At 34.8% G+C, this 70,700-nt stretch overlaps 1 protein-coding gene across 1 annotated transcript; it reads right to left on the bottom strand.

The window, feature by feature from the left end:
• Positions 1-28,367: 28,367 nt before the first annotated feature.
• Positions 28,368-60,078, bottom strand: LOC132713498 (ubiquitin-associated domain-containing protein 1-like). Its single transcript, XM_060696124.1, has 4 exons — positions 59,717-60,078; positions 45,053-45,139; positions 38,469-38,607; positions 28,368-33,113 (listed from the first exon to the last, which is right to left on the bottom strand). Exons 1-4 carry the CDS (start codon positions 59,903-59,905, stop codon positions 32,947-32,949), a joined length of 582 nt encoding a protein of 193 aa, XP_060552107.1. The 5' UTR covers positions 59,906-60,078; the 3' UTR covers positions 28,368-32,946.
• Between the last annotated feature and the right edge of the window lie 10,622 nt (positions 60,079-70,700).

The raw sequence follows: 70,700 nt of genomic DNA on the forward strand, positions 1-70,700 counted from the left end.
TAGATATTTGGCATGAAACATCTTCTAGTGAGTGTCTACCAAGTTTGTTCATATAAAAGCCCTTGGGTCAAAATTGGCCCCGCCCCAGGGGGTCATTGATTTTCCCTATATGCATATAGTAAAAACTTAAATATCTTCTTTTAAAGAACCCAAAGAGCTGAGCTAGAGCTAAGATATTTAGCATGAAACATGTTCTAATAGGTGTCTACCAAGTTTGTTCAAATAAAAGCCCTGGGGTCAAATTGGCCCCGCCCCAGGGGGTCATTGATTTTCCCTATATGCATATAGTAAAAACTTAAAAAATCTTCTTTGAAAAAACCCAAATAGCTAGAGTTTACATATTAAGCATGAAACATCTTCTTGTGAGTGTCTACCAAGTTTGTTCAAATAAAAGCCCTTGGGTCAAAATTGGCCCCGCCCCAGGGGGTCTTTGATTTTCCCTATATGCATATAGTAAAAACTTAAAATATCTTCTTTAAAAAAACCCAAATAGCTAGAGTTTAGATATTAAGCATGAAACATCTTCTAGTGAGTGTCTACCAAGTTTGTTCAAATAAAAGCCGTGGGGTCAAAATTGGCCCCGCCCCAGGGGGTCTTTGATTTTCCCTATATGCATATAGTAAAAACTTAAAAATCTTCTTTGAAAAAACCCAAATAGCTAGAGTTTAGATATTAAGCATGAAATATCTTCTAATGAGTGTCTACAAAGTTTGTTCAAATAAAATCCCTGGGGTCAAAATTGGCCCCGGCCCAGGGGGTCATTGATTTTCCCTATATGCATATAGTAAAAACTTAAAAAATCTACTTTTTAAGAACTCAAAGAGCTAGAGCTAAGATATTTAGCATGAAACATGTTCTAATAGGTGTCTACCAAGTTTGTTCAAATAAAAGCCCTGGGGTCAAAATTGGCCCAGCCCCAGGGGGTCATTTATTTTTAGCTCACCTGTCACAAAGTGACAGGGTGAGCTTTTGTGATCGCTTTTGGTCCGGCGTCCGTCCGTCAGTAAACTTTTACTTTAAATGACATCTCCTCATAAACCACTAAGCCAATTTCATCCAAACTTCACAGGAATGTTCCTTTGGTGGTCACCTTTAAAAATTGTTCAAAGAATTCAATTCCATGCAGAACTCTGGTTGCCATGGCAACCGAAAGAAAAAACTTTAAATATCTTCTCTTAAAAAACCCCAAGAGCTACAGCTTAGATATTTGGCATGAAACATTTTCTAATGAGTGTCTACCAAGTTTGTTCAAATAAAAGCCCTGGGATCAAAATTGGCCCCGCCCCAGGGGGTCTTTGATTTTCCCTATATGCATATAGTAAAAACTTTAAATATCTTCTTTTAAAGAACCCAAAGAGCTAGAGCTAAGATATTTAGCATGAAACATCTTCTAGTGAGTGTCTACCAAGTTTGTTCAAATAAAAGCCCAGGGGTCAAAATTGGCCCCGCCCCAGGGGGTCATTGATTTTCCCTATGTGCATATAGTAAAAACTTAAATATCTTCTTTTAAAGAACCCAAAGAGCTAGAGCTAAGATATTTAGCATGAAACATCTTCTAGTGAGTGTCTACCAAGTTTGTTCAAATAAAAGCCCTTGGGTCAAAATTGGCCCCGCCCGAGGGAGTCATTGATTTTCCCTATATGCATATAGTAAAAACTTAAAATATCTTCTTTGAAAAAACCCAAATAGTAAGAGTTTAGATATTAAGCATGAAACATCTTCTAGTGAGTGTCTACCAAGTTTGTTCAAATAAAAGCCCAGGGGTCAAAATTGGCTCCGCCCCAGGGAATCATTGATTTTCCCTATATGCATATAGTAAAAACTTAAAAAATCTTCTTTTAAAGAACCCAAAGAGCTAGAGTTTAGATATTTGGCATGAAACATCTTCTAGTGAGTGTCTACCAAGTTTGTTCAAATAAAAGCCCTTGGGTCAAAATTGGCCCCGCTCCAGGGCTCTTTGATTTTCCCTATATGCATATAGTAAAAACTTAAAAATCTTCTTTGAAAAAACCCAAATAGCTAGAGTTTAGATATTAATCATGAAACATCTTCTAGTGAGTGTCTACCAAGTTTGTTCAAATAAAAGCCCTGGGGTCAAAGTTGGCCCCGCCCCAGGGAATCATTGATTTTCCCTATATGCTTATAGTAAAAACTTAAAAAATCTTCTTTGAAAAAACCCAAATAGCTAGTTTAGATATTTGGCATGAAACATCTTCTAGTGAGTGTCTACCAAGTTTGTTCATATAAAAGCCCTTGGGTCAAAATTGGCCCCGCCCCAAGGGGTCTTTGATTTTTCCTATATGCATATAGTAAAAACTTAAAAATCTTCTTTGAAAAAACCCAAATAGCTAGAGTTTAGATATTAAGTATGAAACATCTTCTAGTGAGTGTCTACCAAGTTTGTTCAAATAAAAGCCCTTGGGTCAAAATTGGCCCCGCCTCAGGGGGTCTTTGATTTACCCTATATGCATATTGTAAAAACTTAAAAATCTTCTTTGAAAAAACCCAAATAACTAGAGTTTAAGTATTAAGCATGAAACATCTTCTAATGAGTGTCTACAAAGTTTGTTCAAATAAAAGCCCTGGAGTCAAAATTGGCCCCGCCCCGGGTATTATTAATTTTCCTTATATTTGTATAGCAAAAACTTAAAAATCTTCTTTCAAAAAACCCAAATAGCTAGAGTTTAGATGTTAGACATCTTCTAGTAATTTTCTACAAAGTTTGTTCAAATAAAAGCCCTGGGGTCAAAATTGGCCCCCCTCAGCGTTGTCAACTATATGTGTGCAGTAAAAACTTCTTTTAAAAAACCCAATGAGCTAGAGCTTAGATGTTTAGCATGAAACATCTTCTTATGGGTGTCTACCAAGTTTGTTCAAATAAAAGCCCTTGGGTTAAAATTCGCCCTGCCAAGGGGGGGGGGGGCGGAAGGAGGGGGTAGATTGTTGTTTTTCAATATATGTGTGTAGTAAAAACTTAACATCGTGAAACATCTTCTAATGGGTGTCTTCCAAGTTTGTTCAAATAAAAGCCCTGGGGTTTAAACTGGCCCCGCTCCGGGTGCCTTTATACAGGTGAGCGACCTCAGGGCCATCATGGCCCTCTTGTCCTTATATATGTATAGCAAAAACTTAAAAAACCTTTGAAAAAAACCCAAATAGCTAGAGTTTAGATATTAAGCATGAAACATCTTCTAGTGAGTGTCTACAAAGTTTGTTCAAATAAAAGCCCTGGGCTCAAAACTGGCCCCGCCCCAGGGGTGTCATTGTTTTTAACTATATGTGTATAGTAAAAACTTTAAAAAATCTTCTTTTAAAAAAACCAATGAGCTGGAACTTAGATGTTTAGCATGAAACATCTAATGGGTGTCTAACAAGTTTGTTCAAATAAAAGCCCTTGGGTTAAAATTGGCCCTGCCGGTGGCCGGGGTGGGGGGGAGAGGTCATTGTTTTTCATTATATGTGTGTAGTAAATTTGACATCATGAAACATCTTCTAATTGGTGTCTTCCAAGTTTGTTCAAATAAAAGCCCTGGGGTTTAAACTGGCCCTGCTCCGGGGGCCTATAGCGAACTCGGCCATCATGTCCCTCTTGTTTATTATACTGATTATTTTCAAAGTGGTTATTGTCAACATCCCAAGTCCGTGAAAACAAGCTAACATGTCCTCCATTAAATGTAAGAAAATAAAGTTTATTTCCGAAATGTAATTAAGAAACTAAATTGTTTGCATTTGAATATTGACTATGATAAAGTAACATTAGATAGTTCCAACCACGTGTAGTTTCAAAATAGCTTAGATAGTCCGTTTCCTTGTATAAAATTTGCTTCAGACTTTGTAAATATTGCATGAAATTCGCAATTTGATTGAATGATAATTGTTTGATATCGATAAATTTGTCACCGAAGTTACGCAAGTATAAAATTGGACTTAAGAATTTACCATAATCACTTAAATCTGATGTGAACTTTTTCAGCATTGTTTCAATTATTTTTCATTCTGGTTATGCTTTAAAGTACATAATTAAATGTGTATGTATAAAGTGTATATACACTTAACGAAACTTATAAGTACCCCAGTTATAGTTTTCAGCATAAATTATGATATGATTAACGCAAATATTTAAAACCTATGCTTTAAAACCTATGCTCATATTTCATAAAAAATTCATTTATAAACATCTCAAACTTAACAAAATAGATCATAAACCGAGATACAAAAAAACCATAAACCAGTACACAAATTCGCACCAGTCTTATGAAGTCAATATCGCGTATGTCTACCGTTTGCGTTAATTACTGCTAAGCACCGTGATCGCATTGACATAATGAAATTTCTAAAATAAGCCGCTAGTTGGTTGTGTAGTTCTCTTTGGTTGGTAGGTGCATTCGGGCCTCTGTAGACACGCCGGCAAAGTTCATCCCATATGTTCTCAATCGGGTTGAGATCGGGCGACTTTGACGGCCAGGGCAGTACGTTGACATTCTGCTGTTGCAAGAGTGCCCGTGTTGTGCGTGCAGTGTGGCTCGTTGCATTAGTGTTGAATAATGGGAGTGGCAACGGGGCGAAGAATTTCGTTCTGGTAACGAACTGCATTTAAGTTCCCTTGAATTGCATGCAACAAGTGGTGTTTTCACGTGGAGTGAAATTCCAGCCCATATCATTACGGAGCCGCCGCCGAACTGATCACGCATCAGCATAACGCTCACCACCGGCGGTACACACGGGTTCTCCCATCATTTCCCTGAACATTGAAACGGGACTCATCGGTAAACAAGAGTTGTGCCCAGTCCGCACGTGTGAATCTCAGATGAGTCCTCGCCCAGCGGACACGTGCACGACGGTGGTGTCCACGCAGTACAATTCCCCGATACGGCCGTCTGGCACGAATACCAACGGATCTGAGGCTCGATCGGACTGTGTTGCTGCTGATTGGCCGTCCGTGAGTCCCAAATGTCGCCCTTGCTGTTTCTACTGCTGTGCGCTTCCGCTGGCGGAGGTGCGATAAAACCATAAACCGGTCTTGTCTGCGTGTTGTCACTTAACCACTGTACTTTGAGACTTCTTCGGGCAACCTAGAAAAAAAACAAAGGATTATAAGGTTCATAATACTGATATGCAACGGGCTTGTCGTAGAAAGCATGCACTGAAATGCAATAAAACGAACAATGGGTATTGAACCACATACCTGCTCATGAGACGCTCTGTGTTTTTATGTTAGGCACATCTACACTCTATACATGTTTATATTGGTCATTATGGTCAGTTGCACGAAGTGCACATGCTCGTTTTCGATTTTGTGTTTTTATGTTAGGCACATCTACACTCTATACATGTTTATATTGGTCATTATGGTCAGTTGCACGAAGTGCACGTGCTCGTTTTCGATTTTCAACGACCACTCTCAAAGTATGGTTTTGCATGGTTAATTCATTTTGAGCAGACGACAAATTGGGGCATTACATATAATCATTATCTAATGTGCATATTTTTAAAATAACACGTGTTATTTACATGTTCGTTTCTTTACTATATCACCGTCACAAAATAGTTTTACCACAAAATAGATTTTAGTTATTACAAAAACTCCTATGCAATTGCAGCAACATTACATCCGAATGTATGTAATATTTTTCTTGTAATCTGTAAAATATTCAACACCGCAGTGTCTCATTTTAGCAACATGAGCAACAAATAAAACTCTTTATTTAGGAAGGAGGAAGTTCTTTCGAGAAGCCTTTCCTAGTTTGTTTGAAACCAGACACGTATTTACAACTTTCGAGTCTATTTTATCCCTTTTTATTGAACCATTCCATTTCTGTCACTGGCAGTCTGGCCTTTCGGTAAAGTAGAGAAATCAAATTATTGTACAGCTTTCCGGTACCTTAGCACGGGGGAGGAAGTGTTACACGAAGGATCGAGTTCTTATGTAGTATATACAGATGTTTTCCGACAAACTCCGTGACAGTTATCACAAGAACTCCTGAACAAGTTATCATAAGAACTCCATCCTTCGTGTAACACTTCCTCCCCCGTGCTTAGGCCTGTATTCCATCTATACGGAAACGTGTGGCGTGAACATGAAGCCCAAACGTGAAAAATCAAACAAACGATTTTCTATTGTGGCGTGAGAGCGACGTGAGCGTTAAAAACGCGAATTTATGACATGTGACATGGGAGCGTGAAACCGATCGCTACATGTAGTGATTTTTCACGTTCACGCACGGTCCTCTGTCTATGCCAGATGCAACAGAAAAACTTATTGAAGCAAAGTAAAGTAAAGCAAAGTAAATGCCCTATTTTGTACGACCCTAAAGGAGTACAGGGGGACACGGACATCAAAGACCGGGTGTTGCAGACAATTGATGTCTCTCTCAACATTCCTATCTTTTGTACACCAAAACAATGTTAATTTAGTTTATGCAAGCAAGCTCATAACAATTCTATTGAAGTTACAAAATTCAACTATTATACCACTCATCTAATGACATATTTTCTTTCTAATAAAAAATGGATGAAATAATTGTTTTCACGCCAACCGAATAAATGGAATAGTGTGAGCGTGAAAACCACGCCTCACGTTCAAGTTTTACGCTCACGCTTAACGTTCACGTCGCGCTCCCGTATGAATGAAATACCTGCCTAAATCAAGAATTGGCACTGCGCTGATTTTATAATTAAAATTGTCCCCCCCCCCCCGCCAAAAAACTCCCAGACTCTCAAAGACGCTTTCGCTGAATGAATATACTTTCCGTTTTAACAGTTCTCACATAAAGACTCCCAGAAACTCAGACTCTTTCGCTTTCTGTTTTAATAGTTCTAAGGTTATCTGCCTTGAATACTGTAACACAAGGCGGAAAGAAGAACATTTTAGCTTATAAAGTTCCATTTTACTGTTTTAAGAAAAAAAATAAGTAGTCCGGAATTCCCTCTAATATACCAACGTTTAGGCTGAACAACCTTCTCTGGGGTACATAAATAAGTAATAAACTAAACACAGGAATTCATATGACGTCAAAACTTAACAACACGTTTGGCGTAATTATCACTAACAGGATCATTTTCGTCGTATCGTTTTATTCAGGGAATAGGCATAAACACATACAATGCTAAAAGCTTATTATTTCCAATGGGGTCCATTTACTGTAAAATTATCACACTAACTGAATAAAGAAGTTAAATAAATGACAATTTTTGAAAAATTGTTCAACAATCAAGACATATTTTCAATATATTAAGACACAAACAAAACGAATTAAATTAAACTAAAACATTATCAAGTACAACATAATTACAAAACCTTATCATAAGTTACACATCAATTTTATAATAAGTTAACATATTATTCACTTGTTTATCATTTTCATTACTTCAAAAAGTTTAACTTTCGTTTTAAATGTTTGGATATTGTAGTAAAGAATTCCAGTCTGTTATGGCATTGTAGAAAAATGTGTTTGTAACATGAGAATCATTTTGAGGCAAAACAAAATTATTAGATCTTAACAAAAAGATACCTTTAACAATTCCTTTAAATTATGGCTTTTGTTGTAATAAACTTTATGAATGTGGTTGAGTCTTAACTGTCTAACTCTATCATTGACATTTAATATTTTAAGATCAGACAGAACTTTATTTGTCACCCAAGTCCTTGGGTATAGTCTTTTATAAAGCGCACAACCTTATTTTGAGCTACTTGAAGTTTATGCTTCAGTGCCTTACCAAGTTTTTGAAGATCAAAATGACAGCAAAATGACACATCAAAAACATAACTGTTTCTTCCGATAAACAATTTTGTTCCTATACAGCATCCAATCTTTTGCATTAATATCATGAGCCAAACTTTTACAAGCGAGTTCTTGGGTCGAAGCATAGAATTGTCAGAATCGACTTAAATTAAATTCATCGTAGGCAATACATATACATAGTTATTCCGAATCGTCGTTAGTATCTTTCTTTCAAAACAACAATTTTGAATCAATTTAGGATAAAGAAATCATGGAATATGCTAATTTGTACATAAAAATTTGACCAAAGTTAACACTTTAAAAACAGTTAAATTCTAAATAATTCAGCTGATTATTGCAGATATCAATAACGATCTCAAATTAAATAATAGACCGTTCTTGATGGGGTATGTTTAATTTCTCTATTTGCATCTCACTAGTAATTTGTCAGTTTTTTCATGTTAAATAATGATTCTCTTACACCCTACACAATGCAAGTTTGTCCTTGTAAGGTAGCAGTACATTTGTAACCTCAACAGCAATATTCGCTTCCATGAGGATTTTGTTGGAAAATTACAATTTGCAAAATATGAATTCAAAAAACTGTTCAGCTCGTATTTTTGAACACAAAAGCCAGGCGATCAATTTGCGGAGATGGTAATGAGGGCTTCACTTTTTAGCATACTGCATTTTAGCATACATGCTTTGATAGCAACCTTCACATCTTGTGAATAAGTTAAAATATTTTTTCCAGGACCATTTGTAGTCTCCTCATTCATGGATGGATAACTGTAACAAACATTATGTGGAAACACATATAAATCAAATGATGATGATTATGATGACATTTATACTTTCAAAGAATGCAGCAGTCATTTGTAAATCGCTTAGCAGTTGTTTTTTTTTTCTAGAATTATCTCAAAACTTGTTATAATCACAAATCCATCTACATGAAGCGAAATTGGATGAGCATGTAGGAACAGAAAAGAACAGACAGAAATTTTATTTCGTAACGTATACAATACAGTATCTTGTTACATTACACATATCAAATATTATAAATAGATAAATACATGATAAAATTCAAAGATTTACAGTATATTGAAGAGTGAACATATTTTGCTGTAGAAAAAAAATGATATAAAATAAATCAGAATAATTTCATTTTTAATATCAGAATATCAGAATATTAAAATATAAACATTACTAGCGAAGGCTTAACGTTTACAATATCTCTGAAAATAATAACAACATTTAGTATAACCTAAGCTTATCATATCTTTCCTTTGACTATTTACAAAATGAATAAATTTACATAAATGTAATAATATAGACTTTTCACATGACTGAAGTAATTCTGTCAATAAAACTTCATCAATGGTCAACCAAATTGAAATACATGAACCACAGCTATCTTTAATTGCCCACATCCATAACTCTTTCAATTCTTTTTACAAAGTATTCTGTTTCCAGAAACTTCCTCATTTCCGAAGCAGTCTTGCGGGGATATTAATCATATGGATATATATCATGAGAAAATACAGGTTAAGTTCGAATTGGGTTTTCAATGATTTTTTGACAGAGTTATGCCCCTTGATGAAATTTTCAGTTTCCACCATTATCTCCCGAACGGTATTGCACATTCAACTCAAATTTGGTAAATGGATATGGCAAAGAAAGGTGCAGATCAAGTTCGTATTTGGTCATGGTTTGATGATTTTTGGCAGAGTTAGGCCTCTTCCGAATTGAAATTTTCTTTAAAATCATGAAGTTTTCCCAAAAATATTACCTTAAAGCCTTATTAAAACTGTCCCGCGGTTAAACCGGCGAACCGGGGAGGTGGTGTTTTTCTGAAAGAATTAAATTGCGATGACACATTCCAGACAAAGCCAGTGTATTTCCGGTTAAGATATTGTCTGATTGTAAAATTGGTCAAAAGAATAAATATTATTACATGACAAAACATTTAGTAACAACATGTATCAAGCCTAGGGGTGTCAAGGTAAGTAAAAATGCTTAACTTTTTTTCTTCACAACTTTATAACTCATCCAGAATTTTACTGTAATTGAGTCTTAAATTTTGCAGAGAAAAAAGAGTCTGTCGAGGAAAAGCTCCTATTATTAAAACTCTTTGAGATCTGAAGCAGATGTGACTTTGTTTCTACAAAGTAGTGCAGCATTGGCATTACTGCCATGGTTGAAAATTTAACCATTAAATATGGACGATGAAAAGTATAAAACTCTAGTCATAAGTGCTTACCTTAATCTGAAACATGTTAAAATTCTGTGTTTATAATAATTTGTTACAATATGTACAGTGGGTGAATCAATTCTGCATTTACAGTAATAATGTTCTATATGGTATGGTATGGTCAGTGCTGGAAATTACATATTATTATAAACACAGAATTTTAACCTTATTTTCATATGTTTTCATATATGCAGTATCATTTTCTCCTGTGTAAAATGTACAAAATATAATTTTAGAAGATACCTTTTCAAGATAGCTTGGTCATATTTTCTAACTTTATATCATCAACTGATAAGAATGTTTTTTGGCCCGCCATGATAATGGATTGCATGTTGCATATAGTGTTACCGTTACAGCTATCGTCCGGCCCCGTAACTCTGCCATGCATCAGGAGAATTTAATCATTTTTCACAAATGTTGAGCATGATGGGAGGATGAATCACACGCAAGACAATATATTCAAGGTCACAAATGTCAGCTGTTAGAAAATTTTGTCCAGTCCTACATCAAGAGATTTGGATGGTATGTTAGGCGTATCACCTAGACTCTTAGCTCTAAGGTCAAGATAATTTGTGAATTCCCGGGATCTCTATATATCTAATACGCATATACGATCCCGGCTCTTCTGGTGGTCAATTCCAAGGAAAATACGATCCCGGCTTTTCTATATGTCATATATATCTTAAGATTTTAATGTGATATTCTAAAATCAATTAACGATTATCAGAATTGTTCCAGAGGGTAGTGACTAAGCAGAAAATCCTTATTGGTCCAGACAAAACAGAGAGTGTATTGGTGCTCAACCTGGCTTATACTACATGTAGGATGTTGGTAAAATGTAGACTGTGTTTGATTTTCTGCATGTACACCATTATGTGCACTCCACACAGTAACAGCATTTTTTCAATTTACCTCGAAGGGTTTGGCTTTAAGAAACATATCCTATTCTTGATGTTTTCTTACAGGTTAAGCTCTAGCAAATTGTTTGAGTCATTTTGCCCGTTTGGTCATCATCTTTTTTCCGTTTTTCATTCAGAATAACAGAATAACAGTATTGATGCAAAGCATCCAAGGCGACGCCAAAATATATTTGATCAAGACTTGCACCTAAATATTTAACAGAAGATGTGTCCATAATTACCTGGAGGCTAGGACCCTGTTTTAATTGAAGCTTAAACTCAAAAGAATGTCTTGCCAAGAATGCAAAGACACCTTCGAGAGAGAATTTCTTCAGATTTGTTTTACCAGATTTTTACCCAAGTCATCAGCGTATAATAAATATTGCTTTGGGTTGCAGACATGTAATTGAAATCTTACATTATCTCTGTTTTTAAACTATTGAAACCATGTAGTAGAACTACTTTCAATCCGTATTGTCTCCGAGGTTATTATAGGAATAGCCGAGGCAGTTCCGAATGCATAAAATACGACAAATGAACCACTTTATGGTATATTCATCTGGCGCACGTTTACATTTTGTTCCAGAGGGTTGTGACTAAGCAGAACATCCTTATTGTCGGTTTTCATGAGACCCAAAGTTGTGGTAAGTTTGAATCCCAAATTATTCAGAAAATTACTATTACGGTTCACTAATCAGGGAAGCGGTCGGATGGCTCAGCCAGGAGAGCCGAAGTTCAGCATTTAGGTCAGGCTGCACATCTTTCCCTGTGACAGTTAAAAAAAATGGAAGTGTTTCAATGAATGAGAAAAAAACATTCCTTTTTTAGTGAGTTAAGTATGTAAGGGAATTTGGAGGGAAAGCTGATGCAAAATATTTGTCAAAATTGTACATCAAATCTCTAATAAGTGTTGTACAACTTAATCCTACCGGCTGTTGAGACCTTAGGTAGAAATTTACTGAAAATTCTCAAATCATTGCACACTGAATCAACAAGTCAGAAAATAGTAAAAATAACACTGTTACAGTGTCTTGACAGCCAAAAAAGACTAAAAAACGTCTTCTAATTTGCTCGCAAGGAATAATCTTTTATAACAAAATTTCTCATTAAAAATGATTTAAGTAGGGTGTCTTTTATTAGTTTAAACAATATTTGTTTCCAAAATTTTCAAACACAAAATGAGATATATTCAACAAAAATCATAGAAGATATAGAAAGTAGAGGTTTAATTCAGAGTGGGTTGGAAAGGATGGCGTCTGAGTTGTCAAAATAACGTGTAATATTTTGAGATATTAATTTACAAATAAAGTGATAAAATGAGCGAGGCTCAGTGTTGAATAATTTTGATGAAGTTGTTCTGTAACGTGAAAACGTTAAGTGGAGACATTATGTTTTTTTTTTTTTGGACGCACCTAAAAATTGTGTTTTGTTCAAAGCCATATAGTAGATTTTGTACAGTTAGTCCATGACAAAAGATTTGCGAAAAAGAGTCTGATTATCATTTACATAAATGAAAAAGAGGCCCTTAGATACCAGCTAAACTCCAGTGAAGTAAGAGGCCACGGTACCAGACCCGATTAAATATAAACAAAAGACCATTCTAATTTCTTTGTCATCATCAAGGGCTTTCTATATTAATAGAAATGGATATCAGTTGGTTAATGATGTTAATAAACCTAGAGTAAATTTCAGAAAGAATATTGTTCGACGTCGATATATATTTATTTCCTTAAGTATAGTAATTTCACAGAACAAAACGGCCACTCTCGTGAACATGATATACTTTGAGCACATTTTAATTGGATTTGAACATGCTGGTCTAACATTTCCAGGCCAATTCCCGACAACGATTTCCATGCCGCTAAGCCAAACCATGATTTCTGACAGAAATGCAAAACAATATATGACGTTTAAAAAAGCAATTTATGGATTAAATGTATGGCCACAATTACCAAAAACAACTGCGAGAAAATATCAATCAATTTCTACAGATACATCTTCTCAATAGATGGCATTTCTCCGGATTCAGCCGAAAGAGAAGAGTAAAGATCATTTCGGCACATTTATTGCAGTGAGAGATGAGTGATATATTTGTTTGCACGTAATTGATGTATGTCTCCTAACAATTTTTAACAAAAAACCCGGGGAACATAATCGGATACATGTGTAGCAACAAAATAGCAAAACGGGGTAATCGCGCCGTATTAATTTAATTTCGTTTGTATCCAGGTCTTCACTGGCCACAACGCTCTTCTCTGTTCCAGGAGAGGACATTATTGTAGGAGATGTTCAGCTGTTTGGTTGTCAAGTCCACAGGAGCACTTGGGAGAGGCAGCAAGATTTAGTTTGAACAGTATTATGTGCGTTTCGCCTGTTATTACCTGTGCGGAGCATTAAGGTAGTTACTTGGTCCTTCTTGTCCAGGTAGTGGTAGTCATACTGGCACCTCATTACTGCTTTAATTGTTGTGGTCTTCTCCTTGTGGTTCATGGACTGACCACATTCCGCCTAATCATTTATCAGCCTAATCATTTCGAGGGATGCTGCAATGTGCGAAGATCCACTGGCTTCCATGAACGTTCTGGTTTGGGTGGCCCCAATTCTCTTACCAGTCTAAGGATTCCATGCCTTTCCAACGGAAACACCAATAGCCTCTAACCTTGAAGGATTTTGGTTCCTGAAGGTTCCAGCTCTGCTATCTTGTTTTAGAGCCCTTCATTCATCCAATGCACAATTTTGCTGCTTGGGTTTCTTTGTGCGGCCAGTAGTTGTTCTTCCTCGTCTCCTGGTCAAGGTGTGTGACCTCGAGTAGCTTTTGGCGGACTATGTCGAGGCACAGAACGCGGAGGCACCTCAAAGAGGCAGCGCCACATCGATGTACTTGGTTAGACATGATAGATATAGGTGTAAAGTGCATAATACTGTGGTTCGTTAGAAAGCGCCATATATCTGACTTCAGCTCTCTGGGGTACCCCAACCCCTTGCCATGACTGGGTAAAGCCGCAAGGCAGCGGAGGTATGGAGTTTGCCACAGGACCGCCTTCGCCCCTTCAGTGGTAGCAGTTCCGCCGGACCAGAGTGACTTTGTTGTCAGAGGTTATTTGGAGTTTTTGTAGGAAATGGGAGTTTGCCATTGCCAGTGATGTCAACCTTGGAAGGAGATTGACATTTACCTTTTGATCCGAACATCGATAAAAAGTTGGGGAAAACGGTTTTCAATTGCGCATAGTCACAGGAGAACAAAAAAGAAGAAATTATTTCTTAAAAAAGAATAACTATTTTATTGAATAATAAGTGAAACAATAAAAAAGTCCGCGTGTTTTGGACTGAATTTCAATCGTCTGGCATCACAATTTAGAACAAAACATGTTAAACGTGAGGTTTACGAAGTAATATGAAATTTAACTTTACAATATATTATTGAAAACGGAGAAAAACATCGTTATCAATCAGTATTCATATTAACAGACCCTGAAAAAATATTTGAAAGTATTTTAATATTTTAAGTATTTTAGTATTATAAGTACTTTGCTTATGAAATAAATTACTAACAATGATTTCGGACAATTGGATCAAAAACCAACAAAAATTAAGTATCAAAACATGTTTCGCTTCATTCAGTTTCCTCAGTTGATACATAAAGGACGTCTACGTTTAAAGACGTCACATTGGACGCGTAAAAGAAACGTTATTAAATTACAATAATATAAAACGTCTATACTGTTTAATACAATATGTGCATATGTTTAAATGTAATTTTTGTACATTCTTTTCGAAAATAATTACATAAAATAACTGGATCAATTTGCCGTGGCCATAGAGAAACTAGGCTAGTAAATAATTACAAGTATGAAAATAACAGTTATTTATGTGAAAGTTTAGAATTTCGAAAATGTGCTTGTTGAAAAAAGGAGATAATAATTTTGAAACATCGTTATCAATCAGTATTTCTTATAAAGCTTATCAAATAAAATGAAAATGATCTATCTTATTATCTATTCAAGTATTTTGCTCAAAATTAAATACCACAAGGATGTCCTTTAATTTAAACTGCATTAAGAAACAGCATTTAGGAAAAAAGGAAATAGATCTTAACAAGCAATTACTATAGGAATTATATCAAACACTTTCCTATATCTTTGACATTAAGATATAGTATTTGCGTAAGTTCATTGCTGAATTTATTGCACTCGTTGAATAAAATAAAATTATGCTCGCATAATATAATTTTATTTAACTCGTGCAATAAATTCAGTATTGAACTTACATTCATTATATACATTCAGAAAAGTGACCATAACATGTAGACACAGTTAAATGATACAAAATTGTGTGTGCAGTATCATACATTCTATTTTCTGTAAAAAGAGTAAATATTATAATAAATTCTGTAAATATTTTCTGTAAAAACGTCATATTATAATTTTCCTATATTAATTCGTTTTTATAGTTGCATGTTTTGACAATTTCTCAATTTCTGTAACATTTTTGCATCGGGTGTGGAAATGAAGAGTAATGAATGTTAAAGCATATTATTTGAGAAATTAAATTCAATTATATTCTTTTTTTTTTATACAAGACTCGATGCGTTCGCGGTATCAGAATTTTGAGAATGCGTGCGCATAGTATAATCACCTTGGGGTTAGTTAACCAAAAAAGTCTAATCATACACTTATACATTTTTCACAATATTGCGTAAGTGTATATATAAGTGAATATATTTTGGGATTATTTCATTAACGCCGTTGATTGACTGCTTTAAATTCAGCGCCTTTAAATGATACACTGATTTTGTGCTAATGAAGAGGGAACATGCAGCGTGTTTTTTTTTTATGTAAACTCTCATTTTTTCTAAAATGCATATCGAAGTGACAGATGTAAGAAATGTAATAAACCGGTAATGTCGCCGTATAACAAAAGACCATTGGGGTGCATGCTTTCCATGCTACCAAAGGAGTCATGAAACAATGACTTTTCAAATAATGATAAGAAACGGTGCTTAGCTGAAGTAAATATTATATATTATATAACATTGTTTTCAATATAGTAGCAAGAAAATGGTGATAGTATAATATTTAAAAAATACTTACGCCATTTATTAATTAAAAGTATCAAATAAAATGAAATTTAACAACATTGCATTAGTGAAAAAATGCTATGCCAATTGTTTTCCAACACGCTATATTATTTTCCGATTTGTTTGGTATATGTTGCAAAACAAAAGTTATAGCGAATAGCAGAGGAATAGCGAACACCTTTATGCATTATGATAACAAGGCTTTAAATATGAGAACGTTGCCTTAGCATGCTTGTTCTCGTAAGAAATTAATGGGAGGAATTTTTCATTGCAATGGACATCAAACATCATAAACTTAATAATAATGTATGTTTTATAAATTAGATATGGCCAATATTGTTCAAATGTTCATTAAGCATATTATATTTGTTTCACCTTCTATCTCTTCATTATGATTTTTTAGCAACTTAGCTCTCGTCTATGGTGTGTTATATATTTTTCCTGTCTAAAACAACACATTTGGATCAGATATTGATTCAATAATGTAAAAAGGAGCATAGTAATTTAATAAAATGTTTTGAACGATCTATAAGTTTACGATCTAAAGCTTTGATCTAAAGCTTTGATTTTTAATTTTTTATATGTTAAAAACATACTGGGAAAAAAGTGATCACTAATACAATATACGGGAATGAATTTATCAATGATAAACAAGCTATTCATTGTAATACGTGTTATTGAGTCATAGCAAATTTTAAGAGAATCATGCCATCTTTTATTTGTAAATTGGCTTGACTTCTTTCTGGGAATGTAGTTAACGCCAAGAATATGAGTTCAATCAACTTTATTTAGTAACTGTTCAAATGTATCAATCCATAATTGACAACTATCCGGCGGCCTATAAACAAACATTACTGAGAACAGTTTAGTATTATTATATTTTATGTGAATTTAGATTGATTTATCTATCCTTTTTACCTTTTCTGTTTTTCCTTTCACTACTAAAATTATTTATTTATCATTTACTTCTTCGGTCAGAAAAGCCCTCGTGTATTGAACAAGAAAAAAAAACATCATCATATCGCACTATCGTAGTCCATCATCATAGCAACAGGATCGTCATAATTAATTCTAACATCATCATGATGATTAATATCGGCATAGGTTCGGTATAGTTATTTATTATCATGAGTAACGTTTTTATTTTTGTCTTGCATAACTAAACTTTCATATATGAACTTTCAGTTGTACAAAAAGAAAAATCATCATTATCATATTTCACCAAATGCAGGGAATATTTGAATTTATCATTTGTCTGAAATCTGCTATTGGATCTTCGCAAATTCACTTACAGTTCTAGTGTGGCAAACAGGAGATTTAGTGAAATCTCACTCCATGAATTTTGGCTATCCCGTATCTAGAAAAACTCTAAAAACACACACAAGAACCTTTTTTTATTTAAGACCGGGTAAAAAATTATACAACTGGAAAACCCAGGCAATATGCAAAATAAATTGAGCTACATCCTGTATGGTTGTAATTTTGGATTCATTTTAGTCAGCCGTTGGTGAGAAAAAAAGATAAAACAAAAAAAAGTGATATTTATTTCTAAGTTTCTAATGTGACTAAAGTGGACATTTTGGTCTGATGACAAGAAAACGCAAAAAGTCGAAAGCATCGCCAGGCGAAAAGAAATTAAACATTTCGAACAAACGGCGCGAAAAATAAACAAAGGACAACATGGATAACGATGAAGGTCAGAAATATATGCTGAGATAGCTCAAAAAATAAATAAATGTGGACGGACGCCGGACACAAATGAGCAATATATTATCCGAATACCTCACAATATGTTGGGTATATGAATTCACAAAAGATAAACCAAAACCCCACTCAGTCCAGTCCTTTGGTGGCAATTATCTTGTTTCAGTTCTTTTGCACATAAAAAACAAAATTAGCCAATTCTCAAAATTCTCGATTTTTAGAAATAAGTTTTGGACACTTACATGGAAAAAATGAAAAAGTTTGAAAAAGATCATAAAGAAATGGAAAACGCGTTTATTCCGCAGTATAAGTTTCTCAGGCTACCAGAGGAAACACGCAAATTGCGAGGAATTCATTTCATCCAAGATATTTGATCTATAACGCCACGGAGACAATACGGTTGTAGCTCTCATAATTTAATTTTGAGTTCATTTTAAAAGAGAAAGATAGGGATGCATGGTTAGAATAACTATAGTGAACTAATCATCAAAACGACATTTTTAATCAATTATCAGGATATTTGGATCAAAACTGCATCAAAAGTGTTTACAAGATTTTTCTACTTTTAGCTCCTATGACCTAACTTTTCACCGGAGATGACCCATCTTCGAACTTGACCTGTATTTCATTGAGACAAACATTCTGACAAAGTTTGATGATGATCCAATGAAAACTGAGACTGCTCCAATTGTTGACGACGAACGAAGCACAACGCCTGACATAGCCCCATCACTATACCTCACCTTGACCACTTCGTGATCATGACCTAAAAATCAGTTATGCAATTTAAAGTTTTTACTATATACATATAGGGAAAAACAATGACACCCCCTCTTCTGATGCCAAGTTTGGTTAAGGAATAAATATAGTACTATATAGATCCTGTTTTCATTTAAATGCATTAAACCAAAAGCAACTTCTGGACAAAAATACACTGTACTGTTGTTTTGTAGATTATGAATTTCTATGACTTAAAATCGTTTAACTTTGTTTAGTAAACGTGTTACTGAGTAAACGTGTTCGTGTTGCTCTGCAACTGGAAACTTGAATTCTATTTTATTTATTCGAGTTTTACATTTTATTTGTCTTGTTTCAAACTGACTGAAGCCAGTTTTCTACTTTTAGTTTGAGTCACCTTGACATAGACTAAGCAATTCTAAATGAAGTCTTTTTACACCAAGTTTCATAGAAATATCTCATTCCAAACTCAAGTTATTGACAGGAAACTGATTTCCTATTTTAGTAACAATGATCTTGGCCCAAAAGCAATCCAAAGTAAGGTCTTTTTATATGCTTCGCCTTGCTATAAACCAAGTTTAATTGAAATATCTTATTCCCTTGAGAAACAGAAGGAATCACTATACAGGAAAAAACAAAGGGCCATAATTATGGAAACAATAGCCACCGTTCGACTTTTTCCTTTTTCTTAAAGCAAACAAATAAACGGTTTAATATTAAACAAATCTTAAGTTCCTTTCTATAATTTTAATAGGTCTGTCTACTCACACTAGTTTTGTCGAGGTATGAATCTTTTCCATAGTACGAATCCTTTCAAGAATAACAATGTTGAGAAAATTTAATCAAAATTCATCATTTGACGTGAAGAATCTTATATATATGTTTATAAGAAAAATAAAAATAAATCAACTAGAAGGGCTTTTGTCACAAAAACATATATCTCCAATACTAAGTATGGTGGTCACTCATGTGAAGATTCATTGAAATCCCACCATTTGTTTTTTGAGCTGTGAAGGCAGCGAAGCAGAACGTGCCAGTGATGTGCACAACCTTGGAAGGTACTCATAATTACTGTAAAGTTTGGTTGAAATCCTTCCAGTAGTTGGGGATGGATGTACGTTCCAAATTAAATGGACTTAGGGGCTATTTCTTTTATCATGGCCCCTTATTCTGTCTTTTGTTATTCTCTTTTGTTCTGTATTTAATGGCACGGACAACCGGACGGACATCCGACCGATTAGGAATTTCTTTTGTTTTCATGGATACCAAAATAAATGAAGATAGTGATAAAAAACGAAAATGTAGTAGTGACAATACATGTAGCGGTTTATTGAAAAATCCTAGTAATGGCCGCTCGCCGCAGGGTGATATAACCATTGACAACAGTTCAAACGTTATTGATCTAATACACCAAGCTAACACTGTGCTTTTCAATGATATTCTGTGTTCGAATCGTGTGAAGCTGAAATGGCTACGAAATGTACCAAAGAGGTAAAAACGCCTCCTATTTCCACATCTCAATCTACTAGTACCTTGAATATTCCTATCTCTACAGATTCTTCACCTACAGACGCTGTAATAGACTACCTAAAGCGTATAGAAACCAAATTAAATCACGTAGATCAAAGATTAAATACTTTAGATACGCTAGAAAAAAAGGTCAGTAATTTTGAATTAGACTTGAAAAAACTTTGGATTTTTGTGCATGATCAAAACAAACGCATCGATCAGAAGGTTTCGGATATTGACCAGCGTGTTGATAACCTTGAATTTGCCCTTGGCCAAGCACAAAGTGGAATTACTGAAATGCATAAAGATGTTTTATCGTGGAACATTAATGGATTGAATAAAAATAAACTTGAAGACAGTGATTTTATTAATAAACTTTCAAACTATGATATAGTTTTCCTGTTTGAGTCGTGGGGTAATAAAAACTCGGACTTTGAAATTAATGGTTATAAATGCTATAACTTTTATCGTAAGTTTCAGAATCGTCGAGCAAAGCGATGCAGTGGAGGCGTAGTTGTATATATTAAAAACAGTATAAGTAAGGGTATTAAAATAATTAAAAATCATTTCGACACAATTATATGGCTACAGCTAAATAAATCTTTTTTTCATACATATGATGATATATTTATTGCAGGTGTCTATATCTGGGTCGATGGGTCACCGGCGTATAACTGTATAAATGATAATCTTTTTGATATTATACTAAATGACGTCTATTGTTATGAAACAGAGGGGATTATATATTTGATAGGTGATTGGAATGCTAGGGTGGGAAATGGGGACAGGAAAGACTGACAGACCTGTACATTTTGTAGATAATGATTACTGTGATGAAAATGATAGTCAATACGAGCGAATCAGTATTAAATGGAACAGTGACCTCCGTGATGATTTTAGGCATAGTCTTATTTCTATGTTACCGAAAATGAATAGCAATACTGATTATACCGACTTCAGAAATAAATCAGAAATGAACAATTGTATTGAACAATTTACGAATATTATAAATGATGTTGCTGAACCACTGTTTCACAAACATTATGTTGTTACGCCTCGCTTTAAAAATGAATATTTTATTGAATCATCAGATATACTGATGTCACTTTTATAGAAATTTTTAACGGTATATTGGATAACGGTGTATTTCCAGATGAGTGGATGAATGGTATTATCGTTCCTTTATTTAAGAAAAATGACCCATGTCACGTAAAAAATTATAGAGGTATTACTTTAGTGAGTTGTTTTTCAAAGATATTTACAGGGGATTTAAAAAAAGGATTTCTGATTGGGTTGAAAATAATAATGTTGTTAGTGATGCCCAGTTCGGTTTTCGTAAGAATCGTTCAACTATTGATGCAATATTTGTATTAAATGCTATTGTTAGTAAAATTTTAAATGAAAATGAAAGACTGCCATGTGCTTTTATCGATTTTAAAAAAGCATTGATAGAGGTATTACTTTAGTGAGTTGTTTTTCAAAGATATTTACAGGGGATTTAAATAAAAGGATTTCTGATTGGGTTGAAAATAATAATGTTGTTAGTGATGCCCAGTTCGGTTTTCGTAAGAATCGTTCAACTATTGATGCAATATTTGTATGCTATTGTTAGTAAAATTTTAAATGAAAATGAAAGACTACCATGTGCTTTTATCGATTTTAAAAAAGCATTCGATAGTGTATATCGTAATGGTCTGTGGTTTAAACTTTATAATGTTGGACTCAGAGGCAAAACGTTAAATATTTTACGAAGTATGTACTCTAAGGTCATGTCAGAGGTTGTAAAACATATTCAGATTATTTCGAATGTTAAAACAAGGGGAGGTAATGTCCCCTTTACTTTTTTCATTATTTTTAGAAGATTTAGAGTTATTTCTCCAAGATGATGTAAACTCTGGTATTAGTTTTGATGAAGTTGCTTTTATACTTATGTTATTTGCAGATGATATATCTTTGGGACTTCTGACTTACAAAAGAATCTTGATTTATTATTCACGTATTGCAGTACTTGGGGATTAATCCGGATAAAAGTAAAATTGTTTTTTAGAAAACGTGGGCCTTTAAAGCATGATGAAAAATGGACTTATAACAATATGCATATAGAAGTGGTTTCTAACTTTAATTACCTTGGCACAGTTTTTAATTATACCGGAAATTTTAACCTAAATCAGGAAATTGACTGGTAAAGGCTTAAAGGCATTAAATATACTGCTTGCTAATACCAAAGGCATGTCATTAAAGCCAAGCACCCTTTGTCCAACTATTTGATGCATTTGTTGGCTCCGTGTTAAATTATGCGAGCGAGATATGGGGTTTTAGCAAAAGCAAAGACATTGAGAGAATTCATTTAAAATTCTGTAAGTCAATACTCTATAAACAAAGTACTAGCACTATGGCTATTTATGGAGAGCTATGCAGATACCCGCTGTTCATTAACAGGATTGTCAGGATTGTAAAATACTGGCTAAAAATTGTAAACAGTGAAAATATTATAGTTAAAAAGATGTATGAAATAATGTTAAATGATTGTCAAAGAGGCAAGGTAAATTGGGTATCTAAAGTAAAATCTTTGTTAGAAAATAATGGATTTTTATATGTATGGAACAATCCTGATATTATTAATATTAAAACGTTTCCTTCGTTATTCAAACAAAGACTAACGGACCAATGTGTTCAGGCATGGACTGCCACATTGTCTGTTAGTTCAAGTTTATGTACTTATAAATTATTTAAAAATTCTTTTAAATTTGAATATTATTTAGAAAACATTAAACATAAACTTCGTATTCCATTGACTAATTTAAGGCTATCTTCTCACCAACTACAAATCGAAACAGGTCGCTATGGTAATAATAGAACTGAACGTAACCAAAGACATTGTATGATTTGTAACAGTGGTGACCTAGAAGATGAATATCATTTTATTTGTATCTGTTCAGCATACAATCAGATTCGAAAACGTTAAATTAACAAATTTTATTTTTACAGACCAAGTGTTGTTAAATTTATAGAACTGATGCATTATGTAAACTATTCTGTTGTAATTAAACTATGTAAATTTAAACGAGAAGCATTTATAATAAGACAAAACATTGTAAACAACTATACTTAGAAGTAATTAAGGCTACTTCCTGTAATCACTTACATGTGTATTAATTTAATATAATAATTTCTACGTTATTTGGTATTGTACAATAATTATAATAATTATTGTACTGTGGTGTAAATGTATTGTAAAAATGTCTGTGTTAAATGATTATCATATGTTCATGCGCTCACATATTGTTGTAATTGTACATAGTTCATCCTCTTGTATATGCTCATTATGCTTATTTGTTTTCAGTGAGTTTAATCATTCATGTCTTTTTTTTGTATTTGTCATGTGTAATATGTATTTATGTTAATTGTATCATGTAACAAGAAACATAACTTGTTTACGTTAATTAATAAAGAATCTTGAATCTTATTCGGTAGTGCGGACGGACAACTGGACGTTCTAACGGGACAGTAATTATGTGGCTACTCTATTGTTCTTTTTAGCCACACAAGAGGAAATAGCCACATAAAAGCATTACGGAATGAATGACATCAAAGAGAAAGAACAATTACCTTTTGTCCCTCTAGCCACATAATTACTAATTCGTGAGAGCGGAAGAACAGACGGAAAAAAATTTTGGGAGACATAAATATGAAAGTGGGCAGAGTCAAAACTCATACTTAATTTGAGGGAGTTCTTTCGCCAATTTGTTTAAAAAATCTGATAAATAAATAACTTTCATAGTAACGTCATACTATAGTTTTGGATTAAAAAATATCAATACCACAGTATATTAACAATTTGAACCCCAACCGGATCTTGTGAGAGTCAAAACTCATACTTAATTTGAGGGACTTCTTTCGCCAATTTGTTTAAAAAATCTGATAAATAAATAACTTTCATAGTAACGTCATACTATAGTTTTGGATTAAAAAATATCAATATCACAGTATATTAACAATTTGAACCCCAACCGGGTCTTGTGAGAAGATGTCAGTGTCAGTCATTTTCTGACGCTTAACTTGTTTAATATATTGGTATTTATATTGATACTAATGGACGTTAAGGTTAGTATGTAGAAGAGAAACTTTATTAAGCGTTTAAGTTATGCAAAATATAAATGTTAGCATTAAATCTATAAAATAATCGAACTGCTTTCGAAAGGTGAACAGTAGCAAAAATCCGTCTTACATTGAATTGTGATATCGAACTAATAACAAACGATAATTTAGTCATCTGCAAAAAATATTGCTGTATTTTGAACATTAAATTAAGATCAAGAGGTCAATGCCGTAAACTGAACGTTACTTGCTGGTGATTGTGAACCCTACTTATGAGTTTACAAATTTTATCTGTACCCCGACTTGTGAGTATTTTTAAAGATTTAATGGAGAGAACGTTAATTATTTAACGTATTTATTTGTTTATTGACAGGCAAAATGGAAAGATTCAGTTGTCTTCATTGTCCCCTTTCTCTTCCAAAAAAAAAAAAAAAAAACACTATTTGGACATCAGAACTAACAATTTCTCAGTTTGACAACTATAACAGAAACATAAAAATCATACTCAAAAGACTTTAGAATTATTCCGAAAGAACTGAAAAAATTACAAAGGACTTTAAAAGCAAATGATAAACAATAAAAATTTCAAGACAAGGACTTGAAAAATAATTTCGAATCAAGAAATGTCAAAAAATCAAAACGCCTGTTAAAGATGTTCACAATTCGACAAAAGATACGTTTTTTAGTACAGATGAGATGACGAAGAGTTTAAGTTTAAACTTGGTGTCAACTTAATCCACAGATCCCACATGTTGTGTTTTCGGGGGAGTGTTTGTTACACGAAAGCTATCTTAGCTTTTCAAAGAAAAATGAATGGTAAATGAAGATAAGATTTGTTGGTTGATAATTCCTGTCAAGAAATAATTTTCTTCCTTATACTTCATTCTGGTATTTCCATGATGAAGGTCCATTCATGTGCAGGCAGTATTTGTTACTAAGTTGTGACACAAAAACTTCATATTCTGCAAGATATAATTTGGAACATAGGACAAAAACAATAAAAATCATCAAAAGTGACTCGCAAGTTATGGTTCAGTGAAAACACAAATAGGGTACAGATCATTAAAATTGTTTTAGCAAGACGGGTACAGTTATAAGAATGTTCGCCTCTTAATAGAGGTCAAGATTCAGATATGAGTCATAGTGAAATAAAACAATTTTAGGCATAAATTTGCCTGTGTAATCGGCGTGTGTTGACATAAACAAAACACGAAGCGAAGAGCACAGCGTTTAATGCGCATACATTTAAAGAAGCTGGTTATAAGCAAAGAAAAACTATTTCTTAATATGATTCAAATGTTTACATACTGTAACAGATTAAATGCAAGCCGTCTTAAAAAGTTTTATGGGTCACCCCGCCTGTTTGTACGAAATGATGTTGAGATCTTCTCACAAGATCCGGTAGGGGTACAAATCGTTTATATACTGTGAATATAAACGAGTTCTTTAGATAACCTAGCTCCAGCTAGGTTTCAACGTTTTTAATGTGAAATTAATAAAATGGGAAAATACAAAATTTCGGGTCTTTTTTTGAGCATTTATCTAAATGTTCACTTAAAGGTAATTGTCTCTGATCTACTGAGCATGAACAGTTTTTCTGTTACTGAGTTTGTCGCCTGTTTGGCCTATGTAAAAATCTATGCATCCGTTGCAAACTAAAACATTTTCAACAGTACCGTCCATATGTTCTTTTATATGAAACACCTCTGTTCTTTGCATTTTTTAACACAGGGCACTATATTGTTTTCTTTAAATTCTGAACCGTACAATGGGCAGACAGCAGTTCAAACGTCGACAGCTGTACCAGTATATACATGTCGGCGCACGAAACACGATTGACGGACGGTAAGTATTCATCTATTTTTAACATATCGCAACTGTGTTCGAGTAAATCAATGATATCGATTCATAGTCAACATCCAAAGGAGCATACTAACAAATTCCTGGCCCTGTGCAAGCTTTACTTCACGTGAATTTTGACTAAAAATAACCACACTATCCGATGAGATGCGGCATTTTTATTTTTTAGTCACAAAAACATATTTTCTCATGATAATAAATCCTTTTATCACCTAAACCGCGGCGCAGGAGTGTAATAAAATTTGCGCTATATAGAAACATAGCGTTAAAGCGCGCTAATTTTAGCGTTACGCTATAGGCCTAGCGCGTCATTTAAAAATAACTCATTTTAACAGTTTACTGTTCTTATTTTATATATGTGATGAATAGAATATTATATTCGTGTAGATTCAATACTAAACAACTCGTTCAATAAATTAAGTATTAAACTGCACTCATTCAATATCCTCTATTTATCAAACGATTCGTAAACGTCCACATTTCGTTATTAAATATTCAAAAATGCTTTTCTGTTTAAGTTATAGGGTATTTAAGTTGGAGTGTCATCAAAATTTTAGTAACGTCATCAGTCGTTCGCCTCTTTTTAATGATTACATTGACAGCCATTCATCATGCTGAAAGCGTCATATTGACCGACGATAATGATTCTAAAATTACTTGGAAAAGGTCAGTAAATTATGATTAATCATTCAATATATTATATTAATTATTCTAAACTTAAAAAAAAATCAATTAAATAATTATAAAATCCAATTTATAACTTTGAATCTCTTAACTAAATGCTAATAGCATATTAAATAAAATGTTTTAATTTTGATTGTTTGATTGTGTCTTATTAATACCATAAAAAGAGCCACCGCCGGGCGGGGGCAACGCTCGACTTTTTACTTTTTCTAAAAGCAAACAAAGAAAGGTTTGAACAAATCTTAACGTTTCCTTTTTATAAATTTAATCGGTCTGTCTTGTCACATTAGTTTTGTTTATCTATTTTGTATATATATATACCGTTATATGAATAGAATCAAGCAATTCTATAAATAGAAACACTAAATTCTATAAATAGAAACACGCAATTCAATAAATAGAAACACTAAATTCTATAAATAGAAACACGCAATTCAATAAATAGAAACACGCAATTCAATAAATAAAAACACGCAATTCTATAAATAGTAACACACAATTCTATAAATAGAAACATGCAATTCTATAAATAGTAACACACACTTCTATAAATTAGAAACACGCAATTCTATAAATAGAAACACGCAATTCTATAAATAGTAACACACAATTCTATAAATATTAACACGCAATTCTATAAATAGAAACACGCAATTCTAAAAATAGAAACATGCAATTCTAACAAGAGGGCCATCATGGCCCTGAGGTCGCTCACCTGTATATAGGCCCCCGGAGCGGGGCCAGTTTTAACCCCAGGGCTTTTATTTGAACAAACTTGGAAGACACCCATTAGAACATGTTTCATGCTAAATATCTTAGCTCTAGCTCTTTGAGTTCTTTAAAAAAAGATTTTTTAAGTTTTTACTATATGCATATAGGGAAAATCAATGACCCCCTGGGGCGGGGCCAATTTTAACCCCAGGGCTTTTATTTGAACAAACTTGGTAGACACTCATTAGAAGATGTTTCATGCTAAATATCTTAGCTCTAGCTCTTTGGTTTCTTTAAGAAGATTTTTTAAGTTTTTACCATACACATATAGTTAAAAACAATGACACCCCTGGGGCGGGGCCAGTTTTGACCCAAGGGCTTTTATTTGAACAAACTTTGTAGACAGTTACTAGGAGATGTTTCATGCTTAATATTTAAACTCTAGTTATTTGGGTTTTTTCAAAGAAGATTTTTAAGTTTTTGCTATATAAACATATAAGGCAAAAAACCTAAAAGCCCTGGGGCGGGGCCAATTTTGACCCCAAGGCTTTAATTTGAACAAACTTGGTAGACATCCATTAGAACATGTTTCATGCTAAATATCTTAGCTCTAGCTCTTTGAGTTCTTTAAAAAAAGATTTTTTAAGTTTTTACTATATGCATATAGGGAAAATCAATAACCCCCTGGGGCGGGGCCAATTTTAACCCCAGGGCTTTTATTTGAACAAACTTGGTAAACACCCATTAGAACATGTTTCATGCAAAATATCTTAGCTCTAGCTCTTTGAGTTCTTTAAAAATATTTTTTAAGTTTTTACTATATGCATATTGGGAAAATCAATGACCCCTTGGGCGGGGCCATTTTAACCCCAGGGCTTCAATTTGAACAAACTTGGTAGACACTCATAAGAAGATGTTTCATGCTAAATATCTTAGCTCTAGCTCTTTGGTTTCTGTAAAAGAAGTTTTTTTAAGTTTTTACTATATGCATATTGGGAAAATCAATGACCCCCTCGGGCGGGGCCAATTTTGACCCCAGGGCTTTTATTTGAACAAACTTGGTAGACACTCACTAGAAGATGTTTTATGCCGAATATCTAAGCTCTAGCTCTTCGGGTTTTTTAAAAGAAGATATTTTAAGTTTTTTCTTTCGGTTGCCATGGCAACCAGAGTTCTGCATGGAATTAAATTCTTTGAACAATTTTTAAAGGTGACCACCAAAGGAACATTCCTGTGAGGTTTGGATGAATTTGGCTTAGTGGTTTATGAGGAGATGTCATTTAAAGTAAAAGTTTACGGACGGACGGACGCCGGACGAAAAGCGATCACAAAAGCTCATCCTGTCACTTTGTGACAGGTGAGCTAAAAATAGAAACACGCAATTCTAAAAATAGAAACATGCAATTCTAAAAATAGTAACACGCAATTCTATAATTAGTAACACGCAATTCTAAAATGAAAAACATGCAATTCTAAAAATAGAAACACGCAATTCTAAAAATATAAACATGCAATTCAATAAATAGCGACACGCAATTCTATAAATAGAAACAAGCAATTCTATAAATAGAAACACGCAATTCTAAAAATAGAAACACGCAATTCTATAAATAGATACACATTGTTGTTGATGATGATGATGATAGATATCTATATATACACACACACACACCAATAATGTAGACATATATGGTCATTTAATGCACAAATCTGAGAAAATTCAGTAATTTAACCTTCAAGGTCAAGGTAATTAAACAACAAGGTCTGGTCTTTAAGAATGTTCTGTTATAATATGAAGTTGATCCCTTCAATAATAGCAAAGTTACAGTAAGTTACAGCCAAAACAATGAAAATTTCAATAATTTGACCTTCAAAGACAATGTCATTAATGAGTGAAGGTTAAGGTCTTTCGGTATATTTTTAACAGTTATCTTTGAAGATTATTATGTTCAAGTTTCAAGACAATCCATTCAAAAATAACAAAGTTACAGCCAATAATAGCCAAAAAAATGAAAATTTCAATCATTTGACCTTCAAAGTCAAGGTCATTTATGAGTGAAGGTCAAGGTCTGACTGGTTATTTTTAAGGGCTATCCTTGAAGATTATTATGTTCAAGTTTGAAGACAATCCATTCAAAAATAACAAAGTTACAGCCAATAACAGCATGAACAAGCAAAAATTGGACTTTTAACCTTGAAGGTCAAGGTCATTTATGGATGAAGGTCAAGGTTAGTGTGGTCTACTGAAAGGTCTTGTCCCAAGGGTTGTTGTGGCCAAGTATGAAGACAATACACCAAGAAATAAAAAAGTTATGATCCAGGTACAAGTTTTCGGACGGCAACGGCAACGCCGACCTGACTATAACAATACCTCTACCTTTTTTTTCAAAAAAAAAAAAAAAAGTCAAGCTAAAAACTAATTGCCGAAAAATTCAAAAAGTTTAAAACTCATTGCATGAAAAATTATCTGGAGCTCTGGCTGATGATTCGAAAGTATGTTCAGCAGGAGATGTGTATGAAAATATTAACAATATAAGACAATATGCTTTGTTTCATGGTCAAAGTGACCTGTTGATAGTATTATGAGCGTAGATCACATTTGTACACAAATTTCTACTAAAAAACAAACACATGTTGGTGACTTTTTTTTAAAACAAGAGGGCCATGATGGCCCTGAGGTCGCTCACCTGTATATAGGCTCCCGGAGTGGGGCCAGTTTAAACCCCAGGGCTTTTATTTGAGCAAACTTGGAAGACACCCATTAGAAGATGTTTCATGATGTTAAGTTTTTACTACACACATATAATGAAAAACAATGACCTCCGCCCCCCCCCCCCCCCCCTTTGGCACGGCCAATTTAAACCCAAGGGCTTTTATTTGGACAAACTTGGTAGACACCAACAAAAAGATGTTTCCTGCTTAAAATCTAACCTGTAGCTCATTGGGTTTTTTAAAAGAAGATTTTTTAAAGTTTTTACTATACACATATAGTTAAAAACAATGACACCTCTGGGGCGGGACCAGTTTTAACCCCAGGGCTTTTATTTGAACAAACTTGGTAGACACTTACTAGAAGATGTTTCATGCTTAATATCTAAACTCTAGCTATTTGGGGTTTTTCAAAGAAGATTTTTTAAGTTTTTGCTATACACATATAAGGAAAATCAATGACCCCCCGGGGCGGGGCCAATTTTGACCCCAGAGCTTTTATTTGAAGAAACTTTGTAGACACCCATTAGAACATGTTTCATGCTAAATATCTTAGCTCTAGCTCTTTGGGTTCTTTAAAAGAAGATTTTTTAAGTTTTTACTATATGCATATAGGGAAAATCAATGAACCCCTGGGGCGGGGCCAATTTTGACCCCAGGGCTTTTATTTGAACACACTTTGTAGACACTCACTAGAAGATGTTTCATGCTTAATATCTAAACTCTAGCTATATGGGTTTTTTCAAAGAAGATTTTTAAGTTTTTGCTATACACATATAAGGAAAATCAATGACCCCCGGGGCGGGGCCAATTTTGACCCCAGGGCTTTTATTTGAACAAACTTTGTAGACACCCATTAGAACATGTTTCATGCTAAATATCTTAGCTCTAGCTCTTTGGGTTCTTTAAAAGAAGATTTTTTAAGTTTTTACTATATGCATAAAGGGAAAATCAATGACCCCCTGGGGCGGGGCCAATTTTGACCCCAGGGCTTTTATTTGAACAAACTTGGTAGACACTCACTAGAAGATGTTTCATGCTTAATATCTAAACTCTAGCTATTTGGGGTTTTTCAAAGAAGATTTTTTAAGTTTTTGCTATACACATATAAGGAAAATCAATGACCCCCCGGGGCGGGGCCAATTTTGACCCCAGAGCTTTTATTTGAACAAACTTTGTAGACACCCATTAGAACATGTTTCATGCTAAATATCTTAGCTCTAGCTCTTTGGGTTCTTTAAAAGAAGATTTTTTAAGTTTTTACTATATGCATATAGGGAAAATCAATGACCCCCTGGGGCGGGGCCAATTTTGACCCCAGGGCTTTTATTTGAACACACTTTGTAGACACTCACTAGAAGATGTTTCATGCTTAATATCTAAACTCTAGCTATATGGGTTTTTTCAAAGAAGATTTTTTAAGTTTTTGCTATACACATATAAGGAAAATCAATGACCCCCGGGGCGGGGCCAATTTTGACCCCAGGGCTTTTATTTGAACAAACTTTGTAGACACCCATTAGAACATGTTTCATGCTAAATATCTTAGCTCTAGCTCTTTGGGTTCTTTAAAAGAAGATTTTTTAAGTTTTTACTATATGCATATAGGGAAAATCAATGACCCCCTGGGGCGGGGCCAATTTTAACCCCAGGGCTTTTATTTGAACAAACTTGGTAGACACTCATTAGAAGATGTTTCATGCTAAATATCTTAGCTCTAGCTCTATGGGTTCTTTAAAAGAAGATTTTTTAAGTTTTTACTATATGCATATAGGGAAAATCAATGACACCCCTGGGGCGGGGCCAGTTTTGACCCAAGGGCTTTTATTTGAACAAACTTTGTAGACACTTACATGCTTAACTCTAGTTATTTGGGTTTTTTCAAAGAAGATTTTTAAGTTTTTGCTATATAAACATATAAGGAAAATCAATGAGCCCCGGGGCGGGGCCAATTTTGACCCCAAGGCTTTAATTTGAACAAACTTGGTAGACATCCATTAGAACATGTTTCATGCTAAATATCTTAGCTCTAGCTCTTTGAGTTCTTTAAAAAAAGATTTTTTAAGTTTTTACTATATGCATATAGGGAAAATCAATAACCCCCTGGGGCGGGGCCAATTTTAACCCCAGGGCTTTTATTTGAACAAACTTGGTAAACACCCATTAGAACATGTTTCATGCCAAATATCTTAGCTCTAGCTCTTTGAGTTCTTTAAAAAGATTTTTTAAGTTTTTACTATATGCATATAGGTTTTTTCTTTTGGTTGCCATGGCAACCAGAGTTCTGCATGGAATTAAATTCTTTGAACAATTTTTAAAGGTGACCACCAAATGAACATTCCTGTTAAGTTTGGATGAAATTGGCTTAGTGGTTTATGAGGAGATGTCATTTAAAATAAAAGTTTACGGACGGACGACGGACGGACAGACGGACGCCGGACGAAAAGCGATCACAAAAGCTCACCCTGTCACTTTGTGACAGGTGAGCTAAAAAGGTATAAATGTAATCATGAAACTGTAATACATACATAATATTGTACAGTTTTTGTTTTTATAAAAAACAATGTTATTATATCTATGACTTGTAATATAAAAAGTCTCAAATTTTCCAGAATTCTATTGAGAGACCACTTTTTGGCAGTTCCTTGAGTGGTCTCTTAATACAATGTTGACTGTATATTATTTCTTAAATAACCTTTAGAAAAGCTTGGAGACCACTGTAATAGTGTCAGTCAGTGTAATGTTGGTCTTGTTTATATGAACTTTCAACCCATAAACACTTTATGATACAATGAAGACCCACTGTTAGACCATAAGTGTATAACTTAAATATTAAATTAGTTTACTATTCTTTATGTATTTATATGTTAATATCCACATTTTTGTTAACCTAATTCAATACTGAGATTCCTATAGCCTTTGATTGGTTACATTATATTTCATTTTTATTCACAATTACAAATCAAATATCCCATAGAACACCAATCATCTTAACTTTTTCTGTTGTCTGTCTTGTTCTTCATGTTGTTGTTGTTGTTGAGAATGTTTTTCAGCATGGTAAATACGAGAAACTTGAACTAAAAGAGGGGCAGTTTCTGCATCACTTAGCCACTGATTAGCTGTTTGCGGATGTTCTAACATCTGTATAAAAGCTGCAAATAGACCAACAAACAAATTAGGATTTATGTTTTTAGCGTTATTAAAATATATTAACCATTGAATTTAAAGTTCTATCCCTTAGAATTCTAAATTAGCCATCAGAGTGCCTTTTTAACCCTGAAAGTGATGTATTTACCTTTAGAATATTAGAATGGATTAGAAGGATTGTTGTGTCCAAGGATGACAGCAAAATAAACTAGAACTGCCACTGTCATGGCGTAAATACCCCCGCATACCAACAGTGGCCATTTAGAGCTCAAGGATAACCTCCCTGCCAAATCTGAGGTTACTAAGCCAGTGCATTGCTAAGTTATGTATTCTACATGCTTCAAATGTGAAAATGTCAAAATCAATACACTGCGGACAGGCATTCTTAAGCATTTGAGCAGACAAGCTTATTATAGTAAAAATCTTTGTGACCTTGACCTTTGACATAGCCACTAAAAATCATCTACTAGTCATAAACAACGTCAATACCAAATATGAAGACTGTTGACCAAAGCATTCTAAAGCAATTGAGCGGACAAGCTTTTTTCAGTCAAGGCCCCTGTGACTTTGACCCAGTGACTTCAAAATCAATTTGGGTCACCTAAAGGTCATGATCAACCTCCATGCCAAATATGAAGACTGTGGGTCAAAAAGAATCTTAAGTTAAGACAAGCTTTGTTTAGGCAAGGCACCTGTGACCTTGACATTTGACCCAGTGACCTCAAAATTGATAGGGGTCATCTAATAATCATGACTAACCTCCTTGCCAAATATGAAGACTGTGGGTCACAGGAATCTTAAGTTATTGGGCGGACAAGCTTTTTTTAAGTCAAGGCCCCTGTGACCTTTGACCTGGTGACCTTAGAAGAAGAAAATGTATAAAGGTTTTTCTATTTTTAGCTCTATGACCCCTTAAAGGGGCCAATTGAAAAGACATGAGCAAATTTAGGTGTAACTGTCACAATGAAGCTACAGACAAAATATGAGGTAAATCTGCCCAGCAGTTTCAGAGAAGTAGATGATTTGTTGATGCATGACGACAGACACCGGATGCCGGAGTATCCCCCTTTGATACTAATAGCTCACCCTGAACCTTTGGTTCTGGTGAGCTAAAAGTAGGCCAATTGATATTGAAATTCATTTCAGGGTCAGATATTTCAAATATGTCCATATTTCAAGACTGTATATAAAAAACCGAGAAGCTAGGTCAAACGATATCATTAATATCAAAAGTAGGTCAGTTGATATCAAAATTCGGCATCAGAAATTACAACAATTACAAAAAACCCTGGTCAATTGAAGTCTGTATGTCACAAAACAAGAAAGTAGGTTAAGCGATACCAAAAATATCAGAAGCAGGTAAACTGATATTAAAATTCAATTTGGCATCAATATTAAAACCCCTAGTCCAAATTTCAAGTCTGTATGTAAAAAAAAGCTAAGAAAGTGGGTCAAATGATATCAAAAATATCAAAATAGGTTGGATAATATCAAAATTTAATGCGGCAAGCAGAAATTACACCCTTGGTCCAAATATCATGTCTCTTCCTCAAAATAAAGAAAGTAGGTCAAATGATATCAACAGTATCAAAAGTAGGTCAGCAAGGGTAACATTGTGGCATAATACACCCGTCACAAAAGCTTTTGACAGAGATGTGGGCATTATAGATATGCATATAGAAGATATGCTCTGGGCAATATGCGGAAAATATCTGAATGTTTTTTTATCATCTCTAGTGACCTTGGCCTTGCAAATATTTACCTAATGTATGCCACACTTGTAGTCATGATAGTTATCATAAGTGTCACAATCCATCAACAAGAAGCGCTGTAACACAACGAAAACCAGGTTTTCAATGACCAAGTTTTGATGTGACAGCAATCAAAGGTCAAAAAGCACTGCAGTTATTAAATAGAAGCTGAAAATTCTATTTTAAGGAAATGACCTTGGCCTTGCTCCAAGATATCCAAGTGGCAATCAAAAGCTGCCACGCAGCAAGTTTGGTGTCAAAAGGTCAAAGCAAACTCAAGTTATTACCTGAAAACTGAATACATTAACCTTGATCACAAGACATCTGGGTAGCAATCCCAAGCTGCCTACCCATACATCAAGTTTGGTGTCAATAGGCCAAAGCAAACTCAAGTTATTGAGCAGAAACTGAATTTCTATTTTTAGTAACAATGACCTTGACCACTGACACCTGGGTAGCAATCCCCCACTGACACCTGGGTAGCAATCCCAAGCTGCCTTTCATACACCAAGTTTGGTGTCAATAGGCCAAAGCAAACTTAAGTTATTAAGTGGAAACTGCATTTCTATTTTTAGCAACAGTGACCTTGATCACAGACACCTGGGTAAATCCCAAGCTTCTATAGTGCTTTCGGATTGTCACAAGAAGATTTTGAAGTTAATACTAAATACACTTAAGGAAATCAATAACCCCATGGGGTGGGGCCAATTTTGACCCTAGGGCTTTTATTTGAATGAACTTGGTAGACATCCACTAGATGATGTTTTATGCTAAATATCTTAGCTCTAGCGCTTTTGGATTTTCACAAGAAGATTTTTTAGGGTTTTTACTATATACAGTAAACTCCACTTATAACGAACTCATTGGGACATTCAAAATCTGTTCCTTATATCCGGAGTTCCTTGTAAGCATAAAGCGAATTAGTTCCTTGTATCAGGAGTTTTTATAGCGAACAGATTTCCATATAACGAACTGATTGTTTACCATCGTCCGCAATTTTGAAGGGCATTTGATTAATGAACATTAGTCATTTATTTCTTTTTTGGACACAATACCCGATAGCGTATTTTTTGGAATTTTCAAAATTCCTTGCTATTTCAGTTTTAGTTTTACCTTTTTTTCAATTTCACATAAAATATCTTTTTTTTCTAAACTCAGTGCTTTTCGTGTTCTTTTCATGATTAAGAATAAACAAGATATTCGATTTTTCCTTCCATTTATATCTTCTATTATATTTTTAAGGGTGGTGACTTTTACTATTTCTTTTTATTGCAGTCAAACGTACTTTGTAGTTTTCAATGGATAAGCAAGCATGCATGATTATGTTGAAAACCGATTATAAATGATAATAATTATTTTACTCGAGCAAACCTATTAAAGAAAAGAAATAATTAAATACAATAAAAAGAATAACCGTTTTATCTTAGTGACAAGAACTCATACTAAAATATCATAAATAGAAAACTAAATATATTACGTACTGCTATACAAATTCATTTTCACAGCTGTATTGAAGTACAAACAACAATAAACGGTACATTCGGGCGAGTTTTAATCCGTGCCAAAGAAAACGAAAGTTGAAAATGCGGGATCTATTTACGAATAGCCGATATTTTGGAGTTCGTTATAAAAGTGTAATTTTCTGTACTTTTAATTAATTTGGGACTAAAAAACGAGTTCCTTATAAGCGATAATTCCTTATAACCGTGTTCACTATAACCGTATATTTTTATATTAAATAAAGAAGGGCAAAATTCGGGCCAAAATAGTTCGCTATAACCGTGTTCGCTATAAGTGAAGTTTACTGTACATATAAGGAAAATCAATGACCCCCTGGGACGGGCCAATTTTGACCTGTGGGCTTTTATTTGAACAAATTTGGCAGAAATCCACTAGAAGATGATTCATGCCAGATATATAAGCTCAAGCTCTTTCATTTTTTTCAAGAATTTTTAAAGTCTTTTCTTATCAGTTGCCATGGCATCCAGAATTAGCATGGAATGGAATTTTTTGAATTTTTTTTAAAGGGCTTCATTCAGGGAACATTCCTGCTTAGTTATAACAATACTGGCCTATTGGTACAGGAAGAGTTGTTGTTTTAAGAGTTTGATGCCATTTTTTGAAGGATGCACAATGCAAAACGCAGAGTGATCACAAAATCTCACCATTGAGCACTTCAAAAACAAAACAAGAAGGCCATGATGGCCCTGAAATCGCTCACCTGATTATAGAAATCTCCATGACAAGGAACAAGTAATATTGTTAACTATAAACTAAAGCAGATATAAAATCTTAATCTTAAACTGATATCACAAAGTTTATATTTGTATCTGAAATAGAGCATGTGTAAAAACATTACTGGTTGCTATTGCTAAGGGGAAAAAAACAGTTCCTAAAGATGTGTACATATAAGGGAAATCAATGACCTAACATGTCACCAGTCATACCCTTAAACAAGAGGGCCATGATGGCCCTGAAATCGCTCACCTGTATATAGGCCATTGGGGCCGGGCTAATTTTAACCAAGGGGCTTTTTTTTAACCAACTTGATAGACACTCACTAGAAGATGTTTCATGCTTAATATCTTAGCTCTAGCTCTATGGTTTATTTAAAAAAAGATTTTTTAAGTTTTTACTATAGAAATATAAGGAAAATCAGTACCCCCAGGGCGGGGTCAATTTTAATCCCAGGGCTTTTATTTGAAAAAACTTGATAGACACTCACAGAAGATGTTTCATGCTTAATTAATATCTAAGCTCTTACTCTTTGAGTTTTTTAAAAGAAGATTTCTTAAGGTTTTTACTACATACATATAAGCCCCGGATGGGGCTTATTTTGACCCCAGGGCTTTTATTTGAACAAACTTGATAGACACTCACCAGAAGATGTTTCATGCTAAATATTTAAGCTCTAATTCTTTCGGTTTTTTAAAACAAGACTTTTTAAGTTTTTACTATATACATATAAGGAAAAGCAATGACCCCCTGTGGCGCCCCAGTGCTTTCATTTGAACAAATTTGACAGACACTCAGTTGAAGATGTTTCATGCCAAATATCTAAGCTCTACCTTTTTGGGTTTTTTTAAAAGAAGTTATTTTAAGTTTTTTCTTTCAGTTGCCATGGCAACCAGAGTTCTGCATGGAATTAAATTCTTAGAACAATTTTTAAAAGTGACCACCAAAGGACCATTTCTGTGAAGTTTGGATGAAATTGGCTTAGCGGTTTATGAGGAGATGTCGTTAAAAGTAAAAGTTATGGATGCCGGACAAAAAGTGATCACCGATTCAAAAGATACAGACCGGACAGACAACTAGGTGCATAACAATATAAGCTGAAAATCTTTCAAGTGTATAAAAAGTGAAACGCCAAGCTTCACCACAATAAGCATGTAGCAATAAACAAGGTATACATCTTAAGAACACAAGAGTGGTGCTGCCTTGGAAAGTCAGTTGGCTTATTTATTCTGGAGTATTGATTGGACTTAGAAGTGGGGAAGTATGTACAGACATATTGATGGATGTATGGACCTTGATGACCATTCATACATTCCTAAAACATTTTAAGTGAGGACATAATAATAATCTTGAAAAGAAAAGTTTTACACTTACCTAATAAGCATCTAGGATTATTTAAACCAAGCTGTACAATGGAGTTGGCCATTATAGCTTTAAACAAAGGACTGTCATGGTCTATCCCCTCGTCTATGTCCTCTGATGGTAGCTTCCTGTTGTTTATTAGTAGTTCACACTATAATTAATGAAACAGATTATGTTGCTTTAACACTAATCTAGTGATATCAATAAAGGGGATTAATACCTTTGTCTGCAATGTTGTTACTAACTAAGGGTAATATTTGGATTTGTTCTCTTTTTTTAATTGGAGAGACTCTCAAATTTCAATTGGAGAGACACAATTTTGCATGTCTTAGTCAATTTTAATCTAGACCTTTATTTCATGACTTTATGTGTTCAAACACCTGTTTCAGATTACTGACTTTCACAGAAGTTTTCATCTGACAACTATTTATTTAAAGAATTGAATTAGAGTTATGGGCAATTAAAGATAGTTGTGGTTCTTGTATGTTGCATTTCCTTTCAATGTGGTTGACCATTGATGAAGTTTTATTGAATTACTCTGTAATAAGTCCAAAAAGAGTAACGCCTTCGAGCCTTGCACTTCCTCTCATTGCGCTTGACCATTGAATGAAGTTTCATTGAATTCTAAACATTAGTTTTTAAGTTATGCACCTGACAAGGAAAAGGAACAAAGGGCAATAACTCTACAAATACTTAAGATGGAGTTATGGTTATTGTACACTGCACTTCCTCTCATTGCGCTTGACCATTGTATGAAGTTGTAATGAATTCCAACAACTAGTTTTCAAGTTATGCACTGGACAAAAAAAGTAACAAAGGGCAATAACTGTAATAAGTCCATATAGAGTTATGGTTCTTGTGCACTGCACTTCATCTTAATGTGCTTGACCATTGTATGAAGTTTCTTTGAATTCCAACTATTAATTTTCAAGTTATGCACTGGACAATAAAAAGTAACAAAGGGCAAAAACTCTTAAATGAGTCAAGAAAGAGTTATGGTTTCTGTGCACTGCTCTTTCTCTCAATATACTTGACCATTGTATGAAATTGTATTGATTTCCAACTAGTATTTTTCAAGTTATGCTCTGGACAAGAAAAAAGCAATGGAAAAGAAACAAAGGGCAATAACTCTATAATTACTTGGGACAGAGTTATGGTTCTTATGCACTGCACTTCCTCTTATTGTGATTGACCATTGTATGAAGTTGTTTTGAATTCAAACAAGTACTTTACAAGTTATGCTCCGGACAAGGAAAAGTATAAAAGGGCAATAACTCTGTAATTTGTCAAAATGGTGTTATTGTTCTTGTGCACTGCACTTCCTCTTAATGTGCTTGATGATTGTATGAAGTTGTATTGAATTCCAACTAGTAGTTTTCAAGTTATGCTCTGGACAAGGAAAAGTAACAAAGGGCAATAACTCTGTAATTAGTCAAGATGGAGTTATGGTTCTTGTGCACTGCACTTCCTCTCAATGTCCTTGATCATTGTATGAAGTTGTATTGAATTCCAACCATTAGTCTTCAAGTTATGCTCCGGACAAAAAAAGCAATGGAAAAGTAACAAAGGGCAATAACTCTGTAATTACTTTAGATAGAGTTATGGTTCTTGTGCACTGCACTTCCTCTTATTGTGCTTCACCATTGTATGAAGTTGTTTTGAATTCCAACCAGTAGTTTTCAAGATATGCTCCAGACATGGACAAGTAACAAAGGGCAATAACTCTGTAACAAGTCAAGATGGAGTTATGGTTTTTGTGCACTGCACTTCCTCTCAATGTGCTTGACTATTGTATGAAGTTATATTGAATTCCAACCATTAGTCTTTAAGTTATGGTACAGACAAAAGAAAGCAACTGAAAAGTAACAAAGGGCAATAACTAATTTCTTTAGATAGAGTTATGGTTCTTAAGCACTGCACTTCCTCTTATTGTGCTTGACTATTGTATGAAGTTGTTTTGAATTCCAACCAGTAGTTTTCAAGTTATGCTCAGGACAAGGAAAAGTAACAAAAGGGCAATAACTCTGTAACAAGTCAAGATGGAGTTATGGTTTTTGTGCACTGCACTTCCTCTCAATGTGCTTGACTATTGTATGAAGTTATATTGAATTCCAACCATTAGTCTTCAAGTTATGCTCCGGACATGGAAAATGCAACCGACCGACCACCGAGTGACTTTGTTTCAAGGGTATAATAACAATTTTCAAATATAGAATTAACATGTATAGTAGTAACAAAGATGAAAATTTAAAAAAAAAAAAAATAAATAAATATAATGTAGGTTGTTGATAATGAACGTTTATTTTGGATTTGAAGTAAATCCATGAAGAAATAAGAAAGTGAAAGAATGAATAAGAAAAAATCAAAGTTTAAGGAGGAGATAATTCTGGAAATATGGATTCTAGATTTATAACCCTTGTCATATTACTATGACGTGGGAGTTTGAAGTAAATCCTATAAGAAAGAAGAAGTTTGAGTAAAAAATAATAATTTCTCGAAAACAATCTAAGTTCAAGGGTTGATAGAGTATTGAACCTTCTCACAAATGTTTAATGATAATAACAAACATACATATGAAGTTTGAAGTTATAAAGTTATATTAAGTTATAAAGTTATATTAAGAAATAAAGAAGTTTTTAAAAAAAAAAAAAAAAACAACATTTTTTATAAAAATTCTAAGTTCAAGGGAGGTAATTCTGATAATTTTTGTACTATAGTTGTAAACCTTGTCACATATGATGTGGTTGATGACCAGAAACTTATATTTAAAGTTTGAAGTAAATACCTTAAGAAATAAAGAACTTATAGTGAAAAAACGTAAAAACTAGAATCAGAAATCTTGAAATTCAGTCTATTTGTTGCCATTGTAACCAGAATTTTCAACATATGAAGAAAACAAAAAAAATGTGCATAATCTCCCGACTGTCATCTACCCATATTTCAAGTTTCATAAAAAATATTTTCAGTTCCTTTTGCTTAATCACTGGATCCAGTTTATGTGTTAAATTTGCCATATCTTCAGTATATTTATTGCCAAAGCAACCAGAATTTTCAACATAAGAAGAAAAGAAAAAGACATGCATAATCTCCATACATCCATATATCAAGTTTCATAAAAATATTTTCAGTACTTTTTGCTTTATCGCGGGATCCAGTTTTGTGGACGGACTGACAGACAGACACATAGACGGACAGACAAGCAGACAGACGGAGGGTAAACCGGTAGGGGACTAACAAGAGCTGTCACAGGAGACAGCGAAGCTCGACTAATAAAATACTGGACGCAGTAAGGAGGACAAAACTATGAAAGAAAAATCAATTATGTAAAATTATGTATTAAGTTATAGTAAAAAAATAATATTTGTTAACATTAATTCCAAGGTCAAGGGGAATAATTCTAGAAATAGTCATGCTAGTGTTATGGACCTTGTCACACAACAGTTGTGTAATGATAAGAAATATATATTTGAAGTTTGAAGTAGATATCTTAAAAAGTAAAGAAGTTATTATATTTCTTAAAGAAAATCTTAAGTTCAAAGAGAGATAAATCTGTAAATATTGCTTCAAGAGTTATGAACATTGTCACATAAAATGTAATTGATGTTAAGGAATAAGTATTTGAAGTTTGAAGTAGATATAATTAAAAATAAAAATGTAATGATAAAAAATAACATTTTTCTAGTAAAAAATTCTAAGTTAATGGGGAGATAATTATTGCAATATTGGTGCTAGAGTTATGAACCTTGTCACATAAGATGTGGATGATGATAAGGTAAATATATTTGAAGTATGAAGTTGATCCCTTTAGAAATAAATAAGTAACAGTAAAAAATAATATTTTTTATGGAAAATTCTAAGTTCAAAGGGAGATAAATCTGAAAATATTGGTGCTAGAGTTCTGAACCTTGTCACATAAGATGGGGATGATGATAAGGTAAATATATTTGAAGTATGAAGTTGATCCCTTTAGAAATAAATAAGTAACAGTAAAAATAATATTTTTTATGGAAAATTCTAAGTTCAAGGGAGATAAATCTGAAAATATTGGTGCTAGAGTTATGAACCTTGTCACATAAGATGGGGATGATGATAAGGTACATATATTTGAAGTATGAGGTTGATCCCTTAAGAAATAAAGAAGTAACAGTAAAAAATTGTATTTTTTTAAGGAAAATTCTAAGTTCAAGGGAGATAAATCTGAAAATATTGGTGCTAGAGTTATGAACCCTAGTCACATAAGATGTGGTTGATGATAAGGAACATATATTTGAAGTTTGAAGTTGATACCTTAAAAAATGACAAAGTTATAGTGAAAAATATTTTACTGCACCAAAACTTTAATCTAAAATCTGGACGCGGACGCCGGGGCGAGTAGGACAGCTCTCCATATACTTCGTATAGTCGAGCTAAAAACAAATCTAAAGCTGATATCACAAAGTTCATAATTGTATCTGAAATAGTGCATGTGTAAAATCAACAGTTTCAAAGATGATTGTGTACATATAAGGAAAATCAAGGACACCACACACAGGGAGGGGCCAATTTTGACCCTAGGGCTTTTATTTGAACAAACTTGGTAGACATACACAAGAAGATGTTTCATGCTAAATATCTAAGCTCTAACTCTTTGGGTTTTCTTAAAAGAAGAATTTTAAAGTTTTTACTACATACACATAAGGAAAATTAACAACACCCAGGGGCAGGGCCAATTTTGACTCTAGGGCTTTTATTTGAAAAAACTTGGTAGACACTCACAAGAAGATGTTTCATGCTAAATATATTATATTATCTCTAGCTCTTTGGGTTTTTTGAAAGATGATTTTTAAGGTTTAACTATATACATATAATGAAAATCAATGGCCTGGAAAACGGCTAATTTTAACCCAAGGGCTATAATTTTAATTTTGATCCAAGGGCTTTAATTTAAACAAACTTCGTAGACACTAGAAGATGTTTCATGCTTAATATCTAAACTCTAGCTATTTGGGTTTTTTTAAAGAAGATTTTTTAAGTTTTTACTATATACATATAATGGAATCGCTGGGCCAATATTGACCCCAGGGCTTTTATTTTAACAAACTTGGTAAACACCCATAAGAAGATGACACCCTAGGGCGGGGCCAATTTTGACCCCAAGGATTCAATTTTAACAAACTTGGTAGACACTGACTAGACAATGTTTCATGCCAAATATTTAAGCTCTAGCTCTTTTGTTTTTTTTAAAAGAATATTTTTTAAGTTTTTTCTTTCGGTTGCCATGTCAACCAGAGTTCTACATGGAATTATATTCCTTGAACAATTCTCAAAGTTGACTTCAAAAGGAACATTCCTGTGAAGCTTGGATTAAATTGGCTTAGCGGTTTATAAGGAGATATCGTTTAAAGGTTTAGGGACGGCTGCAAAAGCTCAAGGGAGCTTATAAGTGGTCTCATCTTTTCCCATAATTATTACAATTGATTGCTTAAAGTGTATAATCTTCTGTTAACCATAATCCCTGTGAAAAAAAATGTATGGAAACCATTTTCCTATTTTTAGTAACAGTAACCTTGACCTTAAACCTAGGGGTTCAACAGCAATCCCAAGCTAGGTCTCTTCACAAGCTTCTCAAATACCAAGTTTTATTCAATATAACATTCCTAACTCAAGTATATGTTCAGAAACCATTTTCCTATTTTTAAAAACAGTGATGCTGACCTTGACCCCATGCTGTCCAAAAGCAATCCCAACCAGGGTCTTCATATCAGCTTGCTATATACCGAGTTTGATTACAATATCTCACTCCTAACTCTAGTTATTGTCCTGAAACCATTTTTCTATTTTTGTTAACAGTGACCTTAACCTTTACACTAGGGAGTCCAAAAAGCAATAAGAACCTGGGTTTTCACATAATAGGGTTGTTATATACAGTAATTCATTCCAAACTCTAGTTTGACCCCTAGGGGTCCAAAAGCAATCCCAAACGAGGTCCTCAGATAACCTTAGTAAATACCAAGTTTAATTCCAAAATCTCATTCCTAACTTAAGTAATCGTCCAAAAACCATTTTTCATGGAGACCCTAGAGGGTATAAAAGCAATCCCAAGACTTCACTTAAGCTTGCTATATATCAATTTTGATTACAATACCAAATTAATAACTAGTTAATGTCAAGAAATCATTTTTCTATTTTAAGTAACAAATGATCTTGACCCTAGGGGATCCAAAATGGATCTATATAGAGGTATCCACATAATTTTCGTAAATACCAATTTTGATTACAAAACCTCATTCCAAACTCTAGTTATGGTCTGAAAACCATCTGAGCAAGGGATGGACCCACCTACAAGCTTACTCCTATATATCTCCACCCACCTAAACTTTGCTTGTGGAGGTTAAATGAATGTCAACAAAGATTTTAAAAAAATCCTTTCTTCATGTATATATGCAAGGGAAGTAATTTGGCAGAACTCTAGACATAATAAGTAACTCTTATCTTTCATGTCTTACCAATATGACCAACTAAATTTATATGTGTCACCCTGACTGTAGCAATAGCTTAAATTGTTTCTTAGAAATGTCCAGCTAAAACATGTATAGATACAATAAATTGTTACATACAGCAGCTTCCCCATCATTTCTGGTAGCACGTAAGGCATCTATTACATCCCTTTCATCAAAGCCCATCTCCATAAGGTGCTGTAATACCTGAATAGATATTAGACTAGTTTTATTGCCTTAACTATTCTTTTTAAAATTCTATTGTTGTCATTTCTTCTTGCATATGCCCAAGAACAACAATATCCATATATGTTGCAACATATTTTGGTGCAATTCAAGTTTGTTTATTTGACCTTATGTGACACTGAAAAGGTCATACAGAGACTTTCCAGCTTTACCATGGAGGAAGACATCTGGCACCTCTTCTTACATCAAGATTAATCAGAAAACCCATGCCACCTTATCATGATCTATACTGTTGATATTCAATCATTACTTATTTTGAATTTTTATGACAAATTTATGGTATTCAGCATGGTGAAAGTTTAAAACAAGAATGCATTTGTTGAAAATGCTATGCCACCACATTAACACAACACTAAATAGTAGTGTAGGAACAGAATATTTTTTTGTTTTTACACAATTGAACTTTGCCATAATGCAGTTGAGTCTAGTGAGTTTTGTGGTCAAGGTCATATTTCACATGGCCTTAATTTCATGACTGTGCATCAAAGGACAAGACAGTCAGTCACTTTGTCAAATGTAGGTCAGCTGATATCAAAGTTTAATTTTACGTCTAAAACTGTGCACATGGTCCAAATGTCATAGCTACACATCACAGGACAAGACAGTAGGTCACATGTCAAAATCTAGGTAAAAAAAATCAATTTTACATCTCAAACTGTGCAAATGGTCCAAATTTCATGGCTGTACACCAAAGGACAAGAAAGTAGGTCACTGTTCCATTGGCAGGGCCCTGAAATTGCTCACCTGAATATAGAAAATCTCCATGACGTGGAACAAGTAATATTGTAAACTATAAAAAAAAGCAGATATGAAATCTAAATCTTAAACTGATATCACAAAGTTCATATTTTTACTGAAATAATGCATGTGTAAAAACAACAGTTCCAGTACAGTACAGTATATATGTACATATAATGAAAATCAATGACACCAAGGCTTTTATTTGAACAAACTTGGTAGACACTCACTAGAAAATGTTTCATGCTAAATATCTAAACTGTAGCTCTTTGGGGTTTTTTAAAAGAAGAATTTTTATGGGGTTTTTTTCCAGTTGCCATGGCAACCAGAGTTCTTTGTGAAATTTACTTCTTTGATCAACTTTGGTAGAGCTTCATGCAAGGAACATCCCTGCAAGGTTTAAACAAATTTTGCCAAACGGTTTAGGAGGAGAAGTTGTTTAAAGAAATTGTTGAATGGATGACAGACAATGGGCCATCACTAAAAGCTCACCTTGAGGACATTGTCCTCAGGTGGGCTTACAATCTTGAAACAGGTCCACTAGATAATGTTTCATGTCAAATACCTAAGCTGTAGCTTTCTCCTATTCAGAAAAAAAAATTGTTTTAGTTACTGTTTTTACTATATGTACATAATAAAAATCAATGAATTCTGGGCGGGCCAATTTTGACCGCAGGGCTATAATTTGAACAATTTTGGTAGAGGTCCACTGCCCATGAACAATCTTGGTAGAGGTATAGTGCACAAGTTTCATGCAAAATATCTAACCTCTAGCCTTTATCAATTCAGAGAACTTTTTTATACATAATTTATAAGGAAAACCCATCACACCAAGGGCAGGGCCAATTTTGATACCAGGTGCAAAATTTGAACAATTTTTATAGAGGACATAAAGATGACATTATATCCAAATATCAAAGCTCTAAGCCTTGTACCTTCAGACAAAAAGATTTTTTAAATATTTGGGGAGGCTAAGCCTCCCCAATGTTAAGACAGTTCATCAAATCTTACTGCCACAGTCATCAGGTAAACAAGAACCCATTGAACCTGGTGATGCTCCCCGAGAAGGTATTGGACACAGGAAAGTATAAAAAAAATGAACAAAGGGCAAAAACTCCAAAATTAGGCAAGGCAGAGTTATGGTTTTTGGCACTGCTTTTCTATTCAATGAGATCTATCTATCTATAAAGTTTCCTGATGATATCTCTTATAGTTTTATGTCCCAGGTAAAATTCAAAGTGAAAAAATGAACAAAGGGCAATAACTCCAAAATTAGACAAGGCTGTGTTAAGGTTCTTTAGCATTGCAGTTCTATCCAATGAGATCTATCTACCTACAAAGTTTCATGTTGATATCTTTTATAGTTTTAGAGTTATGTCCCGGACAAAGTTCAAAGTGTAAAATAAACAAAGGGCAATAATTCAAGTATTAGGCAAGGCAGAGACACGGTTCTTGTGCACTGCACACCTTCTCAATGAGATCTATCTACCTACAAAGTTCATGTTGATACCTTTTGTTGTTTCAAAGTTATGTCCTGGACAAGAAAAGCGGATGGACAGATGGACAGACGGATGGATATCCTTACATTTGTATTCTTGTTGGGTATTTTACTGTGTAAAAAAGTACCCAACAATACATAAAAATTCATTTAAAATACCCAACAATACATACAGAATGAGTAGGATTGGTAGTTGTTGGGTATTTAGTACCCAACATATACCCTATTGTGCGCTTGGACGGATGGACGCCGGAAGAAAAGCGATCACAAAAGCTCACCATGTCACTTTGTGATAGGTGAGCTAAAAGGCACAAACCCTTCAGTAGTTATGGAGATACCAGCATACAAGCAACTAGAACTCCGCGAGTTGGATGTGTCGCCTTGTGAACAATATAGTTTAGGAGAAATGGCTAGGAAAAAAATGAAATATGAAAACTAAGGTCAATAACTCAAAATATAACAAGATATGTTTGTAAAACATGTATGCCCCTATCAGCAGCCAATTAGTCATGTGATAAGGTTATTATGCATGACTTCTGACCCAGTGATCAAACAATTAATAAGGGTTTTCAAGTATCTACTGGTTATGACCTTAACATTTGACCCCTTGACCCAAAACTCAATAGGGGTCATCTGCTGGTCACGACCAATCATCATACAAAGTTTGAAGTTCCTAGGCCTAAGCGTTTTTAGTCAATTGATCGGAAACCATTTTTACCTACAAGGTCAATGTGACCTTGACCTTTGACCCCTTGACCCCAAAATCAATAGGTCATCTGCTGGTCATGACCAATCACCATACCAAGTTTGAAGTTCCTAGGCCTAAGGCTGCTTTAGTTATTAATCGGAAACCGTTTTAACATACAAGGTCAATGTGACCTTGACCTTTGACACCAAAATCAATAGGGGTCATCTGCTGGTCATGACCAATCACCATGCCAAGTTTGAAAGTCCTAGGCCGAAGCGTTCTTTAGTTATTGATCAGAAACCGTTATTACTTACAATGTCAATGTGACCTTGACCTTTGACCCCTTGATCCCAAAATCAATAGGGGTAACCTGCTGGTCATGACAAATCACCATACCAAGTTTGAAGTTCCTAGGCCTAAGCATTCTTAAGTTATTGATCAGAAACCGTTTTTACTTACAAGGTCAATGTAACCTTGACCTTTGACCCCTTGACCCAAAACTCAATAGGGGTCATCTGCTGGTCACGACCAATCATCATACAAAGTTTGAAGTTCCTAGGCCTAAGCGTTTTTAGTCAATTGATCGGAAACCGTTTTTACCTACAAGGTCAATGTGACCTTGACCTTTGACCCCTTGACCCCAAAATCAATAGGTCATCTGCTGGTCATGACCGTTTGAAGTTCCTAGGCCTAAGGGTTCTTAAGTTATTGATTGGAAAGCATTTTTACCTACAAGGTCAATGTGACCTTGCCCTTTGACCCCTTAACCCCAATATCAATAGGGGTCATCTGCTGGTCATGACCAATCACCATACCAAGTTTAAAGTTCCTAGGCCTAAGGGTTCTTTAGTTATTGATCGGAAACCGTTTTTACCTAAGAGGTCAATGTGACCTTGACCTTTGACCCCTTGACCCCAAAATCAATAGGGGTCATCTACTGATCATGACCAATCACCATATCAAGTTTGAAGTCCCTAGGCCTAAGGGTTCTTTCGTTATTGATCGGAAACCGTTTTTACCTACAAGGTCAATGTGACCTTGACCTTTGACCCCTTAACCCTAAAATCAATAGGGGTCATCTGCTGATCATAACCAATCACCATACCAAGTTTGAAGTTCCTAGGCCTAAGGGTTCTTTTGTTATTGATCAGAAACCGTTTTTACCCAAGAGGTCAATGTGACCTTGACCTTTGACCCCTTGACCCCAAAATCAATAGGGGTCATCTACTGATCATGACCAATCACCATACCAAGTTTGAAGTTCCTAGGCCTTAAGGTTCTTTAGTTATTGATCGGAAACCGTTTTTGCTTACAAGGTCAATGTGACCTTGACCTTTGACCCCTTGACCCCAAAATCAATAGGGGTCATCTACTGGTCATGACCAATCACCATACCAAGTTTGAAGTTCCTAGGCCTAAGGGTTCTTTAGTTATCACTCGGAAACCATTTGGTCTACGGACCGACGGACCGACAAGTGCAAAGCAATATACCCCCTTTTCTTCGAAATGGGGGCATAATTAGTGCAGAGCAACAGTTTCTATGTACTGCACTTCTTATGTTATCAATAAGATCTATCATTCTATGAAGTTTCAAGTCCATATCTTTTATTAGTTATGAGAAATAGCCTGGACAAAAATAAAGTATGACTAGAAATGTGTCATCATGCCACGGATGCCCCCGCATGCAGCCAAAATTTCAAATGTTATAATATTTAGTTCCAAATTTGTTTGCACAAATTATTTCTTTCATTCAAGTTCAAAGCCCTTAAAACTTTTCAATGTTAACACAAACCATTTTTATACAATGTTAAAGGCACTGAAATTATTCAGTCTTAACCTTTTGAAAATAGCATATTGCATATTTGTAGCCAAAATAATGGCTATATACATTTCCACAAAAGTATGAGTGCTGAAACTGAAAGTTCAAAATTTTTCCAACATTAAGGAAAGATAAGTTTGTCCAAAATCATTGAACCACGATCAAATTCATACTTAAACTGCTTATTCCTAAGATGTATCTATATCATTTTCAAAGTGAAAGGGACATAACTCTGCCAAAAAATCATCGAACCAAGACCAAATTCCAACTTGACCTGCGCATTCCTTTGACATATCCATATGTCAATTTTGAGCTGAATATGTAACACTGTTGGGTTGATAATGAACAGAAACTGTAAATTTCATATCATTTTCAAAGTGAAAGGGGCATTACTCTGCCAAAAATCATTGAACCATGACCAAATTCGAACTTGGCCTGCCCATTCCAAAAACCTATCCATATGTCAAATTTGAGTTGAATGTGTAATACTGTTGGGGAGATAATAAACGGAAACTGAAAATTTCATATTATTTTTAAAGTGAAAGGGGCGTAACTCTGCCAAAAATCATCTAACCATGACCAAATTTAGACTTGGCCTGCGCATTCCTTTGACGTATCCATATGTCAAATTTGAGTTGAATGTGTAATACTGTTGGGGAGATAATAAACGGAAACTGAAAATTTCATATTATTTTTAAAGTGAAAGGGGCGTAACTCTGCCAAAAATCATCTAACCATGACCAAATTTAGACTTGGCCTGCCCATTCCTTTGACGTATCCATATGTCAAATTTGAGTTGAATGTGTAATACTGTTGGGGAGATAATAAACGGAAACTGAAAATTTCATATTATTTTCAAAGTAAAAGGGGCATAACTCTGCCAAAAATCATCGAACCATGACCGAATTCGAACTTGACCTGTATTTTCTCATGACATATCCATATGTCAAGTTTGAGTTGAATGTGTTGTACCGTTGGGGAGATAATGAACGGAAAATGAAAATTTCATATTATTTTCAAAGTGAAAGGGGCATAACTCTGCCAAAAATCATCGAACCATGACCAAATTTGAACTTGACCTGCGCATTCTTTTGACGTATCCATATGTTAAGTTTGAGTTTAATGTGTTGTACCATTGGGGAGTTAATGAATGGAAACTAAAAAATTCATATTATTTTCAAAGTAAAAGGGGCATAACTCTGCCAAAAATCATCGAACCATGACCAAATTCCAACTTGACCTGTATTTTCTCATGACATATCCATATGTCAAGTTTGAGTTGAATGTGTTGTACCATTGGGGAGATAATGAACGGAAAATGAAAATTTCATATTATTTTCAAAGTAAAAGGGGCATAACTCTGCCAAAATCATCGAACCATGACCAATTTGAACTTGACCTGTATTTTCTCATGACATATCCATATGTCAAATTTGAGTTCAATATGTGCAATGGTTATTAAGATAATGAACGGAAACTGATGATGACGGAAGGAAGGAATGATGGAACAGGGTAACACTATATGGCAGGGGCATAAAAATTAATAAAGGGTAAAAACTCACAAATAAGAAGTGCAGAGTATCGGTTCTTGTACACTGCATGTTTTCTTAATGAGATCTATCATCCTATGAAGTTTCATGTCCATAGCTTTCATACTTGAGGAGAAATGACCGGGACAAAGTATGAAAATTAACAAGAGAAATAACTCAAAAAATAAGAAATGCAGAGTACCAGTTCTTGTGCAATGCACTTCTTCTTAATGAGATCTATCATCCTATGAAGTTTCATGTCCATAGCTTTCATACTTGAGGAGAAATGACCGGGACAAAGTATGAAAATTAACAAAGGGCAATAACTCAAAAAATAAGAAATGCAGAGTACCAGTTCTTGTGCAATGCACTTCTTCTTAATGAGATCTATCATCCTATGAAGTTTCAAGTCCATAGCTTTTATACTTTAGGAGAAATGGCCCGGACAAAAATAAAGTATGAAAATTAACAAAGGGCAATAACTCAAAAAATAAGAAATGCAGAGTACCAGTTCTTGTGCACTGCACTTCTTCTGAATGAGATCTATCATCCTATGAAGTTTCAAGTCCATAGCTTTTATACTTTAGGAGAAATGGCCCGGACAAAAAAAAAGTATGAAAATTAACAAAGGGCAATAACTCAAAAAAATAAGAAATGCAGAGTACCGGTTCTTGTGCACTGCACTTTTTCTTAATGAGATCTATCATCCTATGAAGTTTCAAGTCCATAGCTTATATAGTTGAAGAGAAATGGCCCGGACAAAATTAACGTATGAAAATTAACAAAGGGCAATAACTCAAAAATTAAGAAGTCCAGAGTACCGGTCCTTGTGCACTGCACTTTGGGTTATTGAAAGAAGCTTGCATACCAAGTTTGAAGTCAATCAGACTTAAAGTGACTGAGTTATGCTCCGGACAAGCTTTAGGGGACGCCGACAACGACTTTTCAAGGCGACACAAAAACTAAACCAAGAATTTTTAAGTCCAAAAAGGAGCATAAATATGTGTAAAAGCAAATCAGAGTTATGGGACTTGTGCCAATCATGTTAGATAATCACAGAGAACAAGTGTGTGAAGTTTCAATCCATTCCCTTCAGAAGTTATGGAGATACTATCTTACACGCAAAAACTTAACCAAGAATTTTTAAGTCGAACAAGAGCCATGTCAACATGGCCATCCCCCGCCGAATGTGTTTGCTCATTGGAAGAGTGTATATGTAGTAGAGCAGAATAATTCAATTTTAAGAGGTCTTTTGGTAATGAAAACTGATGGCTGAAGTGATTACAGATTTGAAACCTATGTGAATACTGATGGCTGAAAATAACAAAGGGCAATAACTGAAAAATAATGCAGGGTAGGTTATCATTCTTGTGTGCTGCACCCCTCCTCAGTAAAATCTATCCACCTATGAAGTTTCAAGTTGATGCCTCAAATACTTTTTGAGATAAGCTCCCAACAAAATACTATGAAAAAGAACAAATGGCAATAACTCAAAAATTGTTTAGGGAAGAGTTATCATTCTTGTGCACAGCATTCCTCCTCAATAAGATCTATCCAGCTGTGACATTTCATGTTGACATCTCAAACACTTTTGAGTTATGCTCCACTCAGGTGAAAGTATGAAAAATAACAGAGGGCAATAACTCAAAAATTATGAAAGGTAGAGTTATCATTCTTGTGCACTGCACACCTCCTGAGTGATATCTATGCACCTATGAAGTTTCATGTTGATATCTCAAAGGCTTTTTGAGTTATGCTCTGGACAAAAATTAATTTTGAAAAATAACAAAGGGCAATAACTCAAAAATTATGCAGGGTAGAGTTATCATTCTTGTGCACTGCACTCCTCCTCAATGAGATCCATCCACCTATGAAGTTTCAAGTTGATACCTCAAATACTTTTTGAGATAAGCTCCGGACAAAATAGTATGAAAAATAACAAAGGGCAATAACTCAAAAATTATATAGCAAAGAGTTATCATTCTTGTGCACAGCATTCCTCCTCAATAAGATCTATCCACCTATGACATTTCATGTTGACATCTCAAACACTTTTTGAGTTATGCTCCACTCAGGTGAAAAATTAAGTATGAAAAATAACAAAGGGCAATAACTCAAAAATTATGAAAGGTAGAGTTATCATTCTTGTGCACTGCACACCTCCTGAGTGAGATCTATGCACCTATGAAGTTTCATGTTGATATCTCAAAGGCTTTTTGAGTTATGCTCTGGACAAAAATTAATTTTGAAAAATAACAAAGGGCAATAACTCAAAAATTATGCAGGGTAGAGTTATCATTCTTGTGCACTGCACTCCTCCTCAATGAGGTCTATCCACCTATGAAGTTTCAAGTTGACACCTCAAATACTTTTTGAGATATGCTCCGGACAAAAATGTCGGACGGAAGGACGAACGGAAGGACGGACGGACGGAAGGACGGTATGGTCGGACGGACGGAGACTATTTCTATATCCCCGCCGCCTATTCGGCGGGGGATAAAAAGGGGCATATTTATGCAAAAAAGCACAGTTGTGAGACAGATGGATGGACGGACCTACGAAATGGTACTTATTTGACTTTTCCTTTGTTCTTTTTAGCCATTTTCAGTCACACAAGGCTTAAACAAGAGCACCGCTAGGCGGAGCATTATATGCCCGAAAGTACTTTTTCTTTTAGTAAGGATGAAGCATTTGTAAGACATGGGAACTAAATGCAGTATTACCTCCTTCAAAAAGCAATCCTCCTTTATAGCTGAAGAACATTCATGTATATATACAGTTGCTGTTTTCAAAGCACCACCATCAAGTTGTTATCTTGTAAGTAAAAATGCTACAACGGATGGATGAAAAGACACCAGGGGTATAAAGCTGTTAATCCTATAAAATTTTACAGCTGTAGGTTGATTAATACTTGAGTTATTGAGCAAAAACTGTTTCCAGTTTAAAGGTGATAGTAACCTTGATCTTAGACCTTATGACCCCAAAATCAATAGGGGTCTTCTACCTAATATGGACAATCATCCTATGAAGTTTGAATACTGTGGGCCAAATGGAACTTAAGTTATGCTCCAGAAACCATTTTCAGTATTTAGCTAATAGTGACCTTGACCTTTGACCTTGTGACCCTAAAATCAATAGGGGTCTTCTTCCCAATATGGACAATCATCCTATGAAGTTTGAATACTGTGGGCCAAATGGAACTTAAGTTATGCTCTGGAAGCTATTTTCAGTATTAAGCTAATAGTGACCTTTACCTTTGACCTTGTGACCCCAAAATCAATAGGGGTCTTCTACCCAATATGGACAATCATCCTATGAAGTTTGAATACTGTGGGTCAAATGGAACTTAAGTCATGCTCCGGAAACCATTTTCAGTATTTAGCTAATAGTGACCTTGACCTTTGACCTTGTGACCCTTAAATCAATATGGGGTCTTCTACCCAATATGTGCAATCATCCTATGAAGTTTGAATACTGTGGGCCAAATGGAACTTTAGTTATGCTCCGGAAAACATTTTCAGTATTAAGCTAATAGTGACTTTGACCTTGTGACCCCAAAATCAATAGGGGTCTTCTAGCCAATATGGACAATCATCCTATGAAGTTTGAATACTGTGGGTCAAATGGAACTTAAGTTATGCTCCGGAAACCATTTTCAGTTTTTAGCTAATAGTGACTTTGACCTTTGACCTTGTGACCCCAAAATCAATAGGGGTCTTCTACCCAATATGGGCAATCATCCTATGAAGTTTGAATACTGTGGGCAAAATGGAACTTAAGTTATGCTCCGGAAACCAAATTGCTAACGGAAGGATGGACGGACACCAGGGGGTATGACATATGCCCGAAAATTCTTTCGAGCATATAAAAAAGACACACAAGTAAAAATAGATTGATAGGATCAAAGAGAATTTACTGTTACCTATTGTGCTCCAAGTCACACAAGTACCTCTAGGTTTGTATTTATAAACAGACAGATGGAAAGGATGGTTCAATTACTATATGCCCGGGGGCATAAAAACATTATAAAGTAATAGTTTTTGGAAAATAAAGGAAGGTAACATTAGGAGGAAACACATTAATAAATTCATACATTGTAATCTCCCTTTGTAATATAAACAAACACTTATATAAGGAGTCAGTGTGACCTTGACGCAAGGTAGTCCAAAACTGTGCACATCATCTCAATATTATATATATTTCTGCCAAATATATTTAATATTTCTACAATCAGTTTAAAAGAAACAGTGCGGACACAAAATTTTGATATTGATACAAAAACAACAGGGCCCTGGATCGCTCACCTGACCCATCAACCGCATCCAAGCAATGTCTTAGACAAGCATCCTGGCCAAGTTTGATGACAACTGAGTCAAACATGTGACCTCTAGTGTGTTAACCCATTACCAGATATATACGCCTCTCTATGTCTTTTTCACCCGCCCCCCCCCCCTTTTTGCTTTCTCAAATGGTGAAAAAATGCCTTATTTAGGCCCCCAAACACTTGTTTTCGTTTGAGAAATGTCGTTTAAAAAATTGACCACTTTTTCGGCCCAGCCCCCCATCCAAAAGATACATCAGGGGGTTGCCAGAAGGGGGATGTGCCCCCTTCTCTTTGTGGGGTTTGAAGGGGGGGCGGAGTCCCCCTCATTGCCAAGAAAATTTTGGACTTGTGGGAGGCTAAAAATGGCCCCAGGTCGATCATAAGGTAACGTGTAACCAATGCTGAAAAGCCTTTGACTCTATCTCAATCCATTGAGAAGTGGCAGCACTTTGAAATCAATTTTGATGGAAAAAATCAACGCAAAATAGTGATTTTTGGCAATTTTGAGATGTCCCCCAGTTGCCATGGTAACAGGAAATTTCAGACTGAGCATGTTGTTACAAAGGCAATGGTCCAGTCAACAATTGTGCCAAGTTTGATTAGTATTGAAGCAGTTTTTATAGTTTTATAGCAACTTGAACTTGTAACGGGAGACTTTTCAATGAAAACAGCCATTTTTCACAAAATGCTCATGGGGTAATGGGTTAAAAAGGTTTTTCCATATTTAGGCAATGTGACCTTAATTTTGACCGGACACGACCCATATTCAAACTTGACCTAGAAATCATCAAAGCAACCATCCTGACCAATTTCCAGGAAATTTGGATCAAAACTGCAGCGACTAGAGTGTTAAAAAGATTTTTCTATTTTTAGCTCCTGTGACCTAGATTTTGACTGGACATGACCAATCTTGTCCTAGAAATCATCAAAACAACCTTCCTGACAAATTTCCAGAATATTTGGTTCAAAACTGCAGCCAGTAGAGTGTTAACAAGCTTTTTCTATTTTTAGCTCCTGTGACCTAGTTTTTGACCGGAGATGACCCATCTTCACACTTGACCTAGATATCATCAAAAAAACCTTCCTGACAAATTTCCAGAATATTTGAATCAAAACTGCAGCCACTAGAGTGTAAACAAGCTTTTTCTATTTTTAGCTCCTGTGACCTAGTTTTTGACCGGAGATAACCCATCTTCGAACTTGACCTAGAAATCATCAAAACAACCTTCCTGACAAATTTCCAGAATATTTGAATCAAAACTGCAGCCCACTAGTGTTAACAAGCTTTTTCTATTTTTAGCTCCTGTGACCTAGTTTTTGACCGAAGATAACCCATCTTCGAACTTGACCTAGAAATCATCAAAACAACCTTTCTGACAAATTTCCAGAATATTGGATGAAAACTGCAGCCCATAGAGTGTTAACAAGCTTTTTCTATTTTTAGCTCCTGTGACCTAGTTTTTGATCAGACATGACCCATCTTCAAACTTGACTTAGATATCATCAAAACAACCTTCCTGACAAATTTCCAGAATATTTAGATGAAAACTGCAGCCACTAGAGTGTTAACAAACTTTTTCTATTTTTAGCTCCTGTGACCTAGTTTTTGACCTGAGATGACTGATCTTCGAACTTGACCTAGAAATCATCAAAACAACCTTCCTGACAAATTTCCAGAATATTTGGATGAAAACTGCAGCCACTAGAGTGTTAACAAGCTTTTTCTATTTTTAGCTCCTGTGGCCTAGTTTTTGACCGGACATGACCCATCTTCCAACTTGACTTAGATATCATCAAAACAACCTTCCTGACAAATTTCCAGAATATTTGGATGAAAACTGCAACCACTAGAGTGTTAACAAGCTTTTTCTATTTTTAGCTCCTGTGACCTAGTTTTTGACCGGACATTACCCATCTTCCAACTTGACCTAGATATCATCAAAACAACCTTCCGGACAAATTTCCAGAATATTTGGATGAAAACTGCAACCATTAGAGTGTTAACAAGCTTTATCTATTTTTAGCTCCTGTGACCTAGTTTTTGACTGGACATGACCGATCTTCGAACTTGACCTAAAATCATCAAAACAACCTTCCGGACAAATTTCCAGAATATTTGGATGAAAACTGCAACCATTAGAGTGTTAACAAGCTTTATCTATTTTTAGCTCCTGTGACCTAGTTTTTGACCGGACATGACCGATTTTCGAACTTGACCTAAAATCATCAAAACAACCTTCCGGACAAATTTCCAGAATATTTGGATGAAAACTGCAACCATTAGAGTGTTAACAAGCTTTATCTATTTTTAGCTCCTGTGACCTAGTTTTTGACTGGACATGACCTATCTTTGAACTTGACCTAGAAATCATCAAAACAACCTTCCTGAAAATTTCCAAAATATTTGGATGAAAACTGCAGCAACTAGAGTGTTAACAAGCTTTTTCTATTTTTAGCTCCTGTGACCTAGTTTTTGACCGGAGATGACCCATCTTCGAACTTGACCTAGAAATCAACAAACAACCTTCCTGACAAATTTCCAGAATATTTGGATGAAAACTGCAGCCACTAGAGTGTTAACAAGCTTTTTCTATTTTTAGCTCCTGTGACCTAGTTTTTGACCAGAGATGACCCATCTTCGAGCTTGACCTAGAAATCATCAAAACAACCTTCCTGACAAATTTCCAGAATATTTGGATGAAAACTGCAACCATTAGAGTGTTAACAAGCTTTTTCTATTTTTAGCTCCTGTGACCTAGTTTTGACCAGAGATGACCCATCTTCGAGCTTGACCTAGAAATCATCAAAACAACCTTCCTGACAAATTTCCAGAATATTTGGATGAAAACTGCAGCCCTAGAGTGTTAACAAGCTTTTTCTATTTTTAGCTCCTGTGACCTAGTTTTTGACCGGACATGACTCATCTTCGAACTTGACTTAGATATCATGAAAACAACCTTCCTGACAAATTTCCAGGATACTTGGATGAAAACTGCAGCCTCTAGAGTGTTAACAAGCTTTTTCTATTTTTAGCTCCTGTGACCTAGTTTTTGACCAGAGATAACCCATCTTCGAACTCGATCTGTATTTCGTTGAGACAAACATTCTGACAAAGTTTGATGATGATTCAATCAAAACTGTGACTGCTAGACTGTTAACAACCCAATTGTTGACGACGCACGAGGACTGACGCCGGACATAGCCCCATCACTATACCTCACCTTGACCACTTCGTGGTCAGGTGAGCTAAAAATGTATGACCTTGATCTTCAGAAGGTCAAACCTGTGCTTTACACATTGTCTCATTATAGTTAACATTTCTGCCAAGTACAATGTAGTTTCAATTTCCTTCCACCAGTTCAAAAGATACAAACCTGACACAAAAAACTCCTATATGTCTATATAAATCATTAAATCCCTGCGCGGGCCAGTTTTGATCTTAGGAAGTCCGAACTTGTGTTCTGCACACTGTCTCAATATAAGTAATATTACTGCCAAAAGGTTTTAATTTCTTTCTACTGGTTCAAAAGATACAGAGTGGACAAAAAAATTTAAATTGATACAAAATGACTGTGACCTTGACCTGAGAAAGTTCAAACCTGCGCTCTGCACATCATCTTATTATGGATAACATTTCTGCCAAGCATTTCTGATTTTCTTCCATTGATTCAAAAGATATAGACCGGACATGGTAACTCCTATATAAGTCTATATAAATCAATAAATCACCAATTATTCTGCCAAAAAGTTTTAATTTCTTTCCTGCGGTTTAAAAGATACGGAGCAGATACAAAAACCTGCTAACAGACAGACAACCAGGTGCAAAACAATATACGCCGAAAATCTTTTGGGCATATAATAAGTGGGATTATTTAAATTCATAGGGTTGCCATAACTTCCATAAGTAAATGCTTTCATTGATTAATAAGTACATGATTTTACCTTTTGATTTGGTCTAAATTCTCTTTTCCTGTATGCCCTCAATGACTTGAGGATATTGGAGACTTTGCATGGTGATACCACTTGTCTGTCTGTACTTGTGTTTGCTTGTAAGCCAGTCTGTTTACCCACTGCCCCATCATCTTTATCCTGTTCATCATCAATTTTGTTCAAAATTAATATCAATATCATATCATCATTTATGTTTTGAAACAAACTTCATCATCAGTTAATGTTTAAAATAAATCTTCATTTATCTCGAGACTAACCATATTACAACTATCATCATGTGAAAATAAACATCACCATTGTGTTATAATTTTTCATGCTGAAGTAGAGACAAGTTAAATGTTGATGCTGCACATCAAAGACCCCGCCAAATAATGTGAACAGACAGTGAAAACCGTTCTCTATTACAGTTGAATGTCTGGAGTACAAATCAATTTTTTTCTCCATGTTCTTGTTTAATAATTAAGTTGCATATTTTTGTGAAAAAGTAGAACCTTCTGCATAAATTCACAAAGTAATACCATGTCTGAAATTCAACAAAAATCGCCAATTAAAGATCTTATGTGAAATTTGTACAAAATTAGAAGGCAATTAATTGAAAATTATGATTTTTATAAAATACCGGTTTTCAAAAGATCGTACCCCGGTACGAAATTTATTTTTTCATATTGCAATAAATCGGTATACCGGTAAACCGTTACACCCTTAATATGTAGTACAGCAGAATAATTCCATTTTAAGAGGTCTTTTGGTAATGAAAACTGATGGCTATAGTGATTACAGATTTGAAACCTATGTGAATACTGATGGCTGAAAATAACAAAGGGCAATAACTGAAAAATAATGCAGGGTAGGTTATCATTCTTGTGTGCTGCATCCCTCCTCAGTAAAATCTATCCACCTATGAAGTTTCAAGTTGATACCTCAAATACTTTTTGAGAAAAAAATTGAATTGAAAAATTAAGTATGAAAAATAACAAAGGGCAATAACTCAAAAATTATATAAGGTAGAGTTATCATTCTTGTGCACTGCACACCTCCTGAGTTAGATCTATGCACCTATGAAGTTTCATAATGATATCTCAAAGGCCTTTTGAGTTATGCTCTGGACAAAAATTAATTTTGAAAAATAAAAAAAGGGCAATAACTAAACAATTATGCAGGGTAGAGTTATCATTCTTGTGCACTGCACTCTTCCTCAATGAGATCTATCCACCTATGAAGTTTCAAGTTGATACCTCAAATACTTTTTGAGATAAGCTCCGGACAAAATAGTATGAAAAAGAACAAAGGGCAATAACTCAAAAATTGTACAGGGAAGAGTTATCATTCTTGTGCACAGCATTCCTCCTCAATAAAATCTATCCACCTATGACATTTCATGTTGACATCTCAAACACTTGTGAGTTATGCTCCACTCGGGTGAAAAATTAGGTATGAAAAATAACAAAGGGCAATAACTCTAAAATTATGAAAGGTAGAGTTATCATTCTTGTGCACTGCACACCTCCTGAGTGAGATCTATGCACCTATGAAGTTTCATTTTGATATCTCAAAGGCTTTTTGAGTTATGCTCTGGACAAAAATTAATTTTGAAAAATAACAAAGGGCAATAACTCAAAAATTATGCAGGGTAGAGTTATCATTCTTGTGCACTGCACTCCTCCTCAATGAGATCCATCCACCTATGAAGTTTCAAGTTGATAACTCAAATACTTTTTGAGATAAGCTCTGGACAAAATAGCATGAAAAAGAACAAAGGGCAATAACTCAACAATTGTATAGGGAAGAGTTATCATTCTTGTGCACAACATTCCTCCTCAATAAGATCTATCCACCTATGACATTTCATGTTGATATGTCAAACACTTTTTGAGTTATGCTCCACTCAGGTCAAAAATTAAGTATGAAAAATAACAAAGGGCAATAACTCAAAAATTATGAAAGGTAGAGTTATCATTCTTGTGCACTGCACACCTCCTGAGTGAGATCTATGCACCTATGAAGTTTCATGTTGATATCTCATAGGCTTTTGGAGTTATGCTCTGGACAAAATTCAATTTTGAAAAATAACAAAGGGCAATAACTCAAAAATTATGCAGGGTAGAGTTATCATTCTTGTGCACTGCACTCCTCCTCAATGAGGTCTATCCACTTATGAAGTTTCAAGTTGATTACTCAAATACTTTTAGAGATATGCTCCAGACAAAAATGTCGGACGGAAGGACGGACGGACAGAAGGTTGGTCGGACGGACGGAGACTATTTCTATATCCACCGCTGCCTTTTCGGCGGGGGATAAAAATGAAAACAGTGTGATTTTGTTAAAACCACAGATTTATAATCTGATATTTAGCTCCATGTTAAACAAAAAAAAAGATTGCATTTGAGAAAAATGCTATGCCACCGCATGGTTCAAATTTCATAGCTGTACATCAAAGGACAAGAAAGAAGGTCACATCATCAAAATCTAGGTCAAAGTTCAATTTTACAACTAAAACTGTGCACATGGTCAAAATGTCATTGCTGTACATCAAAGGATAAGAAAGTAGGTCACTGTCCCCTTGGGCAAGGCATAATTTTGACCCAAGGGTTTAATAACAATCTTGATACAGGTCCACCAAACAACATTTCAAGTCAAATATCTAAGCTATAGCTTTCTCCCATTCAAAAAACATTTGTTTTATTTTCTGTTTTTACTACGTGTACATAATGAGAATCACTGCCCCTCGGGCAGGGCCAATTTTTGACATTTGAACAACTTTGGTAGAGGACCTATAGATGATATTATATAACATCAAAGCTCAATGCCTTGAACCTTCAGACAATTTTTTTTTTTTTCACTATATGTACATAATGAAAATCAATGACCCCCGGGGCGGAACCAATTTTTACCCCAGGGCTATAATTTGAACAATCTTGCTAGAGGTTCACTACACAATGTTTCATGCAAAATATCTTAACTCTATCCTTTGTAAATTTAGAAAAGATGATTTTTTAAGTTTTAACTATATACATATAAGATAAACCTATGGCTCCCAGGGGCGGGGCTAATTTTGACACAAGAGGCAAAATTTGAACAACTTTGGTAGAGTACCTTTAGATGATATTATTTAACAAATATTAAAGCTCTAAGCCTTGTACCTTCAGACAATAAGATTTTTTTATTTTTTACTATATGTATATATTGAAATCAATGACCCCCAGGGCGGGGGCAATTTTGACCCCAGGGCTATAATTTGAACAATCTTGCTAGAGTTTTACAACACAATGTTTCATGCAAAATATCTAACCTCTAGCATTTGTCAATTGCTAGAAGAATTTTTTTTAAGTTTTTACTATATACATATAAGGAAAACCAATGACCCCTGGGGCGGGCCGATTTTGACCCCAGGGCTATAATTTGAACAATCTGGGTAGAGGTCTACCAGACAATGCCTTATGCAAAATATCTAAGCTCTAGGCCTTTTGGGTCTTTACAAGAAGGTGTTTTAAGTTTTTACTATATGTACATAGTGAAAATCAATGACCCCCGGGGCGGGGCCAATTTTGACCCCAGGTCTACCGATTTTGACCCAAGGGCTATAATTTGAACAATCTTGGTAAGTGTCTACCAGATGATGCCTTATGCACAATATCAAAGCTCTAGACCTTTTGGGTTTTTACAAGAAGGTATTTTAAGTTTTTACTATATGTACATAGTGAAAATCAATGACCCCCGGGGCGGGGCCAATTTTGACCCCAGGTCTACCGATTTTGACCCAAGGGCTATAATTTGAACAATCTTGGTAAGGGTCTACCAGATGATGCCTTATGCACAATAACAAAGCTCTAGACCTTTTGGGTTTTTACAAGAAGGTATTTTAAGTTTTTACTATATGTACATATTGAAAATCAATGACCCCCCGGGCGGGGCCAATTTTGACCCCAGGGCTATAATTTGAACAATCTTGTTAGAGGTCTACCAGACATTGCCTTATGCAAAATATCTAAGCTCTAGACCTTTTGGGTCTTTACAAGAAGATTTTTTAAATTTATTCTTATAATTCCTTTTGGTTGCCATGGCAACCAGATTTCTGCATGGAATGAAATTCTTTGAACAACTTTGGAAGCCCTTCACCCAAGGAACAATCCTGCCAAGTTTGGTTGAAATTGGACTAGTGGTTTTTCACAAGAAGATTTTTTAAGTTCACTATATAATCTATATAACACACACACAAACACAAACACACAGGTGAATCGCTATATGCCACCGCATCGCAGATGCTGCGGTGGCATAAAAAAAATCTGACACAAGTCTTAATCCAGTTTACTCAGGCCATTATGTACATTACACACACATCGATTGCATCATGCTTACCATATTTGGCAGTAGGGAACAGACGCTACGTACGTCACTCGATACCTATATACATGTAAACTGTGTAATTGAACCTGGCAGAGGTGTGTAGAGTTTGTTTGCTACTGGATTATGATTGGACTTAATTATTTTGGCCCTCTGGGTGTTAAAATAGGTATTATTTATCGGATTAACGGACAATTAAAAGGTGTGAAAGCCGTTTAAATCAGACAAAACATTGCATTGGGACCAGACAATTAGGGTCGCTTGTCACATATGACAGGGAGTCGTTTAATTCAGACCATTTATATAGGAAAATACGTTGAGAGTACTGAAAGAAGGTCCGATAAGACAGGGAGTCGTTGAAATCTGGGGGTCGCTAAGGCAGTCTCAACTGTACCTTGTAAAAGAATTGAAATAGAGTTATGGTTGTGGGCAATTAAAGATAGTTGTGGTTCTTGTATGTTGCATTTCCTTTCAATGTGGTTGGCCATTGATGAAGTTTTATTTTATTGAATTACTCTGAAATAAGTCCAGGAAGACAAGGAAAAGGAACAAAGGGCAATAGCTCTATAAATACTGAAGATGGAGTTATGGTTATTGTACACTGCACTTCCTCTCATTGCATTTGACCATTGTATGAAGTTGTATTGAATTCCAACTACTAGTTTTCAAGTTATGCACTGGACAAAAAAGTAACCAAGGGCAATAACTGTAATTAGTCCAAATTGAGTTATGTTTCTTGTGCACTGCACTTCGTCTCACTGCCCTTGACCATTGTATAAAGTTTCACTGAATTCCAACCATTAATTTTCAAGTAACGCACTGGAGAATAAAAAGTAAACTAGAAATGTGTCATCATGCCACGGATGCCCCCGCATGCAGCCAAAATTTCAGATGTTATAATATTTAGTTCCAAATTTGTTTGCACAAATTATTTTTTTCATTTGCAGTTCAAAGCCCTTAAAACTTTTCAATGTTAACACAAACCATTTTCATACAATGTTCAAAGCACTGAAATTATTTAGTCTTAACCTTTTGAAAATAGCATATTTCATATTTGTAGCCAAAATAATGGCTACATACATTTCCACAAAAGTATGAGTGCTGAAACTGAAAGTTCAAAATTTTTCCAACATTCAAGAAAGATAAGTTTGTCCAAAATCATTGAACCACGACCAAATTCAAACTTTCCACAAAAGTATGAGTGCTGAAACTGAAAGTTCAAAATTTTTCCAACATTCAAGAAAGATAAGTTTGTCCAAAATCATTGAACCACGACCAAATTCAAACTTAAACTGCTTATTCCTAAGATGTATCTATATTATTTTCAAAGTGAAAGGGACATAACTCTGCCAAAAAATCATCGAACCATGACCAAATTCCAACTTGACCTGCCCATTCCTTTGACATAACCATATGTCAAATTTGAGTTGAATATGTAACACTGTTGGGTAGATAATGAACAGAAACTGTAAATTTCATATTATTTTCAAAGTAAAAGGGGCATTACTCTGCCAAAAATCATTGAACCATGACCAAATTCGAACTTGGCCTGGGCATTCCAAAAACATATCCATATGTTTAATTTGAGTTGAATGTGTTGTACTGTTGGGGAGATAATGAACGGAAACTGAAAATTTCATATTATTTTCAAAGTAAAAGGGGCATAACTCTGCCAAAAATCATCGAACCATGACCAAATTCGAACTTGACCTGTATTTTCTCATGACATATCCATATGTCAAGTTTGAGTTGAATGTGTTGTATCGTTGGGGAGATAATGAACGGAAACTGAAAATTTCATATTATTTTCAAAGTAAAAGGGGCATAACTCTGCCAAAAATCATCGAACCATGACCAAATTCGAACTTGACCTGTATTTTCTCATGACATATCCATATGTCAAGTTTGAGTTGAATGTGTTGTATCGTTGGGGAGATAATGAACGGAAACTGAAAATTTCATATTATTTTAAAGTAAAAGGGGCATAACTCTGCCAAAAATCATCGAACCATGACCAAATTCGAACTTGACCTGTATTTTTTCATGACATATCCATATGTCAAATTTGAGTTGAATGTGTGCAACCGTTACTTAGATAATGAACGGAAACTGATGATGACGGAATGACAGAATGACGGAAGGACGGAATGACGGAAGGACGGAATGACGGAAGGACGGAACAGGGTAACACTATATGCCCCGGCCATTACATGGCGGGGGCATAAAAAGGGCAAAAACTTTTAAATGAGTCAAGAAAGAGTTATGGTTTCTGTGCACTGTGCTTCCTCTCAATATACTTGACCATTGTATGAAATAGTATTGAATTCCAACTAGTAGTTTTCAAGTTATGCTCTGGACAAGAAAACAGCAATGGAAAAGTAACAAAGGGCAATAACTCTATAATTACTCTGGACAGAGTTAAAGTTCTTGTGCACTGTACTTCCTCTTATTGTGCTTGATCATTGGAATTCCAACCAGTACATTTTAAGTTATGCTCTGGACAAGGAAAAGTATCAAAGGGCAGTAACTCTGTATTTTGTCAAAATGGAGTCAAGGTTCTTGTGCACTGCACTTCCTTTTAATGTCCTTGACAACTGTATGAAGTTGTACTGAATTCCAACCAGTAGTTTTCAAGTTATGCTCCGGACAAGGAAAAGTAACAAAGGGAAATAACTCTGTAATTAGTCAAAATGGAGTTATGGCTCTTGTGCACTGCACTTCCTCTCAGTATACTTGACCATTGTATGAAGTTATATTGAATTCCAACCGTTAGTGTTCAAGTTATGCTCCGGAAAAAAGAAAGCAATGGAAAAGTAATAAAGGGCAATAACTAGATAATAATTAGTCAAGATGGAGTTATGGTTCTTGTGCACTGCACTTCCCCTTATTGTGGTTGACCATTGTATGAATTAAGTTGTTTTGAATTCCAACCAGTAGTTTTTAAGTTATGCTCCGGACAAGGAAAAGTAACAAAGGGCAGTAACACTGTAATAAGTCAAGATGGTGTTATGGTTCTTGTGCACTGTACTTTTTCTCAATGTGCTTGACCATTGTATGAAGTAATATTGAATTCCAACCATAAGTCTTCAAGTTATGGTCCTGACAAAAGAAAGCAATGGAAAAGTAACAAAGGGCAATAACTCTGTAATTACTTTAGATAGAGTTATGGTTCTTATGCACTGCACTTCCCCTTATTGTGCTTGACCATTGTATGAAGTTGTTTTGAATTCCAACCAGTAGTTTTCAAGTTATGCTCTGGACAAGGAAAAGTAACAAAGGACAGTAACTCTGTAATAAGTCAAGATGGAGTTATGGTTCTTGTGCACTGAACTTCCTCTCAATGTGCTTCACCATTGTATGTAGTTATATTGAATTCCAACCAATAGTCTTCAAGTTATGCTCCGGACAAAGAAAATGCAACGGACGGCTTGACCGACCGACCAACCGACCGACCACCGGGTGACTCCTATATACCCCCAAAACTTCGTTTGGGGGGTATAAAAAGTCTACTAAAAGATTTTGATGACAATTTCTTAATATTTCTTTGTAATACAGACACTATTAAAAGTCTCAATTGTAGTAATGTGACTGAATTTCATCAAGAACTTATTAAAATATGGATAAAAACTCGTGATTTACATAATAAAAATCAAAATTTGACATTTGAACAAATAAGAAAACAAATAATTTGGGGCAATAGATTCATTAAAATAAATAACCAATGTTTGTTTTTTTAAAACATGGATTTAATCGAATATATATTTTCTAAATGATTTACTTAATGATCAGGGTAAAATAGATCAAAATGTTATTCTAAATAAGCTAGTAGATAAGTTTACGCTGAATTAAATTTGCTCTTTAAAGCTAGGGTTATGGCCTGGAAATAAACTATGAAAACGTTTCACTCTTCGCAAACAAAATAACAAGAGGGCCATGATGGCCCTGAGGTCGCTCACCTGTATATAGCCCCCCCCCACCCCCCACCCCCCAACGTTGCAGGGCCAATTTTAACCCAAGGGCTTTTATTTGCACAAACTTGGTAGACACCCATAAGAAGATGTTTCATGCTAAACATCTAAGCTCTAGCTCATTGGGCTTTTTAAAAGAACATTTTTTTTAAGTTTTTACTATACACATATAGTTAAAAACAATGACACCCCTGGGGCCGGGCCAGTTTTGACCCCAGGGCTTTTATTTGAACAAACTTTGAAGACACTCACTAAAAGATGTTTCATGCTTAATATCTTAACTCTAGCTATTTGGGTTTTTTTCAAAGAAGATTTTTTAAGTTTTTGCTTAACACATATAAGGAAAATCAATGACCCCCATGGGCGGTGCCAATTTTGACCCCAGGGCTTTTATTTGAACAAACTTGGTAGACACTTATTAGAACATGTTTCATGCTAAATATCTTAGCCATAGCTCTTTGAATTCTTTAAAAGAAGATTTTTTAAGTTTTTACTATATGCATATAGGGAAAATCAATGACCCCCCGGGCAGGGCCAATTTTGACCCCAGGGCTTTTATTTGAACAAACTTGGTAGACACTTATTAGAACATGTTTTATGCTAAATATCTTAGCTCTAACTCTTTGGGTTCTTTAAAAGAAGATTTTTTAAGTTTTTACTAAATGCATATAGGGAAAATCAATGACCCCCTGGGGCGGGGCCAATTTTGACCCCAGGGCTTTTATTTGAACAAACTTGGTAGACACCTATTAAAACATGTTTGATGCTCAATATCTTAGCCATAGCTCTTTGAGTTCTTTTAAAAGAAGATTTTTTAAGTTTTTACTATATGCATATAGGGAAAATCAATGACCCCCGGGGCGGGCCAATTTTGACCCCAGGGCTTTTATTTGAACAAAACTTGGTAGACACCCTATTAGAACATGTTTCATGCTAAATATCTTAGCTCTAGCTCTTTGGGTTCTTTAAAAGAAGATTTTTTTAAGTTTTTACTATATGCATATAGGGAAAATCAATGACCCCCTGGGGCGGGGCCAATTTTGACCCCAGGGCTTTTATTTGAACAAACTTGGTAGACACTCACTAGAAGATGTTTCATGCCAAATATCTAAGCTCTAGCTCTTATGGTTTTTTAAAAGAAGATATTTAAAGTTTTTTCTTCGGTTGCCATGGCAACCAGAGTTCTGCATGGAACTAAATTCTTTGAACAATTTTTAAAGGTGACCACCAAAGGAACATTCCTGTGAAGTTTGGATGAAATTGGCTTAGTGGTTTATGAGGAGATGTTATTTAAAGTAAAAGTTTACGGACGGACGCCGGACGGACGCCGGACAAAAAGCAATCACAAAAGCTCACCCTGTCACTTTGTGACAGGTGAGCTAAAAACAGAAAAACGTCTTAAAATAAATAACAAACTTTTTGGATACAATATATCAAATATTAGTAAAAAGAGTATTCATTAAACCCTCTACACATTTTTATTGGTCAAATAAATATGAGAGAAAACTGGACTGGAATGATATGTATAAATTCATTACAAGAATTCCTGATAATCGGTATAAACAATTCAAATTTAGAGTAATTAACATGATCTTAACAAGCAAAGAAACGCGCTATAAATGAAAAATGGTCTAATCTCCACTCTGTAATAAATGTAATGAAATAGAAGATTATCAACATCTTTTTATCGATTGTATGGCAGTAAATGTATTGTAGGATTAAGATTTTTTAAGTTTTTACTATACACATATAGTTAAAAACAATGACACCCCTGGGGCGGGGCCAGTTTTGACCCCAGGGCTTTTATTTGAACAAACTTGGTAGACACTCATTAGAAGATGTTTCATGCTAAATATCTTAGCTCTAGCTCTTTGAGTTATTTAAAAGAAGATTTTTTAAGTTTTTACTATATGCATATAGGGAAAATCAATGACCCCCTGGGGCGGGGCCAATTTTGACCCCAGGGCTTTGATTTGAACAAACTTGGTAGACACTCATTAGAAGATGTTTCATGCCAAATATCTAAGCTCTAGCTCTTAGGGTTTTTAAAGAAGATTTTTTAAGTTTTTCCTATTGGTTGCCATGGCAACCAGAGTTTTTAATGGAATTTAAATTTTTGAACAACTTTGAAAGGGGTCCACCTAAGGATCATTTCTGTAAAGTTTAATTGCAATTGGCCATGTGGTTTAGGAGATGTTGTTTGAAAAGTTTGACGCCATTTTTTGAAGGACGCATGACGCACGGACGCACGACGGACGCAGAGTGATGACAAAGCTCACCCTTGAGCACTTTGTGCTCAGGTGAGCTAACAACGAAAACACATTACCCCTGGGGTGGGGTCAATTTTGACTCTAGGGCTATAATTAGAATTATCTTGGTAGAGGTCCGCAAGACAATGCCTTTTGCAAAATATAAAAGCTCTAGGCCTTGTGGGTCTTTACAATAAGATTTTTTTTTTTAATTTCTAATAATTCCTTTTGCCATGGCAACATGATTTCTGCATGGAATCAAATTTTTTGAACAACTTCTTGGAAGTCCTTCACCCAAGGATCAATCCTGCCAAGTTTGGTTTAAATTGGACTAGCTGTTTTTAAGGAGAACATTTTTTTAAGTTCACTACTGGTCGGAGAGATAACTCCGACGCATAGATAACCCCGTCACTTGAT

This window comes from Ruditapes philippinarum, unplaced genomic scaffold (genome assembly GCF_026571515.1).
Source record: "Ruditapes philippinarum isolate M1 unplaced genomic scaffold, ASM2657151v2 ctg5449_1_1_1_1, whole genome shotgun sequence".
Classification (NCBI taxonomy): Eukaryota; Metazoa; Mollusca; class Bivalvia; order Venerida; family Veneridae; genus Ruditapes; species Ruditapes philippinarum.

Bases quoted from the DNA above. Each gene is read 5' to 3' on its own strand.
- LOC132713498 (XM_060696124.1), bottom strand. From the start codon at position 59,905: ATGATATTGATATTAATTTTGAACAAAATTGATGATGAACAGGATAAA. The intron at 45,140-59,716 runs GTAAAATCATGT...ATATCTATTCAG, and splicing joins AATTTAGACCAAATCAAAAG to GTATTACAGCACCTTATGGA. The intron at 38,608-45,052 runs GTATGTAACAAT...CATTAATTATAG, and splicing joins GAAATGATGGGGAAGCTGCT to TGTGAACTACTAATAAACAA.